Source organism: Excalfactoria chinensis, chromosome 2, assembly GCF_039878825.1.
Source record: "Excalfactoria chinensis isolate bCotChi1 chromosome 2, bCotChi1.hap2, whole genome shotgun sequence".
Classification (NCBI taxonomy): Eukaryota; Metazoa; Chordata; class Aves; order Galliformes; family Phasianidae; genus Excalfactoria; species Excalfactoria chinensis.
In genome coordinates this window covers 101475907-101547995 of record NC_092826.1, presented here as the reverse complement: position 1 = coordinate 101547995, position 72089 = coordinate 101475907, and the positions used below count along the sequence as shown (strand labels likewise).

General features: G+C 40.9%; 2 protein-coding genes and 1 long non-coding RNA gene across 6 annotated transcripts; 1 reads left to right on the top strand and 2 right to left on the bottom strand.

Annotated features, from left to right (window-relative positions):
- Positions 1 to 5619: 5619 nt before the first annotated feature.
- ARL4A (ARF like GTPase 4A) lies at positions 5620 to 9079 on the bottom strand. 3 transcript variants are annotated; one of them, XM_072327648.1, is made up of 2 exons: positions 8932 to 9079; positions 5620 to 8197 (listed from the first exon to the last, which is right to left on the bottom strand). In XM_072327648.1, the coding sequence occupies exon 2, from the start codon at positions 8117 to 8119 to the stop codon at positions 7517 to 7519; it is 603 nt and encodes a 200-aa protein (XP_072183749.1). In that variant the 5' UTR covers positions 8120 to 8197; positions 8932 to 9079; the 3' UTR covers positions 5620 to 7516. The 3 variants fall into 3 exon arrangements, with proteins under 3 accessions (XP_072183749.1, XP_072183747.1, XP_072183748.1); XM_072327646.1 differs by lacking the exon at positions 8932 to 9079 and adding an exon at positions 8439 to 8584; XM_072327647.1 differs by lacking the exon at positions 8932 to 9079 and adding an exon at positions 8500 to 8563.
- LOC140247758 (uncharacterized) lies at positions 8761 to 20367 on the top strand. Of its 2 annotated transcripts, none has more exons than XR_011902768.1 (5): positions 8761 to 8997; positions 11620 to 11771; positions 15319 to 15372; positions 18988 to 19059; positions 20342 to 20367. It is a non-coding gene; the product is annotated as an uncharacterized lncRNA (long non-coding RNA). The 2 variants fall into 2 exon arrangements; XR_011902769.1 differs by lacking the exon at positions 20342 to 20367 and adding an exon at positions 19401 to 19521 and having other exon boundaries at positions 8889 to 8997.
- A 1331-nt stretch (positions 20368 to 21698) lies between these two features.
- On the bottom strand, positions 21699 to 67273 carry SCIN (scinderin). The gene is made up of 16 exons (XM_072327645.1): positions 67062 to 67273; positions 63643 to 63797; positions 61996 to 62157; positions 49586 to 49735; positions 36323 to 36415; positions 35556 to 35688; positions 33924 to 34012; positions 33502 to 33717; positions 32180 to 32301; positions 31889 to 31979; positions 28841 to 29011; positions 28245 to 28422; positions 27653 to 27774; positions 26078 to 26155; positions 24314 to 24374; positions 21699 to 23387 (listed from the first exon to the last, which is right to left on the bottom strand). Exons 1-16 carry the CDS (start codon positions 67258 to 67260, stop codon positions 23254 to 23256), a joined length of 2154 nt encoding a protein of 717 aa, XP_072183746.1. The 5' UTR covers positions 67261 to 67273; the 3' UTR covers positions 21699 to 23253.
- Positions 67274 to 72089: the final 4816 nt, after the last annotated feature.

Genomic DNA, 72089 nt, shown 5'->3' with positions numbered 1-72089 from the left:
GCCTACAGAGATTATGCATGTAATCAACACATTAAGCTCCACAATGCTGAAAATAATAAATTGTTGTGAATCTGTAAGGGTGGAAAGTGCATTTTACATGGATTATCTGCCCTAGTTCCTGTTCTTATTTTTGGAAAGCAATCAGCTCTTCGTGAGAACTCAGCACCATGCTGAGCCACCCTGGGGCTTTTCATGGCCCAGCCCTTCACTTTGCATTATCATCTGCTAGCAGCAACATCCTGTGCAGACTGATTCATTACAGTCAAGAGAGGCAGACAGAGCAGGAGACCCTCTGAATCCTGAGGTCTGAAGTCACTGTGAGATACTTTCTTCACTGTACCGTGTAAAATAGGGCTACCTTTTCCAAGGAATTACCAGATGTTTTTGTTACTGACTACTCCAAATGAAAGCTTACTTTAAGATGATACATTATTTAAAACTCAAGATCTCTGATAGAAAACTTTCATTTGTCTGCTGTGGAAGGCCATACAGTCACTGCAATTTAAATGTAAAACCAAATATTTTTTACTATTTTTGCTTAACCCCTATAGTCAAATGCAAACAAAAATCAGGTAGAGATGATTGGCTTTATGAATATTTATTTACTGATGAATATGAAATCAATTATTTGCAGCTATGGGAATATTTTTTTGTTTTCTCTGAAGCTGCAGCTCACAGTCAGACAATACAATACATTGAACTGGCATTTTTAAATTCTCAAATTTATTACTACTGAAACAGTCTGATTTCCTAACGTCCTGCTTCTAAACACAAATTACAGGAAATTCAGAGTCGAAATTACTGCTACACTCTTTCTTTTCTGTTATACCATGGTTCTTTAAGAGGAATAAAATGCCCTGAGCTCTCAGTGGGTTAGGGCACCAAGCTGCAGCCCTGGCCTCCAGCATTCACTCCAGGGCTTTACAAGTAAATGGCCCAGGCTGAAGTATTTGTTTTCAAGCTGCAGCACACAGCTGAGTCTTCATTTAGAATCTTTTCCAACAGTTCCTATCCTGCTTACAGCAAGAGCAGGACACAGGGAAATGCTGTACATAAATGAGTTACATGAGACAGTGGCAGAAATGCAGCTGCTGCACTATACTGCTGTCCCTGCCAGTCCTATTACAGCACCAAGTGAGGAAAGCGTATTGATGCAGCAATAGGAGATCTGTCAAAAAGCATCAGTGTGGCCACAGTCTGAGTCCCCTTTATCTCCAGCCTAACATGAGTGATTACAGCTGAATTACAGAGGCTTTAAATGTACAAGTCAATTATCTAAGCTAATTAAAATAAGGGAGGCTAGTAGTCCAAAGGTTAGCACAATTCAGCTCCTACACAAAATAAAGTATGATAAAAAATGTATATATGTATATCCCCAATTCAAATAGAAATTCATTAGGTGTAGTTCAATGAAAATAGTAATAGTCCATAGATTGTCATTTAACTTGTGCCAATTACCATATAACAATAGCAAAACAAGGATAAACCATTTGCAGGCACATTGCTACATGAATCTATGTTTCACAAAGAATCAAAATTGTCTTTGAGAGGACGTGTTGACCCACAGAAGCACCTCAGATGGCCAGATAAAATATCCAAGATGGATATATATATTCAGTATTACCATTTAAAACTGTGGAGACATTCTGCTGGCAGTCTGAGGACTGCATCTTGGAGATCACTGTGAAACCAGTGCCCAGAAACACCAGTGGCCCACGCATATGGCAACATCCAATAATTAAAAGGTCAGTGGAGTTCAGCTAATGTTAGAAACAAGGATATATTTAGAATTTTTCCTTCTGTTATCTTCATCCATGTTAGACCAGCTTTACTAAAAGACTGTTTTTAGCAAAACAAGTCAGAGGTGAACACTCTTTCCAACCCTCTTGACCCACAAACTCATTCTTATGACACCCAACACAGAGATGCTCTGATGTCAAAACCTGCCAAAGCTTTCAGGGCAAATGACATTGGCACAGAAAAAGATGGAAATGCTGCAGTCTGAAAGAAATTATTTTTGTTTATCATTCATAAAATGGTAACGGGAGATAAGTGCCAGGGCTGCAGGGCTAGTGGCTGTACTGGACCACCTCATATCACCAGGCTTCATGCCTTCACCTCGGCTGAACCAGACTCCTGCTGTTCTTGGAAACAACCCCAGACACGGCAGCTGGTATGCCAGCCAGTGTCCCCACACCCATGGGCCTACCCTCTGTCAGCCTGACCAGAGATGAATGAACGATTAGGTAGCTTTCTTAAATGAGGCATTGTTTCATTCAGTAATAGGAAAGCTTCAGCGCATGAAAGAATGAATATTTAGAACCAATTAAACAGCCTAGAAGTATATGTTTCCCTTAGCTTTCAATGTCTTGAACAACTAGTGAGGTCCAACAGTTTCCAATACTCCCTTTCTGCATACTCCCAGCTAACAACTGCACCCAGCCTCCTCTGGGATGGAAACCTGGACAGGCTGATCTAGAAGGTGGCAACCCTGCCATGGCAGAGGGGTTGGAACTAAAAGGTCTTTAAGGTCCCCTCCAACTTAAACCATTCTATAATATGATTCCCCTTTCTTTTCTAACATTCAGTATGTTGTCATCTTCAGCTCTTCAGCCTGGAGGAGCAGCTGGAACTAAGAAGGTGTAATCTTGGTGGCTCAGGGATTAGCATCTTACCTTCCTGAGCTGTTTACAAGCAGGCACTTAGTCTAGAAGCACAGCCTGGCCTCTCTGCCTAGGTTCTCAGATGTTGGGCTTGCCTTTCAATAAATTCAACATATGAAAAGTGAACGACTGTGCAGTCAGCTTGGCCAGGCAGTGAGCAGGCCATACCTCACATCAATCACGATGAAACAGGAGCTGTCAAGGTAGGTTGGCTCCTGTCCCTAGTTTGCTGCTCAGGATATTTTGGTCTTGTTTTGTTTTCTTTTTCCTTTTTCCCAGTTAGGTCTTGGGAACTGCACTTTTACTTCTTTACAACTGATTTAAGAGGACCACCTAACCCTTCAAAGAAGGGCAGCCTAGCAGCTGCGCACTACATCTTGATTTTGTTCTTAGATAGGAGGGAACAATGTAGCCCATGTGGTAACCCCAGGAATCACCCCGCTGTGAAGTTTGACTGCATATTTCCCTTCTGTTTCAAAACACACATCGTTTATGCACACAGTTCTGCAGCACTGCACCGCTTCTAAAAATAACCACAGCCTGCAAAATCCTGAGAGAGAGACAGGTCTTCACATCTATAGGTCAGTAGGAATCTTAACAAAATGCTTTCCTCATCGCCCAGACTAAACATACACAAAACCATGCCCACAGCTCCCCAGACATCCCTTCCTGCAGCAACAGCAGTGGCTTTGGTTCAGGAACATGAGGCTGCTGGCTCCCAGAGCACGGCTGAGTTGTGACCCTCTCAAATGAGTCACACCACAGTGACAACAATGCTCCAAAAAGCACTCAGCCATTCCTAGATTTCCCTCTCAAAACAAGCCAAAGGAACATAGCATTATGAGCAGGCACTTATTAACCTCTCTGAACTAAGCCTGCATGCTAGCTATATATTGTATACTCAGACTGCCTACGTTTTTCACTCTCCTGTATGAATTCCTTCATTATAGTACCGATGCAGCATCCAGATTCTCCTCAGAAGCCAGAAATTGCACTCTCTTCAACAAAGTTTCAGCCAGCTGCTCATTGACACCCTGCTCTCTTGTAAACAACTGACCCAAGACACAAGCAGATGCCATCACACAGCTCTCTTGGGACCCAGAAGGGTTCATCAGCTGCTGACAGCTGCTTGTCATTCTGTGAGCACCCCAGCACAGCCAGCAGCCCCTACAGGACTAGGGGGCATCTCACCAAGGCAGCTTGCAGAGCAGGGACTGACTACTACTTGCCACTTGGAAAGGATCAACTGGGACTCAACAAAAGGTAAAAATTCAGAGAGCAACTTTTCATCCATCACCTTGCTGGAGAAAGCAGCATCTGTATTTTTCAAATGTAAACGCACATTTAGCCCAACAGCCTATTTCAGTTGAAAGGAAGTCAATATACAGTTATGCAGCTAGAAAACAGAGACCTGACCCTGAAGACCAGCCAACTTTAAATGATTTTATATCCATATACAGCTGAGGCAATGGCGTAACGACCTTTGTAATTCCATGAGGGCAGTGTTAAGGTAAAAAGAGCTTACCGCCTGTTTCTAACAGTGCTGCGCCAACCTAAATGCATTCCCATGCCTTCTTGAAGTAGAAGCAGTTATCAGGTCTTTACCATAGCCAGTACCTTGAAGAATAGTATCATTAGAAGCATATCTTAGCAACACTTAGCATTTGGCATAACTCCAACACCATAACAAAATTACGTATACTTGTTCTCTCAAAGGTTTTCTGACACACACCAGTGAAGTGCTAAATGCTCTATTGCAATCACTGCTCTGTTCATGACCAGTAACTTTGTCATAGTAATACAGAACACAATTTTGGAGGTACGGCTACGGTCATATTTGAATACAATACTCAGGAGGTCCTGCAGTATCACAGCCAAATAGTTCTAGTACAGATACAGGTATATCTTCAATGTAATTCACCCTCCACTTGCTGTCCCCCCCTCCTAAGCCAGTGTCAAACACTAGAAAATAACAAGCAAGTCACTCAAAGAACACAGTTCTCCACCTTCTCTTGACCACTTCCTCCAAAGAAGAGTGCTGGGTAAAGATCAGTCATGTCTTTGTAGTTAAAATTATGCACTGAAGCCATTATACATATACAGGAGTTCAAGGACGCTGTCACTGGTTAAAGACTAGCATGTTCAATATGCAGAACATAACACGATTGGCCTTTATGTGGCAGGGTGCCTTTTCAGCTATTCCCTGTAGAAATTTAATGAACATTTGAAGTAATAATTACTTTGCATTTTATAGTTTGCATCCTGAGTATTAAAACAAACAAACAATCAAACCAACCTGTCACATCAGCTTCCTTAACCTAACAGTGCTATGCACATGATAGGAAGAGTTAGCTAGATGATACCAATTGCACCCAAGATTCACAATGCTAAAGAACAAGCATCTCTTGAGATCCACCGTGAGCAACCTACATTTTGATGTACTTTCAGCAATGTGAAGGAACTGTGAGAATGGTTTGGATATTCTTATTCAAGGTTAAATTTTGATCTGCAGGTTTCTAAATGAGACGCGTCCTGACTTCATTAGAGACCTAAAACAAATTAGAAACTTCCAATTTTGCCACATAATTTTGCCAATGTACAAAAATCAGTACAACCTGTGCATACAAAATAAATGCCCCACATTATCTCTCCAGTACTATAAATAACACAAGATAGGTTCACATATATAAGGCTTTTTCAAACTATGCAAGATCCATCACTTCAGAAAGGAGTTAGCATAGTTAATATTTCTTCTATGAGCATACAGATACACCACCGATTTAAAGGTGTTAACGAGGTATCTACAGTTTATAACACTGGGGCATTTTTGACTCTTCCCACATTTATAAGATTTTGTTTTTCGACGGGAACGCTTCTATTCTTAATAGGATCAATATGTACACAGAGGTTGAGGAGAATATATCACTGCAGCACAAGTCAGACACCTTCTCTGTCGCCTTGTTTTGAGTTGTTTATTGAGGTTTAAGAAGTCATCCACATTTCTATAAATATAGACATTACTTGAGTAAGTGACTTACAATGTCACCAGTGCAGGTACATATATAACCAACATACAAAAGCTCCACTGGAAGCTACTTCAGTTTATTCAAAAAGGACCAAGATATCATTAAAAAAAAAATACAGCTGTCACTTTCCTTTATTGAAGACACTAAAGTGCATTTTTGGTTACCTCATGGACAAACAGCTGCTGATTAAAAAATTTGACTTTTTTTTTTTCCCTAAAACCTATTTAAGTTACATTGATTGACATTCAGGTTTGTAGCCGTCATCCTCCTAATACGTGGCAGCAGGTAAGAAAGTGTATTATTACATTGCTGGTTGAGTAAGAGGAGGAAATAGATTTTACTCTCTTTCTTTTTTTTAATTCAATGTTTCTAACGAAAGTTTAAAGAGAATCTAACATTCTGATGAATTTTTTTACAGCACCACTAAAGTTAGTCCTAAAAATCCAGGCTCTGTTTTAGCCCTTTTAGTTGCTAACCAAGTATCTAAAGAGTCACTTGAAGCTCTGTACCAGTAAGAAAAACTACCCTCCCTTTTCTGTCAAGCACTATCCTGCCCAGTTAACACTGTTTGCACACTCTGTAAACAAGAACAGCTTAAAGCATAATTAAAGCAGAACACAGGCCCATCTTGAAAATCTTCTTCCCCCACTCCCTCCCTCCCAGTAGTGTCAAATGTTTTGAGTGTATAAAGCATTATTACATTCCTAACCACAAAATACTTTAATAAGAGCCACGACAGGAGGAGAGAAAAAAATAAAAGAAAAAAAAACCATACATTGAAGTGACATAGCAATACCACTTTAATAAAATGGGTATTTTGGGGAGATACAAGAAGTGCTCTGCTAAGTTTTACTTCAGCTTTACTTCATTATGATTTGTTTTTATTGCCAAAAAAAGTCACTAACAGAGCGAACGTTGCGATTGTTAGAACCACAACAGCCTAAGTTGTTCTTTACAGCTCCTTTACTGCTATTAATTTACTTTGAGTCGGATAGATCAAGGACATAATGCTCATCATTCAAAAATAAATTACTAATTTTGAGTATTAGCTTAAACCTGATTTAGCGTATAAGGACGAATGGCTACTTCTAAAAAAAAAAAAGAAAAAAACCTTACGTATGAAAAACATGCTATATGTTGGGAAATCACTTTTCCATGCTCCAACGTGCTGCTTATGTTTTTTTACCTTGTCAAAAAAGTCTCTTCTCTCAGTTGAAAAACTCACAGCACCTAAAGCTTCAAGTATTTGAACTGAACGTGAGTCAATTTCAAAAGGTGCCAAATCAAAACCCACCCTACACATGTAGCCAAGCTTCCATAGAAATCCCCAAACGAGATAAAAAAAAAAACAGCCTCTTGAAATAATGGGTTACTAGCTTCATACATGTTTTTAAAGCTGTATAATGTTCACCTAAACACTCCACTTACGAGCATTAGTTCAAAAACACAGAACACCTTCAATGCAAATCGCTTGCAGAGGCACCCTCAAACGCAGGAGTACAACACTAAGCAGAAAACCCTCGTCTTATTTGGCTATTTAGACATCCATGTCACATATACCCACCCATCCATCCATTTCCTGGTAGTATTACATCATCTATTAGGGCTTCTGAAATAATGCAGAGCCATAAACTCAGAAGAGACTATTTAAAAACAAAATAAGAAGTTCCATGGGCACAGTGCCTTCCACAAGGCAAGGTTGTGCAACTGATTGTTTAATGTAACTAAGCTTAACGGCATCCAAACAAGCAGGCCTGGGTTTGGAAGCTGTCTTATGTCAAATTTTGACCACGTAACTACTCTAAAATAGAAAGGTCAAAACAGAACTCATCTCTTCTTTTTCTGCTGCCTCAACATTTTCCTTCGCTTAATTATCATATCGTATAGTTTTTCCAGTCCCTCTTTGAGTCCATCCCCGATGATTGCACAGGTTGGCTGCAAATGCCAGGGAGTTGAAGAACTCAGCTCGCTCATCGCTAACATCTTCTCGATTTCAGAAAGTGACAGAGAGTTTCTCAGGTCCTGCTTGTTAGCGACTATAAGGACAGGCACTCCTTGATTTTCAGATATCCGCGTGATTTTGTGAAGTTCGGTTTTGGCCTCCTCCATTCTCTCGACGTCGACGGAGTCCACCACAAACACAATACCGTCGGTGCACCTCGTGTAAGACTTCCACAGAGGCCGCAGCTTCTCCTGGCCGCCCACATCCCAGAAGTGGAACGTGACCGTTTTCGAGTTGCCCAGAGTCACTTTGATTTTCTCCGTATTAAATCCTTTCGTGGGGACGGTGTTGACGAACTCATTGAACTGCAGCCTGTAAAGCACGGTCGTCTTCCCAGCGGAATCCAACCCCAAGATCACAATATGGAAGCACTGGAAAGAAGGCAGGCTGGACAGGATCGGCGTCTGATCCGAGAGTCCATTCCCCATCGCCGGGCGGCGAGGTGACAGCGCGCTGCCGCTGCCACTACCACGGGCGGGGTCCAACGGCCGCTCTCGGCTCCGATCCTGCGGCGACAAACACAGCGTTACTCCCGCCTGACCCGACCCGGAGCCGCCACCGCCCCAACCGCGGGCAGCGAGACCGTAACCGCTCCCCACCCAGCCCGGCCTTGCGGGCTCTGCAGCCCCGCAACGCAGCGGTGGCCGCTACCGACACTGCAGCGCGGCGGGCAACCGCATTCCCTGCCGCATGCCGCCACTATCACTACCGCCACCGCCTCCCCCCAGCCCTATCCCTCCGGCCTACCGCTCGGCCCCGTCCCTCAGCGCAACGAAGCTAAAGCCGCCAGCGCCTCCATGTCGCGCACCTCCGTACCGCCACCACCACAGCTACCACCACTACAGCTCCCAACCCTCTGCCAGCAGAGCAGCGCCCAGCCCGCGCCTAGCCCGGCTCGCCCCGCCCCGCGTCCCTCATTGGTCTCTCCGCACGGCGGGGGGCGGGGATAAAAGCGCGCTTCGCCTCGCCGATTGGCTAGCAGCTCCAGCCACTCATGGCGGACCCCGTTTCAGCTCCCTCAGCCCACGAGCAGGGCGATGAGGCGTTGGTGGCCTTCGCGGTTGCTCTGTACTCTCCACCCACAGCGCGGGCGGTGCCGGCGATCTCGCCTATTCTCGGAGCTGCGTAAGCCCACGGGCTGCGCCTGCCGTCACTCAAGCGGGCGCCCCGCCCTAAGCGCTTGGGAAGCGGCTCTGTGGCGCCTCACAGCGCACGACCCGCTCTTCGCACCGCAGCTCACCCTACACCGCCCGGGGGGATACCCAGCAGCAACGCTCGGCTCCGGCAGCCGCAAGGCGTCCTCGCGGTAGGTGGGGCTGCAGCTCCAACCCGCCCTGCCACCGACCGTCCCCCCGTCGCTTAGCAACGTGCTGCACGCGCAGCCCCGCCGCTCCGCTTTCCCCCAGCGGGCAGCCTCGCGGCGCTGCCCACGTGACCTGTCTCCCCGCCCCGCTGCGGGCGGCCGCCATGTTGAGGCCGGGATTTCCTCGCGTCGGTGCGGGGCAATTTCAGTGTGGCGCCGTGTAGGGAAGGCTGGGAGTTCTGTTTGAGCCTCAGGAGTGCGTGGCCAGCGGTTCCCTGTTCTTTGATGTAGCTGCTGAAAAGGAGGGGTGTTTAAGGATTTTCTAGCAGTTACGTACTTTTCCGTTGAAAGCATTGCAGTTTATGTTTTAAATCGCAGCTACAGTGTGTAAAAGAGCAAAGTTGTATAGCAGGACGTTGTACAGTATCAGAAATGCCACAGCGTAGACAACTCGTGGTTCAGTGGTATTAACGTGTTAAAACACCTGCTAGAATCCTGTTTAAAACAGCAAAGTTACTGCTTAAAGTAGCATATGGAGCACAGACAGAAAAGCATCAGTAGAACTCAGCCCACATCATTTCAAGGACAGTGCTCAGTAATTTGAAGATCCTGGAAGCCAGATTAAAAAAAAAAACCTTATTAAGGAACGTTACCACAAATAATGGTTTTATTCATAAAAGCTGACCACCTGACGTAAATCAACTTGAGCTTTATTTCCGCCTATACAATTGTTTACTTATTTAATCAGCCTATCAGCCATTGAAACCTTAAACCACTTTCATGAAGCATTGTAATAACCATTTGTAATTAGTTCCGCAAGGAGAACATGGGTTAGCTACTACCTTTATTAGAGATACTCAGATTTTTTAATATGAAATGCAGTAATGCTGCTTTTATCTATTGCCTTGTTGAAAAAGTCAATACATAATAACATATTTCAGTGCCCTGGAAAAGGGAATGGTGCAGAACCAATGATTTTCTACAGTGTGGCATATCTGATATCTTAAAAGATTACATGTTTCTTTGGAAGAAGAATTTTATGACATCAGAGTGATAATTAAACGATTAAGGTTAGAGAGGAATGACCATCTGTAGCAAAGTGAGCATATCTGTGTTTATAAATATGTACGTGAAGGTGATCTGCTGGCTAAAACTTGGAGAAGTCAGTTGATCTGATTCCTTTCCCTACATTTATTTTATTCACCTGTTATAACTTGCTGTAAACTGAATTGTGAACTCTCTGGGGCAGGTACTGTTCTTCACTGTGAGTCTTCTTAGTGTTTAGTGCCTTGATCTTAATTAATGCCTGTAGGCACTACTGCAAAATAGCTATTAAATAGCAATCCAAGCTGATCAGCTCCTCCCTACACTTCATGCCTCTTTAGAAGTCAAATGTGCAGACTGGGCAGGTGTTCCAGGTGTTATGAAGGGAGTAATGGTATCTAAATTAGTGGGAGGGTAAGAAAGCTGACACATTCAGCCTTTAATAATTGAAGATGATGGTGAAGCAAGGCTTTGATTAACCTGTAGAAACTTAGACTGAAAAAAGCATGAAGTACACTTAGTACCTTTTCTAGCATGTAGTTGAAAGGGGTCTTTTATTTAAACAAGTGACAATAATTGCAAAGTGTATGTATGAGGAAACTGAATGGGAAAAGAATGTGAAGCCTGTAATACAAAGTAAGAAAGAAGCTAATTTTAGTGTTGGGCTATTTCACATACTGATCCTTACTTTCTCACTTCATATCTACTGTGTATACTGTGAGTTTCATACTAACTCATTAGGAGAATGACGTTGCTGCAAAGTACAGTTGGCTACCTATAGCTGGCATACAGTAATAGGATCCCAACACCTAATCCAAGATCCCAATCCCTAAATCTGAGATTATCAATAAAAATGTATTGTTTTGAGGTTTCTATTCTGTTTTGAGGATTCTTTGTTTCTAAAGGATCTGGTTCCTGCCTAAAATACCGTAGCGGTTTTATGGTAGGTTCTGAAAATCAACAGTAACAGTAAAATTGCTGACAAATTGGAAAACATGAAGTTTTGCTCTTAAGACAGTCTCTTACATTGACGTACAAAATGTTTTGCACAGAGAAGTCTTTTATCATCTTTCCTATGTCTGCTGAATTATTGTACAACTTGCAAGCTGTGTGGATTATTTTGCTTTGATTATTAGAAAGTAGTCGGTGGTAGAAAATCTGATTTATTTTTTCACAGTAAATAACACAGTTTAGAGCAGCAGGAGATGGAATTGCTGTGTGTTACAGTTTAAGCTACTACTCCGATCAGACCACTTAATTAAGCCTATTCTGACTTCATACATACAAGACCATGAAGTCTTAACATTTATGCTTTAGAGCTTTCATGTTCATATATAAACATTATGTCGTGTAGGTGGCTAACAAACTAAAAGCCTTGTTCTTTGATACTGGTTCTGAGTTGCATCTTGAATGCTGCTTAGGTGTGTTAATTGAAAAAAAAAAGAATAAAATACACATAGAAACACAACAGCACCAACTCATAACTTTCCTTGATCCTGGTAGAAAGTGATATGTCTGTGTGACTGATACTATAATCTCCATCCTCTGAGTTCTGTGCATTTCAATCATTTCATCCTATAGCACAGCTGTAGCGGCAGAGACACCAGGTCTGCAGAGCACCGAGGGCCAGCTGACCCCTTTCTGTGTGGATGGATACATGTGGGTAGCACACGCTCTTCCTGAGGTCAGGTGGAACTCAGCACATTGGCAGCTTCTCCCACAGAGTCTCTATGGTAAGGACTTGTATCACCAGACTCCCCACTGTACTGATTTTTTCATTTACTGGGAGCAAATAACTGAAGGTTGAACATCCATCCTGTGTTTATACATTCAGAGGTTATAATCACAGTTTCTAAGCCCAGGCATACAAGTAGTTATGGGGCAGTTGAATGAGTAGAAGAAAGCATTATTTTTGCAGGTGCCCCCAGTTTTCAGTTTCCATATCCCTACCTCATTAAAAGGCAGCTGCCTCTAAAAAAGAAATGCAAAAAGTAGTTCCTACCTTAACCCTTCAGTTTGGGAGGTAAGACCATGAGAGACACAAAAAAACAATCTCCTTGTGATAGTATGTACAAGCATTACAGCCTTGGCTCGCACATTTTTTTTTTCCAGCAGCTTTGTACTGATAGCACTGTGCATATATTAAACTACAATAACAAACATTTCACCCACTACTCCCCGCACCCACCACGTTTGTGCCACCATTTTCTTTGCTTCCCAGAACTACTGACTTGAGGCACACAAGCTCTTGCTGGGATCACAGGGCTGCTGTTCAAAAATGTCATCAGCTATAGCACTGCTTCCAAGAGATTTATCAGTTCCCCAGCATTCACCCCTCCTCGCCCCCAACACACAAAAACTGTGTGCTCTTTGAGCTTTATTTCTGTATGCTAGAGTTACTCTATTTAAAACCCTATCAAGTTGAGATATCACAATACGCTACCATTTCCTCACAATGCTTTCTTTGAAGAAGGTTGCACAGTTTTTAAGCATATCATTTTTCCTTAATATAATACAAGCAGTTTGCAAGCAGATTAAAAGTGCTATTTCAAATACGAGGGTAATATCTGCTTTACTTTGTTCCTGCCTAACTAAACTGAATATATGAAGATAATCTCCCAACTCCATAGTAAAGGAGATGCCTGCAGTAAATCAGATACTGCTGTTTGCTCTGTTATTGCTAGCACAGAGCAACAGTGAAGAAAACTACACAGAAAACTGCAGTTACTTTCTTTTTCCTCCAGAGAATTTTGTCAACGTTTTGTATTTAACTCTTAAAGGGTGGTGAAGTTCGCTGGGTTTATAAGAGAAGGGAAAAACAGATTCTTAATAGCAGAATGAAAGATTCATTTTTCTATGAAGTCGTGTTTCAGTTGATTAATTGTAGTGGAGGAAGGATGGAAGTTGTGACTGAGGCTTTTTATGACTGATACTGGTAAAGGGTTTTGCTCCTCTAGTTTCACTAGTTTAATGGTGTGAGCACAGGGCACATGTAGTTGCTAACCGTGAATCTTCACAAGATCTGCAGAAATTGGATTGCTTTATGACATCAGTGTCTCTTTTGAGATGTAGTTACAATAAATTATGAGGAGTTAGACATACAAATACGCACTTGCTGTGTACCGTTATGAAAGGTTCTTTCCACTGGGAGTCAAGCAAAAAAGGAAAATAGCATCTCATCATTTGGACACATAACTAAGTGGTAGCTTGTAGGATGAAACAATAATTTAACCCACTTATTTCATAATAACCCATCTACTTGCAACAGTTATTTGTTTTAAATACATGCTTCGTGTTTCTGAACTGCCTATATCCAAAAGGAAACTCAAAGATGGGAATCCAGTATACAAGCTCTGTTGTAAAAACAAACAAGCTGTTGATCTGTGCTAACTTTGTACCAGCGTATATACAGCAGCAATAGAAAAAATGGTTACATAGAGATTACAGTGAATGGAAATATTTTATAGAAGATATGCCTAAAGACCCAGGAGGGCTCTGAAAAATCTGCTCTATCTGCCTCGGTATGTAATGTTGTATTTAATGTTGTATGTAATGTAGTGATAACGTTGTAGCTTCTTGAGCTTGATACTCAAAGGTGACAACTAATATAAATCACTACTGAGACAATGAAAAAGTGCACCAACTATTTATTTCATGATCTCCAACTGTTCATAGAATGGCTTGGGTTGGAAGCGACCTCAAGGATCATCAAGCTCCAACCCCCCCAGCCGCAGGCAGGGTTGCCAAGCTTCATATCTAATACTAGGCCAGTTGCTGTATGATTTACCAGTTCTAATAATAGGATCTTACTAGCGCTCCTGATAAGTCCTGGTCATCTACAGAAAAACATATAGGGGATCTAGCTATTCTCTGGCATTCTGAAAGCATCTCTTTCATAGAATCACCAAGGTTGGAAAAGACCTAAAAGATCATCCAGTCCAACCGTTCACCTATTACCAATAGCTCCCATCTTTCTTAGATGAGTAAAATAAAGACCTACTGCCTCTACAGGTACAATGTTGTTCTAATGGGCCAAAGGAGGCAACAATATATATGAGTTTCTGTCATAAATTACAACTACGCTTGTAAACAGTTATTTTACAACATAATTAATAGATTAAAAATGTTCCTGAAGATAAATAGCACAAGATAATGCTCTAACAGATAATGGTGTAAGCCATAGGTGCTCATTGGACTGTATCTGTTTTCTATGAGCAGTCTGCTATGTTCATCTTCACCAGCGCTTGCGTCATTTCCCTCCAGCACCATCTTTGTGCAGCCCTTGTACAATTGTTTTCAGAAAATCACTAGGCAGACCTGTATCTCTTTGGCAGTAGATAACAGAAGCACACAGGGGGAAATACTTAGCTGGGGCCAGTAAGCATCTCTAGACATGCATTTGCTCACAGAGTGGTATGTATCACAGTTCACTGCTTCCAAGGACTAGCGTTCCATTTGCAGATTTATTGGGAACTGGGAGTTCTGAGCCAAGACCTCCTTTCCTTGTCCTTCATCTAACCCAACTGCACTCCAAGGTGTAATTAAACACACACAGAGACCATGATGTAGTAGCAGCAAGCCTGCAGCTTTTATAGGTGTATGGCAGCCACATCCAGTCTCTGAACAAATCTGGATTTTCACCAATATATTGGATTGTATTTTATATCAGAACAGTGTTAAAAATCAGCTTTACAAGAGGGAAGAGAGCACAAATACTCCCCCTTCACTTTGATTACTAGCATTAAAATCATACCTCAGTCAGCAGAACGTGAACTACAGCTAAGCATTCTAGATTGGACTTTTCTCAAGCTGAAGAAAGTATTTTGGCTGCAGGTGATAAGAACTACAAAGTCTCAGTACAACCAAAGGAGCTGGTTTCACCAACTAGCTGAAACTGCTGCACAGAGGTTTCAGTCTGTTACACGGGGACATAGTGGGTGTCTGATACTTCGGTAAGTGTTGGGTATTTGTTGCAGTTTCTACAATTTCAGCAAAAAAATGTAGTTACTGTTTTCAGTGGCAGCATTGAGAGTTCTAATGAGAAATGAGAGTCTGTTATTGTGTGCTATGTAAACACAGTCCTTATCCTGGGGTGCTCACAAGCCTGTATTATGTTTAGGTGGGGAAAAAAAAGAAGAAACAAACAAAGAAAAAAGGAGGATTAAAGGGCAGGGAAGACAAACATTGCGTGGGTGGGGAGCTGTAAGTTCAGCTCATTGCTCATCTGTACTTTAGAATAAGGTCTTATCAGGTCAGCATTTCTTCTTTTTATATTAACAGTAAATCTGCCAATCAGATGCAGGATTGGGCCTACTGTTTGCTGAAGTTCACAAGGTAAGTCAATTAAAAATTGATTTGAAAGCCAATCATAGGCATGCTGGGTAGAAACAGGGTTTAAACAAAGTCAGGAATGCAGACATACCAACTCAAGGAAGAACAGATTGTGTAGCTGAAGTTTTAATCCTGCCACATTAAGTGGAGTCAGTGGATGAAGAGAATAGTACAACACAGCCAGTAATTCAGATTTCTGCAAGGGTAAACCCCATGACTGCCATCATGTCTTTGGAGGCTTTCCTCTGCACCTTCTGCCAAGATGGGATGCAGAGGGAAGATTAGGAAGAGGTCAGATAGAAATTATGGAAACAGAAGAAGCATCAGGATGCTGGAAAGATGTGCATAGATATATTCCTCAATTACTTATTCCATTTGAGGCCTTTCTACTTTTAAACTGTAAAAGGAAAATAAATAAAACCTCTCGACATAAGGAGAAAAATAAGCACTAACATACTATAAGAAGAAAAGAAGGAACAGAATAGGAGAGTGGTTAGGTCCTGGAACAGGCTGCCCAGGGAGGTTGTGGATGCCCCGTCCTTGGAGGTGTTCAAGACCAGGTTGGACGGGGCTCTGGGCAACCTGATCTAGTAAAGACGTATGTTTGGTGGCCCTGCTAGGCAGGGGGGTTGGAACTACATGATCCTTGAGGTCCCTTCCAACCCGGGTCATTCTGTGATTCTGTGATTCTGTGTAACAGAATTTAGGGAGTTCTTCATGCTTAGAATTGTCTGGCTTTCTGATAAAGAGATACATGATGCATGCAGCATGTGAGTATATACAAGTCCAATTTGAATCTTCAACAGAAGTATGAGAGTGCATTAAGGTGTGCCAATGGTTGCATCCCTCTTCTCATTTTAACAGCAGAAAACCTCTGAAACTGTAGAGCTTCCTGTTAGAACTATACTATTCTTAGAGGTCCCACCTGCTAAGTTTCACTTCAAAACTCAGCCCTTTTACTTGGCATTTCATTTCAGTACTGATCCACAGAAATGGTTTTTTTTTGGTGAGCAGCACTGCAATTAAGATCAGTGTGGCTGGGGACTGATTGAAGACCCAGCACTCTAGCACAAGCAGCATATACATCTTCCTTCATCTTTCAGACCTGTGAAAATTCATAGTTGAGATAAAACTGAGAACCAATTGTAATTGCTGCATACTCGCTAGTTCCAACCTTTTGTTGTTACAGAATCATGACATTCTCCCTTTTACGTGAAATAAACAGCTAGTAGATACTTCAGTGGTGGAGATACCATCGAAATGCAAAAACAAAGCCTGAAAATGAACAAGATATTCCGTAGTCACCTTAATCCTGCCATCTGTAGTCAGCAGACACCTTTTGGTCCTCTCAGTTTTCATATACTTAGCAGCAAACAGAAGCCCTCAACTCTTAGTTTCTAAGTTGGAGCTATGTCGCCAGATGTCTTTTCCCCAGTATAATTCAGTGTTAAAAGAAGAAAGATCCAGTACAGCAGCCAGTCTTTGAGCGGCCCAGAAGATACCACTTAACAGAAATAAAATTAGCTGCACTGCGGAGAGGCCTTTTGGCTTTATCAACAGCATCAGAAGAGCAAATATTCTTCCTTCCCATGTAAAAGTAAAGAGGAACCTGAGGAATTTGCTGTTCTTTTTTAAACACAGCTAAGCCTCATCCCCTCACACTTACCTTTGCCAGAACAGCTGCTTCTGATCTGGAGAGGAATTCATGTGGACCTAACAGATGCACCTGAAGTAGTGACTTGTAGGGTACTCTGACAAGTAGCTGTGCTGCTAGGGTTTTTATTTTTGCTTGTGTTGGTTTATATCATAAAGTCTTTATTCTCCAGCTGAGGATGTTCCAGCCCTCTCTCTTCTGCCCCAGAATTCCTTTAGTAAACCTGCCCAGCAGCACAGAGAGGTCCCCAGTAAGGGGCTGGTATCTTGCATTGTCTGTTTTTGCTCTGAGCAGGTCTGTGCTGTTTGACAGTAATAACCCAGCAGCTGTCTGGATTATGATCAGTACATACAGGGTGGCAGCACTGAGAAGTGACTCTGTTAGGTCAAGAATTGTGCAAACACATGATAAAAGACAGCACAGTTTAAATAAACAGTAGAAGGATAGAAGAAATCCTCATATAATAGGTGGAGATGGGAAGCACAGAAATTGAGTGATTTACTTCAGGTTACACAGGGATTCACTGGAAATACAGGTTGTGAAAGTCCTCATCTGCTGTTTTATGCGTGCAAAAATTTTCTACCACCTTTCTTCACGCAGTCTTGGTAAAGGTCACCTGGAGCTTTGAGTATATTAAAAGCTCATGATTATGTCTTCCTACTAAGTTGAAGAACTGATTTAAGAAAAAGTGTTAAGGGAGTTGGTTGTGTGCCTTGCAGCCTATGCTAAGATTTCAATATCTTGGGCCAGCAGGAGAGAGTCACAATGGGCCAGGGCAGCACTTGGAGAGAGTACTTACAGGTTGGGTATTTAGGTAATGGATGCTGGAGCGCCCCAGCACCTCCTCAGGGATGTTCCTACCTCATCCTGGGTTGGTGCAGTTCCATGGCCTTTCTACCAGCAAACATTAGCCAGGTTGGATGTTAGGAAAAATTTCTTGTCAGAAGGAGTGGTCAGGCATTGAAACAAGCTGCCTGGGAAGGTGATGAATCCACTTTCCGTGATGGTGTTCAAGAAGAGTGTAGTTGTGGCATTGAGGGCCGTAGCCTAGAGTGGTCACAGGCATGGGTTAATGGTTGGACTAGGTGATCCCAGCTTCATCTGCTCTTATTAACTGCATCCAGAAGCACAGTGAAATTCACAGAGGCTTAGACATGTCAACGTTAGTACATGTTGATGATCTCTACAACATCTCAAGTTGCTCTCTACAACTACCTGAAAGGAAGTTATGGTGAGGTGGAGGTTGGCCTCTTCTCCCAGGTAACAGTGATGGAACAAGAGGAGATGGCCTTAAATTGTGCCAGGATAGGTTCAGTTTGGATATTTGGAAGAATTTGTTTTCAGAAACTGGTTATGCATCAGAACAGACTGCTCAGGGAAGTGGTAGAGCCCTGGAGGTGTTTAAGGAAAGGACAGGTGGGCAGCGTGATGGGCTGACTGTTGGAAGAGATGATCTTAGAGGCTTTATCCAACCTTAATGATTATATGATCATAAGACAAGTTATCTACTCTTGACTGGGAACATAGGATTTTCAGTGCCAGTCTGTTGTCCTTGTTGACAAGGCAGTCACTGCTAATCTTCTCTTCCCCTATCACAGTGGTTAACCTCTGATACAGACCAGTAGGATATAAGCCGGTTGATGTGGGAAGGACAACCATCTTTGGCACCAGTAAAGATGGTCCTGTTCAGCTTGTGAAATGGAAAAGTCTGACATTTCTGAACCTACTCTGTGAAAATCTAAGCCTGGAGGGAAATTTATATTACAGTCCTTCTAGCAATAATCTGTTTCACACAAGCTTGTTGCTGGTTCTACTGTGGGAAGGAAATCAGATGAATAAAGCAGAGTCAACCATTAGGTAAATTATGGTAAAAACCAGCTGATTGCATTCAGCTTTGATGTTAAGTATTTCCAACCCCTGTGAAATCCAGTAAAGAGTATTAAAGAAAACTATTTGTTTCACAGTGTCCCAATGCCTGGTGTATTCCCAGAGAAACATGGCACACATCTTCCCTGGCCCTGCATGCCTCTACCCAGGTAATGTTCTGAAGCATTTGCTTATTTACTGAACAAATGATCTGTAGCCAAACCAAACAATAAAAAGTAGTGTTTTCACTTGATGCTTTTGTTTCATTTACAGGCAAGCCCACATTAATTATGGCGGTACAATGTTTAAGTTTTTTGATCTCAGTATCTTCGCAGCACTGTCTTGAGGAGGGAGAGCACATGCAGAGTGGAAATGTGGATGTATTTAGAGAGAAGCTTGGTTCCCCTTGGAACAGCTCATCTGGAATCGATGAGTTTGTTAGTACTGAGGAGAAAATATAAAAGTTTATGTTTTCTATTTGGCAGGAGCAGACTTTATTTTTTTCCTACAGGCTTGAATGTCAACAGAATGAAGGCCAGAGCCAGCAACTAATTTTGTGGCACGGCAGGCCTCCTAATTCTCCTTGGCCTGCTCTTCTCCCTCTTGAATGTTGGAAGCTTTAATTGGTGTGAGTGTGTTTTATTGATCTTGAGCAGAAGTAATAGTCAGAGGAGGTCAGAGTATCCTTAGGCCAGTCTAGAGAGGATGTAATGAGACATGAAGGACTTGTAGTGGATTAAAGATCTGATTGTACTTCAATGAAATCAAAGTTCCTTTGATTTTAGCTGCAAAATTCTTAGCCAGAATAAGGGAAAGGTATATTATTTCTTTGTCTAAAAAGAAAATTACACTTCATAAACAAGAAAAAGCTATTAGTCAGCATGTTAGAATGTGATCTACCTCTGGTTTTATTTTATGTGCCCCCAGTGGCGCAGTGGTATAAGCTGCTGCTTGTGTCACCAGAGGGCCCGGGTTCGAATCCCCCCTGTGGCGCAGGGGGTAGAAGTGCCGCTTCGCTACACAGGGGGCTCGAAACCTGGGAGTTGGACTCGATGATCTCTAAGGTCCCTTCCAACTCGCACGATACTATGATACTATGATATATTTACATTTGATTCAATTTAAAAGTCCGATTACAGCAATGTGCTGCTCAGGAAGCAGTTGTATTCCGCAGCAGTTTTTTTTCTTTTGGACTCTCAAGAGCAACTTCAGTCCATGTAAAATAAAATACTTGATTTTTTTAGCCTCTTTAGAACTTGTAAAAATGAAGACTAGAAGATCACAGGGCAAGGGGTTAGTAACAAGAAATGTCCTTATAGCCTGTAGAGGTGTCTGAGAGCACCCCATACTTAGTCCATCAAGCAGTGTCTTTTCTGTACAATTCCTTAGTTCTCCTGTGAGAAATGGTGCCACTATCCCACTACTATCATTATCATTTTCTTATTGTTGCAGGTGAAGCCTTCGTGAGACTGAAGTGGTAAGATCAAACTGTTCAATTGAATTTAGCTGCAGTTAGCATCATCATTTACAGTAGATCTGTTGCAATAGAGTACTGTGTACTGTGGGTCAAAACAGGCGTTTAGAGCAGTAATTCCAGAGGCTGTGTCCTCTCCAGTGTGCAATCTGTAGTTATATTCTAACATTACATATTTTATGTAAATTATCAATACTGCATGTAATATTGCAGTGTCCTATTTACTCCGAGGACTCCTAATATGTTTTCTCTGCAATTAAACTGTACTAACTAGTGATGCTGTGTTTTTGACCACATGAATACTTGATGTTTGGAAACATAATGAAACTGCTAACTCAGGGTCTAAATTTGCTATGCAGAATAGACTGAAAATACTGTTACTCTCTGATAATAATGCAATATGCAGCATATTCTTGAATTAACTTTACTGCATACATCTGCGCATTTTTTTCTATTTACTCTGCAATAAATATGTGTATTTGATATGCCTATTCATAAAGTTAACATGCTTAAATACTTGCTTGAAAATAGCTTAATCTTCAGTATTTCCCAGCAGTCACAGTTCTGTCTTCTTCAGAGAGAAGGAAAGAAATATATCTTTGTAAGAACTGCATACACATATGCATATGAAAAATAAACATTCTCACTCCCCAGTAAAACCAAGAACAATGTTACGAGCAGCTCTCATGCGCAAAGCTCAATTGCAAACATTGTTCTGTTATGAGCTCTCAGTGTTCTTCTCAACATCAGTAATCAGTGTGCCAGGACAATGCACTGCAGACCAAAATGCTTGGGCCAGGAGACCACAAAAGCTTCTCTGTCTTATGCAAAGGAGATGAAAACAGGCTTTCACAGTGCCGCAGCACATGCTGACAGCCTGCATAGGGTTCAGAGCTGTCAGCATTCTGGCAGATGTTGATGTAGAATGAGAGCAAATCTTGTTTAATCCTTGGTTAAGGAGCTACTCTAACTGTTAATTTTCAAAACTAATTGTATGCATATGTCAGAGACAACCATGAGATAATCACAGACTGCTCAGTGGCTGTATGAAGTGTGCTAGCTGAGTCACTGAAAAGGTCTTTGTGCTCTTTCCAGAAACGAAGGACATCTCTTCTACTCTTATAAAGAGAAAGCGAGACCTGTCCTATTTCCTCTTGCCAAAAAATCATCATTCCTGCAGTCAGTCATTTTTGCAAGCAGGGAATTGCCTAATAATTAATAACTTCTAAGTGCCCAGTTCTCAAATTCTCAGTTACTGGGAAGAAATAGATCTTTGTCGGGTAAAGCAGCTTCAGAGTAACAAACAAGCAAACCCCCACACTCAACCTCCCATTGCATAGTCCACCTAAAGAGGAAAGTATCTGCTGTTCTTTAAGAATGTTTTCTAGACGTCAGTGGGTGCACTGAGCAATAATGTCACAGATAAGAAAATCAGTTTTGCACATAACGTACTGTTTCATAATTTTATTTTAAATGAAATGACATCCAGATACAGCCCAGTTATTTAAGAAAGGATTTAAATGAATGTTTAAGGCTGAAAAAGCTCCCTGAATTAATTGATTTAGCTTCTCTTTATTTTTTGTCGATGTTATTATGAGCTCAGACAAAATTCACTCTACTGCATTACTCAGATTGAAAATCACAGTCATAAAAAAAAAAAAGGAAAAAATAACTAAAATGTTCACTTTCCAAACTATCTTATGAGAACAACAAAAGTGTTGAAAAGCTTCCATTAAAAAGCCACAGTGACGTGATTTCCTGCTGTACAAACTGTTTAAAACAAGCATTCTAGGATAAATGCTTAAAGCAGCACTCTAGATTTGTAGCAGGAGTTTTCCTAATGCCCTTAGGGAGACTTTTCTGGCAAAACTATAACTTAAAAAACATACTTTGAAAATGCACTCTTAAATTCACCAGAATACAAAAAAAGAAGTCCCAAATAACAGCATCTGAGAGAAAATTACTATATGGTGCTTCCTCATACTCCAAATTCCCAGGAATGCTGCTGAAACAAGAAGTTTCCTTGCTGATATTTGACCGAGACCTGTTTAGAAAAGGAATTGAAAACACATCCCATACCTGACAATGTGAACAAACTCCATGCCACGAAAGCACAAGGGACTGCTGAGTAAGGCAACCGAGGCAAAGCATGGCTTAAGTGCAGTCTGGTTAAGGCAGAGTAAGTAATTTCGAAGCTGTTACTTCTTCCACTAAAAAGTAGTTCCCTAAAATGTGCATGAGAACTTCAGTTAAAAAGATCCAGAGCTGGAGGCTGGTTTACATAGAGAAACCTAAAGAAATCCATTATATTGAGTTAGATAGAATCTTAAAACAAACAAACAAACAACCACAAAGCACCTTCATATTCTTACAAGTATACAATCCAGAGCTCCAGGTATAATATTTAGACCAAGGATAGCAAACAAACGTGTTAAGAACAGCTTTGTCAAAATACTCATTTTGTTTGCCCTTTGCAAGGCAAAGCTCTGGATCAGGCATCATCTGAAATTCTATACCAGCCAAATTATGCACAAAAAATTATGCTGACTTTACACTAAAGGAGTTTCTTTGGCATTGGTTTGAATTGTTAAGGGAAGGCAGAATTTGGCCCATTTTAGCCCAGTAAAATAAACTGGTCCACAGCTTCTTTGTGAAGAATTCATACGTTACATATTTCCTACCTGAAAAGTCCCACCCACCTCAGTTGACAATTATCATTTATCCTATCCAGCACTGAGAACTGCTAAGTTATTCAGATAAATATATCAAAGCTCAGCAAAGGGTAACAACATCTGCATTGTGCTGCTGCATAAGCTTATGCTTAAAAGTACTAGAAAATAGTTGTGCACTCATGATTCTTTGGCTTGAAGCTGAAGCTCTCTTGGGTAGCTCAGTTCTTCCATTTGCTGGAATCCCAAGCCAGGAACCAGCCCGTGAAGGTTGGGGGCTCGTGTCCCTGCTTCACAATAACGATGGGGGTCCCCTTATCTCTGCCAGAAGGGTCTGTTTCAATATAACGTTTGGCTAAAAACGGGGAAATAAAACATGTAAAATATTAGTTAATTCCTTTGGTATAAAAAATACATCAAAAGCTCAAGAGAAAGAACCCAGGGCTATTATAATAAAGTATTCCATCCAATTATTTCAAAGGTAATGAAATGATCGAGTAATTGCTGATTTCTCCCAGCTGCCAGAGAAAGAATTTTCCACAAGAGTCAAAACAGTGATTATTATTCTGGTCAGCGCACTGCCATACAACTGTGTTTTGGTTTTGGACTGGGAGAACACATTTGCTGGTGCAGTGCAAATGCACAAGCTTCATTCCCATTTTTGCCATGTAAAAGCTTTGAATCCGCATTCAGTACAGATCCCCTGACATCTCAGTGTAACATCAATACCTACTGGAAATGCAGCAGGGCAACCTTAGCTGCTTTAAAGGAACGCCTGCAAGCATTTTTACCAGCAATTCCATCAAGAAGGCTCAGGTATAAGCAATCACACTAAAGATGACACAGGATTGTTCAAGGAGTTGCATTCCAGGTAAATTGTCTTGAATTGTTCTGCAATAGGAATTTTCTCCTCCAAGGGTGGCAATACAGACAGTTGGGGATTTGTTGGCTTTCCTTTGACTATACATTCTAGGGTTTGGGTCAGTAATACCTCATTTTATTTTCAGTGCAGTTTCTTTTCACTGAGCTCTCCTACATTCACTTTTAAAAAGCTCTGATTAATTTTTCTCTTCGTAAATTTAGAGATAAGCAAGATGTACGAGTTTTAAATTACATTTAAAGGAGAAAATAATCTTTTCTGGGGTTAAATTCTAATAAGCTCAATAACTCTTTTAAGCAACACTGGAAACAGAACTACGTTTCTTCTTCAATATGTTTTAATTTGTTTAAGCACTATTGATGCTGCTTCCCTCAGAATTCTGCCAAGTTGATTTGATTTACCAGATTTAACTGATTCCTGTCGTTCGGTTTCATTAGCATCTTTCCCAATCCAGACAAAAACCTGCAAACAGAGGAGAGAAAGCTTTAGCTCTTGTGTTTTCATTAGGATTTTATGTGCAGTAGGCAAAACACAAAACAGTTGATTCCACTATGAGAAATAATATATTCTATGAAAGTACTGCAGAGATACACAAGTCTCGTAAATCAAAACTAATGCGTGTTGTTTTTCCCTTGCTAGAGAATGTAGATCTATACTCAACAATTTCACCACTCTGTTGACACTGGAATGCCAGCCTTGATGCACTCAGATGAAAGGAACTCTTAATTATGTTTTCCATGGTCATCTTTTCCAAGCTTGCAAGGAAACTGCTCTTTGGGTACAGGTGAAGGTGCTGAACAGGAGCTGTCTCTGGATGAGGCTCTGTGTATGCATCAGCACTTGTGCCCTGAGACAGATGCTAATACTTCAGTGAATATCTGGAGCCTCAGTCTGCAATCTTCCTTCCTCTCTTCCTCTCTTCCTCTCTTCCTCTCTTCCTCTCTTCCTCTCTTCCTCTCTTCCTCTCTTCCTCCCTCCCTCCCTCCCTCCCTCCCTCCCTCCCTCCCTCCCTCTCTCCCTCCCTCTCTCCCTTCCTTCCTTCCTTCCTTCCTTCCTTCCTTCCTTCCTTCCTTCCTTCCTTCCTTCCTTCCTTCCTTCCTTCCTTCCTTCCTTCCTTCCTTCCTTCCTTCCTTCCTTCCTTCCTTCCTTCCTTCCTTCCTTCCTTCCTTCCTTCCTTCCTTCCTTCCTTCCTTCCTTCCTTCCTTCCTTCCTTCCTTCCTTCCTTCCTTCCTTCCTTCCTTCCTTCCTTCCCTCCTTCCTTCCTTCCCTCCTTCCTTCCCTCCTTCCTTCCCTTTCTCTCTTTCTTTCTCTCTTTCTTTCTCTCTTTCTTCCAAAGATCCTTTTGGAAACCAGCTTCTTTTCCCAGATTTCTTCCACTCCTATCTGAGTCGGTATATCCCAGCACCTTCTCACCCAGCTCTTATTACTGCCTTCCCCTCTGCTCCTTCTTGAATGGGCCAAGCACATTCCTTTGCATTTCCTAAAATCTCAGCCTTTTTCCCTTGAAAGTTAGGCTGAGGAAGACAAGTAAAGCATGATGTTCTCCCCATTTCCCTCCAAGGTGCAAAGAGTGAATAGAGAGAATGTGAGACATGGATGTGTTATCCACACTCACACTAAGTTGGCTTGACATGTAAAAATCTCTCAACATTTTCAGTTTTCTGTGAAAAACTCAGAACTCAACTCAGTTCTTCTGAAGTAATCTATGTTAAGGTCCAGCGTTTGTCCCGTTCTCTAATAAGAATTTTTCATAGGTAATGCTGCTACATTGATTTTGTGGCTTATCTATACCTTTTTTTTTTGCAATAACCTTCTTTCTTAAAATTAATAAACCTTAGGGATGAAGTCAAGAACATTATCGAGAGCCTCAATCCTGGAGCTTATACTCTTGCAGCCTCCACTGGTTTTAGTGGGAAGTGTCTGCTGTGGTGTTACATTATACTTAGAAATTCAGTCAACGTGTATTCACATTAACGCATCATAGAGCTCAGAAAATACAGCTCCCAGTGATACAATTTAAAGAAAGCAAAACCTCAGAACTACGATCTTTCCTCCCATCTTACATGCTAAGTTGTTAAGAACAAATTCTTGTTACCACAAAACAACCAAACAAAAACAACCAACCAACCAAAAAAAAAGTAACAGTGGTAAAGCGCACGGCTTACCTGCTCCCAAGCATCGAGTAACATGACATCATCTTCAGCCAGATCATCCTGAGTGAATTCTCCTGGGACCTCTTCAATCTAAAAAGGACACACCGGTGGGTATTTTTTTTTTTGCTTTAATGACTTCTCAAGACCTTTCGATTTATGACAGATTCTCAAGACCTTTTGATTTTAAAGGAAACTGTGACCATTGTGAATTAGGACTGAAGTTTGCCAGAAGGAAAAGACAGAGATTTCCATAGTGCAACATGTACCAAACTAACGAAACCAATTTTACAGCTGAGGTATTCATGCAGCTTACATTCATTAATAAAGAAACTGCTCTGATTTGCAGTGGGTGAGCTCAGTGGTGAAATACACATGCAAGTATGCTTTGCAGTCACTTGAAAATGAGACAGGATAGTTAACTAAGCCATTAAGAATTAGCCCCCAGAGGAAATGCAGACTGCTTGCTTCTTCCCCGGATTTACAGGCAGACAAGAAAGCAGTTTAATTTTCATCTGTATGAGCAGGAGACCTAATAATGTAGCTAATAGATGGCCTGCTAATTGTAAAGGTCTACCAAGCATTTGGCTATGCTTGGCTACTCATGCAGGAGTAGCAGAGGGATTGGAATCGGTGCAGAAGTCAGTCCTTTTTCCTCTCTAATATGATGTGGTGGCCAGAAGATCTGAGTGATCTGACCCCCTTGTGGTGAGCTCTAGCAGCGGTGAGTCGAGTACTAAGGAAATGAAATGAGAGATATGGAATTGCACAAATTTGGAGGGAATTTAAAACAGAAAACCAAGCTAGTGCAAAGCTGCCAGCAGGCTATTATAGTGAGACTGGTTCCTCCCACTGTGTTTCACAGGAGTATTTTAGAAGTTTGCTAGACAAATGTGCTTTGCTATTCTTAAAGGATTTTCAAGTCCATATTAAAGGATCCAATTTGTATTATCTCTCTTGATATGAATGAGATTTCTCTTAAGGAAACTGCAGAGATGATAGCCAACTATGCTGCCTATCTAAAAATTAGTTCATCTTTTCCAAACAGTAACACCTTCCCAGAATATGAAGTAATTAAGCCTAACCTATACACTTAATATCCAGCACACAGCTCTGGATATTTCCTCCTACCTCCCTGAGCACAGGTCTCTACAGGAAGTTTCAGGCTAGTAAGGATTTCTGGCAAGGGTTTATGGTGTTCTTTTTCCTCACCCCCCGCTGTCAGACACGTTAGGGGAAAGGCACTGACCTGCACTTTTTCAGAGAAATGATAGCAGTCTGGCAGTGCTCTGCAAGAACACAATTGGTTTTCGCTGGGCAAATGCCTCATCTATTTTGCATCTGCAAGCCTCCAGTCTGCAGCTGAAGCAGGCTGTACAGACATCGCCATTATTAATTCTTCTGTCTCTTCTCTGCACTTTGATTGATTCAGAGCATCAAGCTTCAACTCTCTAGCTCTTGCTAAGCACTACTAACTACACAAAGAAAAGCCAGGTCCCCAGATTCACTTAATACCTGTTGGTTCCCAAGATAAAACATGTCAGAAATTATACTATTAAAGAAAAGGGAAAGTATCCATTATACACTTACAATAAATCTGCCAGTCTTATTCGAACAACCATACAGGCGAGGAGGATGATCTTCAGCCTTTGTCAACAGCTGTGATGAAGTCTGATATTTTTTTTTGCCTCCAAGTGCTTTCCAGAATTCCTCTGAAATATATAATACATAATTTATATAGCAGTGGATTTAACATTTCATGGTTTTGCTTGATACTATTTCAAGAATCCCTGAACAGCATCTTATTTGCTGCCGCAAAGTTGAGTGCATTTTCTTACAGTTCTTCCTCCAGTTTGTCAACATAACAATAGAGGTGTTGCTTGCAGACTTACATAGAGCAATGTTTTGCTCCCCTCCTGGTCACCATGGGCTAAGGAAGGATCACATTGCTCTGCAGCACCTGCTGCTGCCCTACGGACTTCCAGGGCATTGCACTACTTCTGCATCAGCCAATTCCAGATAGATTTCATTGTAAAATGTTGTGTTAGATTTTCAAAGGGAGAGAGTGAGCATATGGTTCTGCTTAGAAAATACATAATTGTGAAAAACATTTAGGCTGAATTTCCATACAGTGCTGTATTTCTCCAGCTGCCCATTAGAGACTGCATGGCTTCAAACCAACCTGGTTCCTGGCCTTCATTAATCCTAGCAGCCTGGCACTTAAGAACACTGGCAATGTATTGAGCTCCTTGTTCCTCTTCTTTGTTTGCTCCTTTTCCCACCCAGGTGTAACCAGTGTTGTTTGGAAGTTTCAGAACAAAGACATCATTGGAATTCAGTGACATTGCATCAACATCAACCTACAACATCAAGAAAGAAACTGTTTTACTCTTCCCATTTTCAAATAATATGGGTCACTGTTTTGAATGATTATATAAAACATTCATACAGATGCTAATCAGCGATGCTTCATTAATTTGAAAAGCTCCTGGATTTATACTGACATCAATTAGAGAAGAACTTCTCTTGAAACTAGGATCTGACTTAAAGGACAGATCTTAGGACTCTGGCAGTAGGAAAGCAGTTTCTTACAGTATCCTCTGCAGCAAGCAGATTGGTTGCAGCCAGTTATACTTTATTCCCTTTTATCTTTGAGACAGGTTGGTCATACAGAGCAGTGGTTTTTAGAGTTGTGTTCATACTAGATGTGACTATTCAACAGAGATCATCAGAGCAGCTCATGGCAGCCATACCATATTATCTAGCAGGTGACCTTACCTCAGCAATCCTCGTAATGGACATCAGGTTCCTGCGGATTTGGAAGAGCCGTGTGGGTGGAGCAGGTTTCTGACCTTCCTTCTTGGATGTCCCATTCTTGTAGACAATAAGTGGTTTATTTTTGAACAGGCTCAGTAAATGGGGAGGTTCTTTGCCTTGACTGACTCGAATCTGTACATACATAAAGAAATGCGATAAAAGAGACAAGAGGACATGGGTAATTATTTTTAGCCTTTACTGAATAGCATAGAATCATAGAATTACCCAGGTTGGAAAAGACCTTGAAGATCATCAAGTCCAACCGCAGCCTAACCAGTACCCCATCTCTAAAAAAAAAAGCCTCTGCTAAATCATATCCCTGAGTACCACATCCAAACGGCTCTTAAACACATCCAGGGATGGCAATTCAACCGCCTCCCTGGGGAGCCCATTCCAGTACCTAACCACCCTTTCTGTAAAGAAGTTCTTCCTAATATCCAACCTGAACTTGCCCTGGCGCAACTTAAGGCCATTTCCCCTCGTCCTGTCACTTGTCACTTGTGAGAAGAGACCTGCCCCACTCTCACTGTAAGAACCTTTCAGGTACTGGAAGAGGGCGATAAGGTCTCCCATCAGCCTCCTTTTCCCCAGACTAAACAGCCCCAGCTTCCTTAGCCTCTCCTCGTAGGGCTGATTCTCCAAGCCCTTAACGAGCCTCGTTGCCCTTCTCTGGACCTGCTCCAGAACCTCCATATCTTTCATATCTTTCTTGTGCTGAGGATGCATAGAGGATGTTAGCTAATAAAACTAGGAATGTTAGCGAGTACAAGAACTGGCAAGCTGAGAAGCTATAAAATATAGTTCCAGACACGTTAAAGTTAGAGTAGTTGTGAGATTTGTTGTCAATCACACCAACACACAGACAGGATTCAAACCTCTAACGTAACGTCTCACTGATTAAAATGTCTGCTATCTACTGTAATGAGAAAATTGCATTTCTTTCAAAAGAACTGTCGTTTCATGGAGCTTCATAGTGCCACTTAAGTCCACTAAAAAAATAACCTTTAATTTTAGGGGCTGTGCATTTAAACAGAAGAGGGCGGTTGTTCATCCTGATTGGTTTTTTATGTGTGCATTCATCTGTAGTATGATGAAAAAGATTAATATAAACCCATCTTACATGAATAACATGGATGACCAAAGGGAACTTCTATTACAGATACAGAAGACATTGTTGCCATCACGATGAACACTGAGCTACAAAGAACTGCTGTTTTTTAGGTTAATGTACTGTAAAAGTTACTTGCATACAACTGTTCATTCTCCCTTTATGATAGTATCCTCTGTCTTTCCCCACCTAAGGAAACAAAAACTGTGACAGCTCAAGACTATATTGTATATAGATTTTGTATGCAAGTTTTCCTTGCTTTATACAAGGAAAAGTGACTCATGTCTTGTGTGAAATGAAGGCAAAAGGAAAGATGGCAGGAGAGAAAAGCTGATGGGGACAGGGGGAAGAAAAGGAAATAAATGGAAAGCTGCTTGTCAGGAAGGCAGAGAAAGGCAGCAGCACAGGGAGGAACCATGCCTGTCTTTTGGGGCCATACTAGATCTGCTTCCTATGTGAAACACCCAGGGGACACAGCAGTGCCAGGCTGAAGATGCTGCTGTACTCAGCCAGAGGCAGTGGAGCTCAGTATGAGCACGCTGCAGAGCCCTGGTGCCAGCCACTGAGCCACTGAGCCCTGCCTGGTCAGGCTGGAAGCAGCAGAGGGCCAAGGAAGGGCTGCTGCAGACCAGCAGGTCATGCAGGGCTGCCAAGGAAGCACTTCCAGACGCTGCACTGCTCGACAGACTGAGAACACTACCTGACTGGGACACCTAACGTGTATGCTTATGGATACCAAGCTGAAAAACCGTGGCAGGATTTTACAAATGACAAACAACAAGAACGACCAAATGAAAAAACACCCCAAAACAACACAGAAGAAATGCGCTGAGGGAAACGTTCCAGCAAAACAAATGCCGTCATGGCGCTTTATAAGTAATTTGTACTGTAGTGCCATCTAGTGAGCAGAAATAATACACTTCAAACCTTTCCAACAGTGCTTAAACACACGTTAAGTACAGGTAATATATTTTAGGTAGGCATGTATATACGTACAAATCCACACATGCATATATACTTGTGTATTTATAAGCATATACATGCTTACCTAGAATATATTACCTGTACTTAACACGTGTATATTTATACACACACAGCTCTAATAAAACAGCTTCTTAATCATATTATTGCAGCTATTTAATTGTAATGTTGTTATTACTGCAGTACTGGTCATAGGTATGAGATAAGGCTATATGGTGCTGAGCTCTGTCCAAAGACAGAACATATGTTAGGAATACTTCAAAGAATAATTAACTGGAAGTATTTTTAAACTTTCCTTAGTATAATTTAAGTAATAAATTTTAACTGATTAATAGACAGAAGTGTAATCTGCCTTTTAAGATTACTGTACTTTGGTGGGTAGGGGAAGCCAACAAGTAAGAAATGTATTTGAAGATAAATATGAGGATCAAACAGTATTAGTTGTATGAAGAAAATAAAAGGGGAAAGCTGGAAAAAAAAACCCAAACAACAACTCCAACTGAGTTCAAGTAACTGGCATCTGTACAAATGGGTCGATGACAAAAAGACTGTTTGAATACAAACTCATTTGTTTTTGCAACTAAGGAGATACATTTATCTTCTGTAACTAAGCTAAGTGTTATCAAAAAAACATCAGTATGGCAACACAAGCAATTCCTTGCAGAGTGAGCTGTGAGGTAGATTTACAGTGCTTCATGGCTAATCATCATGCCATTAAGCTGTGGTAAAATACAAGTAATTTCAGGCAGTTTATGCACTGAAAGGAAGTTAAATATCTTGATGCATGACAAATGCATGCGCAGAAGGGGTCACCATTAGCAGTTGTTATTCCCTGTCTTCAAACACTATCTCCTCCTTTCAGTTCTTGTTTCAGCATCCATATTGTATGCTCTGTTCAGTGTTATCCCAAAGACACTAACCTGCACAGCCTGATCATTCAATGACCGGTCGAGCTGAACAGTCAGAAATGCAGATGCAGTCAGTTCATCTTTTGTAGCACAGGCTCCTTGCCTGAGAAAGACATTGTAAAAAACAAAACAAAACAAAAAACAGTGGTTGAGCCCAGTTTCCAAATGGTCCAGAGATTATACCGCATGTCAAGACATAGTAAATAACCCTGCACTGACACGTGACTCTTCTCAACAGGACACAAAGTCAACATGAAATAATATCCACATACTGGAGGTCCGTGCAAAGCTGTCCACACATACCATGTGTAGATGATCTGCCCTTTAGGATAAGTGTAAAGGATGATGTAACAGTCGCCACCATAGAACTGTCCATAGGTCTCAGGTTCCACAGGAACTCTGCCGCTGCTTTCCACACGCCAGATCTGGGGAAACACAGAAATCACTGCAAAATGCTAAACATCATCTTGAGCCTCTTCAAGATGCAATTTATTCTATCGTACCTTAAGCAGCTTTTCTTCTCTTCCCAAACGTTACAGTACATGACCAAGAAAGATTCTACACTGAAGTGTATGCATGCACCCTACATCCACTGAATGGATGAATAATGATGAACGAGCCACTGCAGTACACTGTTCTTTGCCTTGATGCTTTAATGTCATTTCATAACGCTATATTTGAACTTACTTTCTTAATGTCTTAAGCTGATAGTATGCAAGAATGTCACAACATTATGCTTCCCAGTAGAACTATAATAGTGTTTGGGGAAGGTAGTCAAGATGCAATTTTACAAATTTCTTGTATTTGATTAGCTACAGCTCAACTCAGCTGACAGCTTCCCTTCAAAAACATGCTGTTGAAATTATAAATAAAAAGTGCTTCAGATCTAAGCTGCTGTGGCTGAAATCCATGGACTATCCCAAGTATGAGGTCATAAATGCAGAAAATAAGCCAATAAGACTGTGAGCATTTATTCCTCCTCTTACTTTCAGGATCCCAACATTCAGACCTCTATTCAACAAGGTGTGTTGATGCAGTACCAAGCTAGGCCTGTGTAGTCCAAATATATTCCTTTGATTATACAAAAGACTAATCCGAAGAGATTTCAATGGGATATGGATAGATTTAGAAAGACTCTAAAGCCATTGTATTCTTTCCAAATTCAGGTAACTTGAGAAACACACTACAGACAAAGATGCAGACAGGACAGATACAAGAAGACGTATGTAGATAAATTGATTTCGGCCTCCAAAGGCAAGTTTTCCCATTCCAGATTTCAAGACAATGTGGGCTAGAAGTGTTCCTTTAGGTTAAGGATCATATTTAAAGTATTTCTTTTAAAAGTATTTTTTTAAATGGGAGACATTTCTGCTCTTTGATTTCTTTTGATGACTGCTACATCTTTCATAAGCATAGAAATAATATTACATGCCAGCATACTGCTGACAAAGAGATTCATTTTCCACTTCAAAGTACCTTGTCTGTTGGTAGGAGCAGCCATTAATGTAGTTTTACTTATCAGCTTAAATGGCAAAACATACAGCTGCAGTTTAACCTATTACGAGTAAGAGAACAAACTGGGTAGGTGGAAACTGGATGGGTGTTAATTACAACAGAAAAAGTACCTGTACTTTCCCTGAGCCATCATCTATCATGTTATGCTGTGCAGCCATTTGTGGAGACTCATGTAATTTGGTAGCATCAAATTCAATCTGCTCAATTTTAGCCACTCTCTCTGTGACGTATACTTTGCCGAAGCCATCGCTTTGATCTTTATCCTTCCAGTCCTTGAAAAATTGTTTGAAAATTGGCGTTTCACCTCCTTCTGGAAGCACTTGGATCTGAAATGAAACAGGAAACATGAGATGGAATGAAAACAAAGCTGTCATGGTTACTGAAATGAAAACTCTTCTGAATGATTTGTCAATAAACCATTGCCCGTATTGACTTATATGCCCTTAAAACATACTTTTTTTTTTCTGATTTAAAAACAAAGTCTTTAACAGAGTTCATTATCTCTTGCTACCATCTCATAAATAGATTGCACCTGTGTGTTGGCAGGATAATTCATCTGCTGTATGAATGCTTCAGCATTCTTCATGGCAGCCTTTCTTTCCTGTGGGTTAGCATCTTTGCCTGGTTAAAAGATAAGAACAATACATGAGAAAAGGCAGTGAGCTCATGTGCCCTGTTAAAATGCAATGTCCTTGAGCCAGATTCTCTGCTCATGCCTCCATCTTGACCAAACACAAAAGAATCACAGAATGACCAGGGTTGGAAGGGACCTCAATGATCATGAAGTTCCAACCCCCCTGTGCACTTTATCACCACTGTGCACTTTAAGTGCTGTGCTGTGCACTTTATTACCACTCTTCCCCACCCATTCCTCCTTGCTCAGCCTTGAAGCAAAGTATTGGAGATCTCTGAAAGCCTCAATGTGATGATTTATTTATTTATTTTTTGTATCAGTTCCAGCTGGCTGTCAGCCACTATGCTTTAAAGACTTCTTAGTCTACCGGGATGCTCTGATAAGCTATTCATTGTATTCAGTTTTGAATGAGACTATTAGCAAAGTAATTCACACTCCTCAGCTCTAGTGGTCTGAAGATTTCCAGCAGAGATGATAACTGCAGCCTCCCAGTGCAAGGGTGAGACTTGGAGATTAATGTGTTTTTGTTTTTTTTCTTTCTGACACACTATCATTATCAATGGCAGCTAAGTGAGGATACACAAAGGAACAGTAGGGCCACATTCACAAGACCTACAATGTATATGATTGCCTCATCCTATTGGCTTTGTTCTTCCAGGAGCTGTCAGTTGAAGAGGGAAAACCAGGAATCAGGCTCAGGCCTCTGAGCACAATACCCCCCAGATATTAATTTTTAAAGGTTACATCCCTGAATGCAAATACCTACTCCAGCAGAATGCTTACAATACTTCCTAATACTTCCTGGATTCAGAAGTTTGACAACTGCATTGATTAATTATTTGCTATTTCACATGGCAGAAAGAAATATAAATACCTCAGTCACAAAACAAAAAGAAGGGGGGCAGGGAGGGGGCAAGAGAGATACTCAATGTTAAATGCATCACCATAGCATTCAAAGTACAATGTCCAGACCTAATTCATCAATTCCCCTCTGGGAAAACAATCCATTAAAATGACTGCAGATAGTCCTACCAGCATTGATAATAACACTGAGAAATATTTGGGAGAAAAACAAAAAGCAAGCATATTTTCAGTTGGTTCCTGGAAGATGGAGACTGTAATTATCACTCACCTTTCAATTTCACACCTCCACAAATAAAGGTATGGAAATATAATGCCTACTTGTTATCAAACCTTCAAAGCCCATATTTCATTTAAAGATGGATATGTGGTGGCAATGCATAATATCTGCAGGATTCTTTACGTTTGCTTTGTAATTGCTATTTAGATAAGCATTTAAGCATTAAACTTACAGATGTCTTAAAAATAGACAGGATCTTTAGACAGGACACATTCTCAAAGCCCTCACTGAAATGAGCAGTCCTTGCCCACTGACCATTCCAAGGCAGAACCATGCCCATACTATGGGTACCGTGTCCAGTCAGTAAAAATATTGGCTATTCAGCGGATGCTGTATTGACTCCTTAGAACTGTGTTTCTTCTTCATTTCCAACAGAAGTGTCCTCTTACCTTTCCACACAAAGATCTTCCTTGCAGCACCGTTGTCCAGGATGAAGCATTCCTGTGACAAAAGCATAGCCATGGAGAAGGGGTTTTCCTCTGCTACCATGGACAGCTTCATGGATCCGCTTGCATCTGACACCTAAGGAAGCAATAATTGCAACTTCAGATAAATTCTGGTTTTGATCATCAAACTAATCAGATAAATTCTGGTTTTGATCATCAAACTAATTTCCATTCCCAAAATTACTATAAGAATTAGTTACTATTCCTATGCATGAAATCTGTAACCTGCTGGAAAGTAAGGACAGTTAATGACTTTTTTAGTTTCATTTCATGTTAAGTCCAGCAGAGGGAGATGTACTGTTAATTTTAGTGATATCTCACAACTTTTTAAAGTAAAAAATTTTCTCTTGTGCTCTCAGCTCAAACGTGTATACAGTTCAAGTGTGTATACAGTGAACAGCTCACAGGTAGAAACATATGCTTATATCAACCTATACAATGAGTTAGTTTCATCTTCTGCTACTACATCACCCTCACTGAAGCAAAGGGTATACCTACGTGCTAAATAAGAACAATTGGAATTACAGAACAATTGAAATGTTGCAGTCTTCAGGAAGAAATAGCTTTTTTTATTATTATTTTTTTTTTAGTAGAAGTGAATAAAAATCTTTTCTAGATTTCATTAAAGCACCCCCCTTTTCCAAATAGTTTCTTTCTTCTTTTCTCAAGAAGGCAACACAAAAGAAAGATGAGAGACATGAACTACTTACCATATAGAGTTTAGCGCTCTTCCGGTTTGCAATATCAGCCATCTCATCGTCATCATCACTACATTCAGGAAGCTCTGGCTTTTCCCCTAAGACCTGGACAACAAGAAAACAATAAAATCAATACAGACAGAGTATAGATTCTACAGTATGAATACACAAATACTTTCGTGTGTTGTTCTGGTAATTAATTAGTTGGCATCATCTTTACCTTTCATCTGATCTAAATCTAAACTTGTGGATGACTTCTTACAATTTTTGGAATGGCTTCACTTGTTAAATGTTTGAGAATAAAATTAAAGCAAAACGAAATATATGAACTAAAGTTATCTTCAAATATATTTCAATTGCCTACAAACGATCAGATTAGGAGTTCAAAAACCTTTAAAATTACAGGTCCCTACTTTCATTTTCACAGGAAAAAAAATAGCAAGGATCTTGGAAAAAAATCATGGGGTGAGCAAAATATTTTCTTGTTCTACCATTAGATGATCAATTTTAACACCGTGGTAGTTTTATGTCACAGCGCACCAGGGACAATGTTATAGCACCTATTACTAGAATAAATTCACAGAGGTTCAGTAAGAATATCCAGATCTAAATGTTGTGTATAGATTTGTATGAATTTCAATGTAGTTACATCCCAAAGTGAAGGTGGTAATGATAGTTAATAGGTCACAAGTACAAGTGATCTAACAGCCTTCCCACTGACACAGCAGATTTGCGTATAACATGGAGTTGCATGCAAAAACATTGTAAATATTTGATAACAAGGAAGCCTGACAAAGCATATAGCTGCAAGGAACTTGAAAGAAAACAAATGTAGCATAAATGTTTTACAGAAACTTGGCATCTGTGGAGACTTCTAACCTAGCAAAGCCAGTACACAGCCATGTTAAGTGTGATTGCTCCAGTTTAATCTAAAATAACGTACTCTTAGCCCAAAAAGTAGTGCCCTCAGAGTATAATAAAGGCATCACTAGGAGCTCTTCAGTAGCTAACCTTCAGCTTTCCCTGAATATGCACTATGTGGCTGCAGGTTTATTCCTGTGCAGGCCAAGCAGGGCCAGACAGTCATAGCAGGGCCACCACACTGGCGAATGACCACCTAAAGGAGAATGGCCAGCCATGGCAAATTGTCACAAGTGTTCTGAAAATGTTTCCCCTCCTAGGTTTGCACACTAACAGCAGCCTACACACATGCTGAAAAGCACCAAGAATAACCCTGTCTTTGTAATGCATATGGAATACCCATGGCACCACAGTAATTAAGCTTTGTTGTAAGCTACTTCAAGTGATACAAGATCTACCAGCCTTACAATTTGTGCACAAGAGTCTTTGAGAACTATGCAGGTGCCACACCAAATATATTTAAAATGAATTTACAAAGCACCTGATGCTGTTTCTGAAAGCATGTTGAGGAGGGCTGTGCAGCCAGCATGGCCATTGGAATAAGCCTTCAGCTGAACCCCTACTGGAATACTGTGTGTGCCCATGACCGGAACAGGAGATGAGACAAAGGCAAAGTGACCTGAGGCAAGCAAGGACACCAGTGATGCTGTGAAACAGACACAATCTGTGTGTGAAACAATACAGTCTGAAATGCACAGTCACCACGCTAGGGACAACTTATGTCATTCCCAACATGCGCCAATTTCAGATGCTTTGTTCTATAGACTATCGGAAGACACATGCAACAGAAGGAAAAACAGCGAGTCTAAACAGAAAGCAATTTATGCTGAAAAAAATGTTCTGTCCCAAAGAAATTCCTCCTCGGGTAAGTTGCCTTCCTTCCTTCTAATAGAAATGTCTGTGGTACAGCTGAGTCCGCATGTACCCGCATATATGACAGTTGATAAATGTTACCAATAAGATTACAAAGAGCTTATCAAGTTGGTAAGTGGGACTCTAGAACTGGGTTGTGTAATTACAGAAGCATATGGCTGGCTGAGGTGCAGTGCCAGGTGCCTCATCTTTGTGTAGCCGCTCTTCATGTGATGAATCATAAATAAAAGAGATCACACCAGCTTAGGCAGAGTGAAAGGCTCCTGAAACTGTTCAGCATTGTTCTCTGATAAAATGATCTAAATCAACAGTTTAAAGGATACTGAACTTATGGTCCTGTTAGTTTCACACACACTGTGTTGGCAACAAGCACTGAACTTTACTTATACAATTCTCCGTATGCCAACAGCCCACTGGGTCATGTCTCACATGCCAGTGTGCTGACAACCTAGAGCTGGTTCTCTTGGGATGCTCACAGGTTTGGGGCCCCAACATACACATATACCCCGAATTCAGATCCACGGATCAAACATACAGATCTCTAAACAGCTACATTTACTTCTGGGCTTCCAACCATCTCATCAACACCAAGTCACAGCTTCTGAAAATACACAGATAGTCACACAGACTTTGTAACCATTTCTTTCATTTTTATTATTGTTTTATTATGATGATTATTATTTACCATAGTAGAAATAATCTAAAGCATAGCTGGGGGCCCTGAAAGCATAGCTGTGTCATGGCTGACTCCTGTGGGCCTGCAACCTGTAAAATCTTGCTTGATTTTAGAAACACAGAGACTCCTCATATTTCTCCACCTGATCTGCCAGTGACATATTAGGCTGTCAAACCCTTCCTCACTGTCTGCTTCTCCATCCCAGAGCAATATCCATCCTCTCCCCATCACTATTTCCTGCAGTTTTAGCAGTATCCTGAAGAAAAACACCATCAACTCTGGGCTCACTATGGTGCACTCAGGCATATTACAGGTACTCTCACACACTATATGAGGCTGTTCAACTACCCAAAGCTAAATCTACTACAGTTATTTCAGAATAAGGCATGTCCAAAGCTGGTTGTGTCCGTGCTGTCGCCTGACACTAGCTTAGCTCTCAATGGGAACATCTGACTATAGATTTAACATGTTTTATGAGAAGTGTTCATGAATGCCACATTTTAAATCCTGTCCAGAGAGCTAAGGATGGAATAAAATAGAAAGTTAATCTGCATTACTTTTAAAAGCTTTTTTCCATGTTGCTTTCTAAGTTATGTTAAACTTTTGTGTAGGCAATGGTAGGTTAATGCAAGAATATCTCAGTGGAGACCAAGAAAACAACGGTTCCTCTGCAATTGCCCAGCTTCATTCTTATCTTACAGTAAATTCAGTGTAGTCTATCCTGCTTGCAAAACTATAATCCCATTACATCTCCTTATGCGCACACCTCCGCTGAAGTATAAAACAGAGTGCCAGAGTTTCTTCTGACAATGGAAATTCCACTCTCTTACCCTCCAAAAGAATAGAAGGAATCACAGACAAAAGGTTGTAACCTGTAGGAATGAGACAAGGTAGTTTTAAGTAAACACACCAAAGGAAGGAATTTAGTAAACATTGTCTTCGCAACTGGAGAAGCCAGCCCTGCCACAAAATAGGTGACACTGATTAAATGGGAACAGGAAGTTTAAAGGAGCTCAGTGAGGCTGAAAATCCAACAAGGAAAACAATGCTCGAAGAACAAGTCAAGTGAAGGTTAATTAAGAGAGCAAACCAGTTTCATACAGTTTAACTTGTGTACACTAGTGCTGTGTTTGTGTTTCTTTTCACTGCACAACTTGGGTGAAGTTACTGGGTCTGAAACTGAACTATTTGTTGTGGCTGTGATCCCAAGCTTGGGTTTCAAACAAATTCAAACTCCCCTCTTTAAGTGCTAAGAGCAATAGAAAGAAAAGCAAGTGAGACGTTTACAGAGCTTAAGGCTCCTTTCAATTACTTTCTTACATGCTCTGACTTAAGTAAATACATCTGCTACTGCGAACTCCAGGTACACACATACTGGTGACAGAGAAGAAATCTTTCGTGCAGAATGATGGCTCTGAACTACAGACACAGTGTGGACTCACCAGCTGATAAAAATTTGGGTTTTTATATTAACCTTCAAAACTAAAGAAGAATATTACAAGGGATGCCTCTCTGAAACAAATACCATCTCAAATATCTACTCCAGTAAGCAATAAGAGAAAATATTCCAGCTGAAAGAAGAAGATATAAAGGAGCCAATCCTTGAGTATCAGCACAGATGGGTGCCCAGGGGAACCTTTAGGCAAAGGTGGCTCTAGGGCTTCACTGCTAACATTAGTGGCCACAGTTTCATCTCTATCACATCGGCTTACTGCTCCTCATGCCTGCAAATGATGACTGCAGCAGATATCTGCTCCAGACAAAAACTATTTTTGACATTGGCCAGTAATGAATGTATGAATATGCTTATTTCACTGTTTTGTTGTTGTTTTTACTGTCGCCCAGAGCTCTTTCCATCTATTTGAACAAACACAATCTTTCAAAAAATTACACTTCGATCAAAGAGAAAAAGAACAAAACATCTTTTGCTGAACTGCTCCCAGGTAGTCAGCAGGATTTCTGCCTAAAACTGCCTCTCACCAGCAATTGCAGCAACAACAGATGTCATTACATGCTCACCCCGAGCAGAGGACCTCCCACCAGTCCCAACAAAGATTGAGAATGAGATGGAAATGCCATAAGGTGCTGACAACCAGACAAAAGGATGCTTTCTGTTAACACACCGTTCTGGCATTTTGATCGTTTGTTTGGTTTTACCTTGTAATTTCTCAAAAGCACTCTCTGGTATTAAGATTTAAACATGATCTGTATGCATTCAGGATGCTGCATAATAGCAAAACGCATCAGTTGCTCGTGGCACTTTTGATGCAGAAATTATGGCCTACATTTTTATCCAGTTTCTGTTTTCTTGGGAATTTCAAATGCAAATCTTAATTTTATTCATAGCTCTGTGTTTAACTTCATCAAAATAGAGCATTAGGTTTTGGCAGCTTATCATATAATATTTGCAATTTTGCATATCTGTAATAATTTGAATACAAAGCCTTGACTTCATGTGATAACACTATTCTAACATCAGTTTTCTGCTCTGTGAAATAGACATGGAATAACACATTCACGAAAACTCACTGAGATCAGTCCGGAGAGAACCATGTTTAGCTCAGAGGTAAAGCAAACTGCCCTCTGTCCCCCTGGGCCCACAAGGCTGGGAGTGCATAGAATGAGCTGGGGAAACCCTTGCAGCTGCCATCTTCAAACACCCAGCTTTTTGGATGTCTCCAAGATAAACAGTGATTCCATGATTGGAAAGTTGGGAGGACAAATGAGGGTAGATAATGATAGGACAAGGGGAAATGGTTTCAAACTGAGACAGGGAGGTTTAAGTTAGATATTAGAAGGAAGTTTTTCACTAAAAGGGTGGTGATGCACTGGGTCAGGTTGCCCAAAGAGGTTGTGGATGCCCTGTCCCTGGAGCACTCAAGGCCAGGCTGGATGTGGCTCTGGGCAGCCTGGTCAGGTGGTTGGTTGGCAACCCTGTCCATAGCAAGGGGTTGAAACTGGCTGATCACTGTGGTCCTTTTCAACCCAGGCCATTCTGATTCCATCCACACTACATTAATAACAAACATAGGGACTCTTAGTTACCATCACTGAACACTGAAAACTAAGCTGTTCAGCAGTCTGCCCACCCACAGCATAATTACAAATACAGTAAGTAGTTACACTCTTTTTTTTTTTTTTTTTTTTTTTTTTTTCCCATTTATACCAATCCTTTCTACTCCTTTGGTTTCTTTTTTAACTCTTCTTTGTTACATCCTCCTCAAATACCAGCAGAGGTTTTACAATTGAGACCCACAGAGACTCTCTTGCATCCTTGACTTTATTGATGCCAGATTTAGCTGTTTTCTTGGAACACGATGAAGTCTTTGCAGCTTTGCGGACTCAAATTGTAAGCCTTCAGGGTTAAAGCCCCTTGTGCTGCAAAAGTTACTGCATGCTTGTGTACTAGAAAACAGCTAGTGAAAATCAATCAGTAACTAATGCTAACGGGAAGCCTCAGGCACTAAGGCACCGCCTACATTCAGCTTTTTGTTCTGTAAGCACACACTTTGGCAGTCTTTTGCAGTACTACCATGTAGGTTCACCTATATCTACGGTGTTACACATTGGAAATACTAAACAGGTCCCTGTAAGAAAGGAAAGAAATAAAAAGGATTAAAAAAATCCCTTCTCAAGGTGCATTTTTCTTGGGTACATTCTGGATTTCAGGAACAAATATCTCTGAGATTTTTATTCATTAAAGAAATTTTTAGTTCTTCACCATGAAATCTCTAGATGCTATAAAGTACATGAAAGTAACTGCTAACAACTATTTCCTTTGGTCTTGTCTTCTTAATTATGCTCATTTAATAACTGAAAATTATAGCATTTCTTCATCAGTAGATTTCCTAATAGCCTAGCACACAAAAGAGGAAAGCCGTTACAAACTCCATTAGTATTCTAACATGTAATTATAAGATTGTAATTGACTAACATGGCAACCCTGCAAGTGCTATAGCTGCAGAAAAAGAAAACAAATATGAGAGATTTTCCCACCTACAAGAATGCAAATAAGTTATAATTTAATTGCAAGTACTTGCAGCAATTCATGCTGGTTCTAGTTATTCACTGAAATATTTTGTAAAGAGGCATCTTTTCTGGCATAATAAATCAGTTTATCAATCATTTATTATTAAAGCAGTTTGTAAAGGATTTAGCTCATTCCATGCAGTACATTTGAACATATTCTGAAGCAAATTACCAATGCAGGAGCTGAAATTTGCATTCAGAGGCCTGATTACAAGCCTGACTTTCAGAGGTACAAGCCACCTGCCCCTCCCTTTCAGTTCCCTTTAAGCACCTGATTGAAAACTGCAGCTTAAAAAGCATGATTGGTAATTCACAACGTTCCTGAAGAACCCTCCTGGCCAGTCTCTGCCCTTCAGGGCAGAAGCCCTGCTGATTTAGGCCTAGGGGAAACACTGGGCCAAGTGATGAGCTGGTGAAAGATAAGCTATACTGAAGTCAACTCAGTGGAAGATCCAAGCCATGTGCAATCTGTCTGAGTGCAGGTTGCACAACAGAGTCCTGTCAAGGCAAATTTTAATCAAAAAACAGGAGTGCCCTTAATGAAGGAGGGAGACTCTGCCACGTGAACAAAAACTATGTCGCCTGCTTTTGGCAGCTTGCAGATAACTCCCTGCAGGGCAAGAGGAATGTACTTTGAATCCATGTCCACAATCCTCATGAATTTAATGTAACAGTGTAAAAATTAAGCTTCCATTTCTCAGATGGGAAAGGAGGAGCCTTGAAAGTTATGCATTCATGTGTGCTAACACTCCCTGGACTATTTTGAGTTCATATCCTCTCCATCAGCATTCAAGAGATGAAGACCCAAATTCTATCCTTGCAGGTACATGCATATCACAGAATCACACAGAATCACAGAATTATAGGGGTTGGAAGGGACCTCTAGAGATCATCGAGTCCAACCCCCCTGCCAAAGCAGGCTCCCTACACCATGTCGCACAGGTAGCCACATATACCACATACCACTTCATGAGGAAGTGTATTCATCTTTCTGAGATGTAAATATAACTCAAAGTTTCAAATCAGGCTGAGAAAGTTGACTCTGGGTCTGAGTAACATTGCTTTTGCTAATTTCTGTCTATCAGCTTTCCTAAGCCTTTATATTGGCATTAAAATTTAGTTATCATCTCTCTTCTGTGTGCATCTCACTGTCCAGCCAAGTCTCTGCACAAGGGACAAGTACCACTTTCACTGTCAGCAGCCCCCCCATCAAAACATTCTTTTTCCTTTGTACAATGTTGCTTGTTCAAAGGACTGTTCAATGTTTCTTCTGTCCTGTTACTGAAATTCATTTCTAGTATTTATTGCACAAAATTCCCTGCACCTGTGAACTCCCTCCCTCCCTCCCTCCTTCCTTCCCTCCCTCCCTCCCTCCTTCCCTCCTTCCCTCCTTCCCTCCCTCCCTTCCTTCCTTCCTTCCTTCCTTCCTTCCTTCCTTCCTTCCTTCCTTCCTTCCTTCCTTCCTTCCTTCCTTCCTTCCTTCCTTCCTTCCTTCCTTCCTTCCTTCCTTCCTTCCTTCCTTCCTTCCTTCCTTCCTCCCTTCCCTCTCTCTCTCTCTCTTCCTTTCTTTCTTCCTTTTTCTTTTTTTCTTTTTTTAAACATCCAATTAGTGGCATACAGCCTTTCAGTAAAACCATGTACAATCTACAAGCAATTAAATTCTTCTGCGATACCTAGCAAACACCTGGCGTCTGTATTACACAGAAGTCGTAACCTTTCTTCCTCCTCTTGTGCCACCCTCACCCCTATAGCTCCTCCACTCCTCTGTTTACAAAACAAATATAATCAAGAATGAGGGAACAAGAAGAAATGCAAATGTTACGTGAGCAACTATAGCATTTTTTGCTTTCACAGGGCTGTGACTGAGGAGCCTGCTCTTGCTGGCTTCAAGGAAAATAACAGGTATCAGATGAGGGGAGCATGTGCTGTTCCTTGTGCCCTATGCAACAATCATCACTCACAGAATCATTAAGGTTGGAAAAGACCTCTAAGATCATCTAATCCAATCATCCACCTACCACCAACACTGCCCACCAAACCACATCCCTAAGTGCTACATCTACACATTTCTTGAACACCTCCAGGGACATTGGCTCCACCATCTCCCTGGGATGCCTGTGCCAGTGCCCAACCACTCTTTCAGGTGGGTTTTTCCCTAATAAAATCCAACCAGAACCTCCCCTGGCACAACTTAAGGCCATTCCTTCTTGTCCTGTTATCACTGAACACAACAGCATTCAGGAATTCTGAGGAGTAAGGATTTCTTAGGAGCTCTAAAGAAAAGAAGGAGAAGCAGGCTTACTCCCAGGAGGGGAGTAAACTCTTCGAAAGGGCTGATAATAGCAGGACTAGGGGAAATGGTTTTAAGTTAAAAGAGGGAAGATTTAGGTTGGATGTTAGGGGGAAGTTCTTTACTAGGAGAGTGGTTAGGTCCTGGAACAGGCTGCCCAGGGAGGTTGTGGATGCCCCGTCCTTGGAGGTGTTCAAGACCAGGTTGGACAGGGCTCTGGGCAACCTGATCTAGTAAAGGCGTATGTTTGGTGGCCCTGCTAGGCAGGGGGGTTGGAACTACATGATCCTTGAGGTCCCTTCCAACCCGGGTCATTCTGTGATTCTGTGATTCAGGCTGTGTTATCAGAAAGGACAAAGAAGATCTTTCTGTTGCTCAAAAATATTTAAACTAGGTGAATATTTACAGAAGTATTTTATGAAAATTGAGTTTACATCCATCTGATGTAAGGCCCATAGAACTCTAATAAAAAGCTGCACAGGACAGCCACAGATAATAAGGACGCAGAAGATTCATTTTGTTTTCTTGTGGCTTTGGACCTCAGCAGTGAAGCTTCTCATGTTTCACTGTTTCAGCCATGACAAAAATAAAACAAAACCCCAAAGTCTCAGCAGTACAAACTGCAACAATTAGACAGTTTTACAGGGATTATTTGTAGGAAAACAATAAAACAGCCCAAAGGATCATACAGTTTTGACCATGCAGGAAACAAGAACTGTCCTGAAAGTGTGAGATCACAGGATCATTAATGTTGGAAAGATCACTCAGATCATCTAGTCCAACCACCAACCCATGCCTTTGTCCACTCTAGACTATGTTCCTATGTTCCTCAGTTCCACATCTCCACAGTTCTTGAATACCTCAAGGGACAGTGACTCTACCATCTCCCTGTTCCAGTGCCTCCCCACTCTTTCTGAGAATATTTTTTTTCCTAAAATCCAACCTGAACCTCTCCTGGTGTAACTTGAGGATATCACCTCTCCTCCTATTGCTGTTACTTGAGAGCAGAGACTGACCACCGCCTTGCTACAACCTCCTTTCATGAACAAATGGTTAAGTAGAAGTTGCAGGATTAATTCATAATTTAGTGAAAACTCAGTTTATCCTATCCTTTAATTGGCTCTTATATCCTAAAGATCGCTCTGCTCTGCCACATATAGACTATCATGTGCTTGAGATGCTTGGGCAAAACAGCTACGTAGCCAGAACACTGCCAATCTAAAAATAATTCAGGTGTGCAATATTTCAAATTACACTAAAATAAGAAAACACATATGTTAAGACTTTCTCTTCAACTCCATCTTAACACATCAGATCAAGCTGTTGATGGGAAATGTGTGGAGGACTGCATGCCTTCCGTCTTTCTCTTGGATGACTTGGAACAGAACACTGCTCCCTGCATTACTGCAAGCAGCATCAGCTTGCTGGTCAGCTACAAAACCTTCTGACATTTCTCAGTTATCTCAGTGATCTGTTGGTACACAAAAGTGGTGTTGTGAAATTCCTGCTCTCCACTGCAAACAGTCAGGACAAGTCTTGATCTCAAAAGTGGGCCCAGGGCAGATTCTGACAGGGCTAGAAACTGAGGATTTGGTCCCGAGTTAGCTTTGAACTAATATATTTAGCGTTCTTTTTGGTTTAAAGAAAAAAAGAAGTGGAGTTAGCTCTAACTCTAATGTGGTCATATTACAGTGACCAAATTGACTCATGATTGCCAAGACCTATCTTTAGATTGGTCCCATGCAGGTTAAAAATTTCCTTTAACACAATTTGAGCATTCAGACCTAAGGCCCAGCAGAATGAGTAACTGTTCAGCTGTTTACATGTCAGAATCAGTGCAGAGCTGGCAATGGGTGAATTTCAATATGGGCAGCTGCAACTGCAGGGAGCAGTCACAGCTCCTGAGCAGGAGCAGCAGCAATTTCTCCACTTTAGTCACTTGATTTTTCAAATTACCAAGGCAGCCATCTTTTACAGCACTTCCTAGCTAAACCTGCCAGTTCCTCACTTAAAATGCAAGCACAGAGGTGAAACCAAGTGGATAAAATGCCTTTGATGTGCTTGCACAGGGAGTTTTAGCCTCATCCTCACAGTGGAAGAATTTCAGTTATTCTTGCAGCACCATTATAGGCCTTCCGTACACTCACAGCAAGTCTGACGTTGCCAGACATCCTGGATTTCCTGATTGTGAGCATAGGATGGTCATTGTGTGCTCCCAGGTAGCCTGTGGTCACAATAGTAGGGGTTGCCATTGTCACAACCACTCATGTACCAGTTTCCAGCCATTCTACTCTCCTAGGGCAAGCACGCTGCATGGGGCTGGCCTGCCACAGCAATTTATCCAGCCCTCAAGCACGCTCCAGACAGCTTTTTCCCATGGGCAAATTGTGCAAGGAATGCAGACTGATCCCAGGTTCTTGCTGAAACAGAGCAGTTGGGAGTAGGCAACTGCCCTTGTCAGAGCAGTTCACCTCACCCACAGCTCCCAGCAGGAAAGTGGGCATCCAGGAACCACAAACCCATTGCTGCTTTGGATAGTCTTGCGGCAGGAGAGAAATCTGGCAGGATTTGTTGTATGGAAGCCAACAGATTTTCAGCTTAGAGCTAGGGAGAATCATTCCTGATATTTATCAGAGGAAGTAACTAAGAAATCTCATTCTGATTTCAGCCATGCACTAGATGAAGAAATTATTATTTTAATAATACTCTCCCCTAGAAAAGAATTTCCATCCCCCCTCTCCCACCCAGGAAAGCTGAAGATTGAAAAAAATCCATCAAGAACTGAAATAGTATCTCCCTCCACTTGCCCATACCTTTTTTTCATACCAAGGGAAGAAAGAGTCCTAATCACAGAATCACAGAATTACTCAGGTTGGAAAAGACCTTAAAGATTATAAAGTCCTAACACACCATAACCATAGTACCCTAACTCTAACAACCCTCTGCTAAATCATATCTCCAAGCACCACATCTAAACGGCTCTTAAACACATCCAGGGTCGGTGACTCAACCACCTCCCTGGGGAGCCTATTCCAGTGTTTAACTACCTTTTCTGTAAAGAAGTGTTTCCTAACATCCAACCTAAACTTACCTTGGCGCAACTTGAGGCCATTTCCCCTTGTCCTGTCACCAGTGGGAAGAGACCTGTACCACTCTCACTGTAAGCACCTTTCAGATACTGGAAGAGAACAATAAGGTCTCCCCTCAACCTCCTATTCCCCAGACTAAACAGCCCCAGTTCCTTCAGCCTCTCCTCATAGGGTTGATTTTCCAAGCTCTTCACAAGCCTCGTTGTCCTTCTCTGGTCCTGGGGGATGGAGATTCTCCCTAGCCTTCCTAATGCTAATTCCGGAGCAGTTAGCCCAGGCAAACACTACAGCAGGCTAGAAATAATGGTGCAGAAACAATCAGAGACCAGTAATGAATGCCAGGAACTGGACACATAGAGCAAAAATAAGGATTATAGGCTGTATATGTTCATTAGGTTAACAACCTCCTAGCTCATTAACAGCTTGTTTCAGAGCTCATAAGGACTGGGACAGCCATGGCTGAGCTATGAGCACTGCAATGTGGGCAGCACTAGGCAGTAAGCTCTGGCTGTCAGTGGACTCACCTGAATTAAACTCATTACAGTGGTAGCATGAAAGACATGAACCTACTCACATGGCACTGTCATTCCGCTTCCCTCTAGTTTACAGCCTAAAAGGAGAAGCTGAAGTTTCTTCATACGCTGTTGACCAAGTGGTAAAATGATTTATTCTGATATCCTAACAATATGTGACAAGATCAAAATGCAACCTTGGCATTTTTCCTACTCTTACTCACTCTCAAGGCTCTACAAAACAAGTTGCACACAGTTGGCAAGCAGGTACTAGGGTGGGGCCAGCATGTCCTGGCCACACACATCCTTGTGGGGTGTTGGCAGCAGCCCTCAGCCTCCCATGTCCCTAACATTGCATCTGCAATTAAACATGAGCCAGATAAGAGGTGCAAAGTGCAGCTGTTATGGTCCACACTCCCAACTCATCATGAGCCTATTAGAAATCCCATGCAAAGCCTCCAGCTGCAGCCCCAAGATGGGCTGGGCCAGAGGGAACGTACCTGCAGTGCCACCCAGCCCAGGCAGGCTGCAAACTGAGCACACATTGCAAATAAGGAGCAAGACTTTGGCTCTAATTGTCATTCTGTGCTCTTTTCATCATTTTTACTGATATAAAACATATACTACATGCTTTACTGCTTAAACCAGTACTAATCACATTCCATGCACCAAAACTGAATATGTACACCATAAAAAAAAAAAGGCATAAGAGCAAGCACCATTCAGCATTACCTCCTGAAGTTAATCTGAAGCATACTGCACAACTTAACTCTCTCCAAGCTCCTGGACTCCTTGCAGAACACAGATTTTGAGCCCAATCCTGTTAAGCTCCTGAAGTATAACAGCATTCTTATTCACAGTAACTGCATATATATGATACAATACCATTATGAGCTCGTCCGGTTCACTTCCTTCTTCCACTGTAATTAATCTGGACCTCCCGTTTCGTTCATTGTCCCGAATGCCAACAGCAACTTGAGTGGCCTTCAGGCGCTCATATTTGTTGCATGAAGAGCCACACCACTGATAGATCTCCTAAAATAATTCAAAGCATGTACACATTAGCAATGTTTCAACACAGCAAAATTATTTTATTAATGATTACCTGACTGCAGTTAACCAGCAGACTATCAGTAAAGTTACATTTTTCAGCGGATCTTTAATGGGAAGCATTTCTAACTCACCTAGATATCTCCAGTAAGCAAGATACTTATGTACTGTAATTCAGTATCCACATATGAGATCATTCAGACTCACAATATTCAGTTTGGATTTGACTGAGTTTTGTCCTAGATAGGGATACGTCTTCAACTGTTTAAAGAACCTGAAAGCTCCTAAATTTGCTGCTGTAAACTGTTTTTATTTTACAACTGGCAATTCCTCTTCTATGTTATTTTAACAGTGCCAGCTCTCATCACTAGCAAAAAAACAAATTCATTGTAAAATCTCAAGGAAAATTAATTGTATCTGCACCTCAAAAGTAAAGTTACTATCTTTCAAATCATTCTTATTATTTTGGTGACCTTTTGCTATAGAATACTTGTAATGGACTCAACTCAATTTGTAACCCATTGCATGAAACCTCCAAACCAGCTCAAGTGCAAATCAATGTCACAGGCATTTTCAATAAAAAGGCTTCCCTGCTGGGAGATTTGTCCTTGGGGTACAGATGATCCAGTGCTCATAAAAGTTTATTAACCTTGGATAAATGTGAGCTCTTCCAACTGTAGTTATCACAATTGTCTTTATAAATGACTTACAGAGATTTACAGATCAGAAACACGCAGGGTTTTTTATTATTATTGTTATTGCTATAACCAAGTTACTTAAAACAAGCCGGGCATATACCTTCCTGCCTTAGGAAATGACTATAGCACAGAAAAAGACACATCTGTAAGAGACATCTGCATGCAAAATTGCAGAAGCTAGGAGCAAACTACACAGAGCAATTCACCCAGTTGGGATAGCCACCTTTACAGGGAGCTCCTCAGACACCCCAGCAGTGGCTCTTCAATTTGAAGAGAAAATGCTCTGGAGGCAGCAGCTGGCTCCTAAATATCTTACAGGCTTTCAAGCCCTTCATCTCATCTGACTGAACAAGTAGCAAGTAGGTAGGCCCACCACACAGCACAGAAAGTGCTACTGGTTCAGAACAGAGCATGCCTCCTGAGGCACCTTTCAGGGAGGAGGGCCACAAGAACCAGCCTAAGACAGGTCACCAAACTCAGCCACACTGCAGATAGAGGACTCCCAGTTCTGAATGTCCCATGCTTCATCCTAAATGCAAAGTGTTTCAGGATACAGAATTTAAATTTAAGTCTTGATGAAAACTGCTATGAGGCAGAATATAAACTGCAGGTCCCCTAGAGGATGAGCTGGGAGAAGATAAACAAAGGATATGAATCAGCTTGGCTGGTTGTGCTTCTTTTGGAAGAAAGTCATTTGATTCTTCTTGATGTTATTCAAATAGCCCAACAGTAACAATAAAGGTAAATACTGTCTTAAACATTAAAAAGGGTAAACTGGTTTGTGTTAAACTGCAGTGAAAATAATAAAGAATAACATACAGAGGTTTAAGTTTTATTATATATATATATACACACACAACTCTACAATTTACATTTAAACAAAAATCAGTTTAATTCAGAAAAGCTTTCTGAGTTTTTTTTTCCTATTATCATTAATTAATTAATTTAATACTATTATTGTTATTTAATAGAACTTCCTATTATCATTATTTAACTGTACTTAAAAAGGTGGCTTGAAATAAGTGGGAGGTTATTACTGTTCCTCAGTACTAGCAGGTATAAACCTTATCAGATAGCTAGCAATGATGCCACCTGTATGTAAAACAGCACCAGTAACTTCTGATAATTACTTTCCAAAACCAGCTTGGACATTCCCCAAAATAAATAAATAAATGAAATAAATAAAAAAAAATAAACAACAAAAAAAACCCCACACCTTACTGATCTCACAGCCAATTTCCCTTCCCTTCCTTTAGGAAGCTTCTCTCAGCAGCGATGCTTTAAGTTTATGTCAGGGTTACATGGATTCCCAGAACTAGATTGCTTTCGGCTTGCAGATGTTACACAGTTAAAGCAGTGGGGTTTTCACCCTGGTTTTATCAGTCATCTGATTATAGGTCCAAGACCAAATAAAAAACAAAAGTTTCCAAGTTCTGATTTAAATAACTGTAATGCACAAGTGTCCAGAATCTGGAGACCCATTCTTGGCTTCAGGTCTGAAACCTACCTTAAATCTGATTTTGACATTTCCACAAAAGAATCTCTATGCAGATTCAGGGAAACAGAATTTCTAAGTCATTAATGAAAGATTGTCTTGGTTGTACATAAAAACACAAAAGTTTCAACTCAAAAAGATTTTTTAATACCACTGTTATAGCAATGCACTGCCTCAGCCACCCTCTCACAAGTTCTGGAAGACTCAAAACACAGACTTTGAGCTTTGGAGAATTTCACTACTCAAACTTGAATTAATTCTTATCTTGGCCTACCTCCTAATTGAGCTTATTTGCAATATGACAAAAAAGGAGCCGTGAGTGATATAACAGCAGTAAACAGGAATTTTTTATTTCCCACACCCTACAGAAGGAATAAGGAAGACAACGACACATAGAGAGGTTGGGCAAATATTGCCTTATGTCAGTGTGTACGTTGAAATTCACAGAGATCACTCATTCATAAAGGTTAAAAGTTCAACAGCCTTCTCTTGGTCTTTTTGGTAACCAGACATGCAACCTCAAACGAATATTTTCATCTACAAAATGAATATTTACTGACTACACAGGATACTGTGAGACTTAAATTATCACCGCAAATTATGAAGACCTTTAGTTCTCAGACAATAAATTCACCTTTTCCTTTCTTAGCATCTCCTAAAGGTCTCCTTTAGAGAGGCACAGCACGTCCTGGCTAACTCCTGTTCACAGTATGCTCTCCCACTTTGCCTTCAGTAAGTAACTAAACTGAGCTCTCTAAACCCACCAGCTCTGTGCTTCAGATCAGCTGGAGGAAGGAAGAAAAACCTTCAAAAGCTACAGCAGAGGATTTGGGGGGTTTTTATTTGCAAACCTTATTTTATTGCTACGTGAGAAAACACACAGAAAAACGTATCTCATTAACCTGAGCTAGTTTTAAGGCCCATAATAACTTGCAGACTGTAGGTTCAAAAGTACTACAATATTATTCAACTTTTCTCAGAATTCTCTTTGCAAAAGTCTTTGGTAAATCTTCCACAGTAGGCAATAAAATATATGGACTTTCATTTGCAAAATATGGTTGTTTCAGTCTCCAGGATTTGGGAGGGGAATGTTAATTTTTAAACTATGAAAACATCCCCACAAAATAACATGGCCTAAACATTTAACCTTAATAAAATAAGCATGAAATTCTATCAGGTATAACCAGAAGAAAGTTCATGTGGTAAATGAAACCTAATTTTCTCCTGTAGCATAAAAAACTTACATCAACAAGCAGCATCCAAAAATATCCTAGACAAGGAGCTCACAAACAGTAAATCCATCCCTAAAGCTTTACCTTCCTTCATTATTAAAAAGTAAATACACATATTGGTTTAAAATGCTAGAGAAGCAAAAGTCTGAAAGCTTCCAGCAGTTGAGAACAAAGATAGCATTCTCTCCTAACACTAACATCTAAACTTTGGGTACTGAGCAAACTTAACACTAACTTAACAGGTAGACGTGAGCAGCTTGAAGTCATAAAAGCATCCTAAAGAGCTGTGTGAGAACTGTTGAATCATAGCCTGAACCTCTGATTGATCACCTGAGGTGAGCACAAAGTCAGCCATGGGAACACAGGTGAAGGCAATCCAGCTGCATTACCAGAAGGGGCAGAGCCTGACTGCAGCTCTCCTAGCCCCCATTTAAGGGCTGACTGCCACTGAGGAAGGATCTCTCCAGAGAGAGAGTATATAACATCCAGTGCTACAAGCCCCTTGAAATTTTGGTTTAGTTACCTCTGATTTCAAACTAAAATCATTTTCTCAATCATTCCAATTTATGTTGCATTTTCTGGCCTCACCTTAGAAGTTCAGGGGGATATTTTCACATTTGTCTTCTTGATACAGTTTATTCACTTCAGTTTCTAGTTAGATTGAGGTTTTAACTATTTATTCTCAGAGGGGAGAAAAAAAGAGTTTAAAAGATATAATAACTTCCTGACAAGGTTAATATTTAGATTTACCTAAATATATAACAAGAGTCAGCTAGCTACCTAACCACACCCAGCACGCCACTCAGCTTTTGCCTTGTATGTTATTATCCATACATTAATTTTTAGGTATAGATATAAGCATGATCTTTAGGATAGACACTATAGGAAAACCTACACAGTATTTGCCTTTAACTCACTCGGTGCTTTCACAATTTCTTAGCTGCACTGTACCTATTTTTAGCCTTGTTTTGCTAACCTTGTTTTGAATTGGTAGGCTGACAGAAATTGTTTCCAATAAAACAAAAATAGACACCAAGGGGAAAAAAAAAAAAAAAAAAAAAAAAAGGGAAAATTACAAAAAAGGAACTTCATTCATTCATCAGTAACTCCTGTGCCAAGACCAGTTTATTTTCAGAAGGTTACAGTGGCAGCATTTTTTTCTTCTTAATCTCTTCAACAGAGTTTAAAAGAAATGCTGTGGAAGAGACCTATTCTACTCCCTGATTGATAATCAATATCCTTACGAGAGTGCAGTAGGACTCCCATAAGTAGTTTTCAGTGACAAAAATGTTGTCTTGAATAATCAGTGACCACTCCATAGTTCTTGAGAGAGATCAGGAAAGCAAAACGGATCTGTACCATGGACACTGCAGTTATTGCAAGGTCCCATCTCAGCTGCAAGTTCTGTAGGAAGGCAGTTGGCTTTCCTAGTTATGAAGTAGCACCGGGGATCAGGAGTCATGAGTTTTACTCCTGACAGTTGTGGGTTTGGAGAGTGACTGTAAGCAAATCATATGATGTTTAGGTATACACAGTACATTAAAAGAGTGACCCAGCTTCTGTGCAGAAACACACTGCAGGATGATTATATATGGAACAAGTAACTGAGTAACAGTGCTTTGGCACTTTTCCCTCTGTGGAGGGGGATTGTGAAAGTGTAACTGCTGCCCTCCTGTTCAAGCTCCAAATGGGATGTAGAGCTAGAAGAGGAAAAACAGCGATGTACTTATTTCAGAAGTAACACAAAAATAAGCCTTTCCTTTCTAATACACAGCCACCTCTGTATTTGACTGGCAGACGGCTTAGTTTGGCACAGGGGAAAAACTGTCTGTGTTCCTATCCTTGGCCAGGATAAAGAAAGCAAAAGCCAAGAAGCTTACATTGGTGAAAAATTCAGTTTTATTCTGGATATAAACATGTCCTGAACATGCACATTCAATCCCATATCTTCTCTAAGTGCCTAGTAATCTACTGTACTACATCTACCTAGTAATCCATAGTGTACTCCTGATTTGCATTCTCCTACAGGAATGGACATTAAGCAGCTAAGGTAAGGAGTTTTCAAAAGTAATTTAAAACAAATTCAAAGCTTCAATTTTGATAGAAAGATACTTAAAATATCAAGTCTGGCTAAACTCAAAATACTGTAAAACATAAGCTCTAAAGAATGACTTTGGGCCAAGTATTGTCAGACAGCGTGTCTCCATTCTTTGTCGGCAAGCCCTGATGTAAACTAAACCTGTCCATCTTCGCCTACATCTACGCTAAAACATGCTCCCATAATGCAATTGCACCTCACTTAAGAAAATAAATCAATAAATACCACTCTTAGTTTAAGAGTCAGCTAAATCTATAGAGTGGATATTGCTTTGTCTGCATGACATAGCTTATTCTGACTTAAATTTCATCAGTCAGAATGTTCCTCTGAACCAGGATATTAAGTACAGAGATACAGCTATGAAACAGAGGGACTTAGCATAAGAAAAAACATTTTGGTTAAATATGCTTACTCACGTAGAATACCATGCTATGTTATTGTTACATACACAACCTCTATGAGGACTAAAAGCAAGAAAAGAAGGCTTGTAAAGTTGTTATTCCCCGAATTCCTTTTTCCTCTTAGGCTTAACTACTTCTATTTATATATAGAACCAGACCAGAGCCTGGGCAAATAACCACATCACAAAGGTACTGCAGCGGTTCAGTGTGTTAGAAGAAATTCTGATGAGGCATGTAGAGAAAGGTAAGTCAGTGAGAGACAATCAGTGGTGCAGGAGTAACCAAAGGAGGTGGCATTCCTATTGGAAAAATATTGCTGTATTGAGTGTAGCTAGAGATAGTTTGAACACATGAATACTGGCAAAGTTTCAATATATATCATGCAGGAATGGACAGATACAGCAAGAAGGTTTAGATTGAACCAGGTTAATGTAGGCTTCTCCCCTTCCCCCCCTCCCCCCCTCCTCCCCCCAGTAGATACTGAATCTACCTTTCATTTGTTAAAACAGTGATACAACGAAACCACTGAAAGCTGTGGAGTTATGATTATCCAAAATACGCTCTGAATTCATTCAGACAGAATGCAGCTTAGGTCACCAGGAGCCTAGCCCTAGTATGGTTACAACAGCATCTTTGTAATCGGTCTAGGAATCTCCCACTTGATTCAACTGGAACATACTGTGATGGTAAAAATAAGTATCCCAGGCATACACTTACACTGTATTTATTTTCCTTCACACTTGTTTTAACAGTGTGTTCTGGGAATATTTGTTGTTACACCACACTGAAAAAAAAAAGGGTGAGTGAAAGGAGTATATTCATTCTGAGGAACAGTGTCTCAGGCAGCAAGACGTCTCTATTTCCTACAGCAACAGGAAGAAAACTAACTTAAGGCTTGTGTGTGTTGTCTCAGCCTTCATGACGTGTCTGTTTTAGCCAGTTTTCTGCATATATGTTGAGGTGGAAAGGGGAAAGAAAAAGACAAAACTTTTAACTTTCAGGGAAAGACAGGGAAACTACAGACCCTGAATACTCAGCTGAAGAGAAAGAAAAGGCTGAAATATTTACTTTTTCCCCTGATGACTGTGGGACCACAACAAAACTTCCAGAGCTCTGGAGGTTAAACTACTGAAACTAAAATTAATTGCCTTGGATTTACAGAGAAATATGATGTCTCAATACCAAGATACACTGTGTATAGTTACAGTCACATTTTTAACCCGTTAGTAAGTCCATGATATTAATAAAGCACTAAAGGGGTTTACTTCTTCAAGCTCTGCTACTTGTTTAACAGCCCCCCACTACAAAACAAGCATTATTGCTTCAGCTGGGTGGAAGTGGGAAAGCAGTTAGTTGTAGGAGAAGCTATGAATGAAAAAAAGAAGGGAAAAAAAGAAGGACATGACTAGTTGAATGTGACAGTGCCAAGGAAAGCAACTATACAGAAACTTACAGCAATGAACTTCCACATGCAAGAAAGAATCTGCTCTTCCAGTCCTGTTTATTCCTAAAGAGTAACTTTGTTATAAAGCAATACATATGCTGATTGTGAACTGCTTTCTTTAAAGGGACAGAAAAGTCACCTCGAAGAGAAAATACAGGCAAGAAGGAAGGAAATTACAGATGCAAAACCCAAACTGTTAAAGTTGCAATGTGACACTGAACTGCCCGTTGTCATAACACTACAAGCATGTGTTCTGCTAATAAAAATAACAAAGAAGCTAATTTTCTACTTGTAGTTTTGCTTTCATATATACTAAGTTCAGTTTTTATGAAAAGCAACTGCCATACCAAAGAAGTGCTCCTGCTAGATGTGGTCCTTTAAGTACCGTTATGAAAGATAAGACAGCTCTCTTACACTTGACATACTGATTATGTCAGGAAGTCATTTGAGACCTTCCTGACAGATACATGACAACAACTTTACTCATTGTCATACTTCTGTATTTGACATCATAATTTTTAGCATAATCTTCATTTCTGATTCACAGAGCCTTTGTGCATTGACTGCTGTAAAGTATAACAAAGTGCAGGCACACGGCAGGCTCATACATTTCAAATCAGGAGCCTCTTGACTGTTACAAGTCTATATATAAGCACTACCACAGTAATGGGAAAGATGGACAACAGTATAGTTTACTTGAAGCATTTACATGACTTCTGGTATAGCTATCATCTAGCCTTCTGCATTCTTCCTTTGGAAAGAGGGATAACATTTTGGTAGCAGAACTCTCATTGTACTGCTGAAACTTTTCAACCTAGATCACATCCAGCCTCAGAGCTGCCTGATATTTACCACCTCACCAAAACTTTCATTTTAACAACCATCTCTGCATTTGTCTCCCACTCCCCTCTCCCCCCTCCAATAAGCCAAGTGGCATGCAGCCTCTCCCTGCAGATGCTTAGCTCACTGTACTGCTGCCAGCGAGAAACCAGTATTACATTTCTAAAGCTCTGTTTGAACTCAGGGAATATTTCTGCTGGTCATTAGTGACATAATTCAAACAGCTTTCTTCTAGTAGAGCTACTCAAATTGAAGTGAGTAACTGAAAACAAAAAAAAACCACCACCACCAACCTAACCACTTCACATTTTATTGTATTGCCACTCATACTGCTTCTGCATTTTGGCAGCTGCTCTCTTCCTCACTGACCAGACTTTCGGCTCTTCCCATACCATCAATGCTCCTCAACACTCATATTTTATACATCACCACCAATGTACATGTGGTAAACATCACAATACTGAGGAGTTTACTGTCCACTTTAAAAGTATCACTGAAGGAAACTGGGCGGGAGAAGAGACAAGTTTTTAGCATACTAAAAAGAAATAAAAATGTATATGCCAAATATCATATATAAACATGTGGAAAATACTAAAACAGTGTACATGCTATCCACTGAGGGTTGTTTTTTGCTTCCATTCCGCAGTCATTCTCCTCACACTGTTATGCTGCTTAAAGAATCACTTGCCTTTGTGATAAAGGGGGGAAAAAAAAAGTGCCTAATAAAAGCAGCTGGGAGATAGGCAAACTGTACCAGGTGTAAAGAGGAACAGCACAGAACATAACTAGTTAAGACCATCAGGAATCACCAAGCCTGCCCTGCTTCTCAAGCAGGGCACAGTGAACTGCTCAGCACTCCCTAGCCAGAAAGACTGGATGGGTAATGTGGCAGAAAAACATGGCTTCTGAGAGGGCTATGGAACAGCGGTGCCAGGAGAGGATGCACTAAGAAGCACAAGCCAACAGGGTACAGGGAACTTCACTCTAGACCTGTAGAAAGCCTTCTTGCAGCTGCCTTGTACTTGTCCTACCTGAGCTGCTGTTAGAACAGGACTACTTCCCAGGTTCAACATGGAGGTAACACAGACATTCCTTATAGAATAAAACCAGGCATGCTTCTGGATCATTCACCACACACAGGAATCAATGTGGTGGTCACATAGCTCATGTAAGAAGGCTTCCAGAAGACTGTTTGAACAGAAGGTCTTTACCCACTGGCTACTGACTTTCCCCCATCAAAGTCAGGGCTTCTCCGACATCTGAAGCTATTTTCTTAAGTGCTACAAGTACAATCTATTGAGCAACATAGATTCTCACACTAACCATCAGAAACTGAACTGTAACCTCATACCTAGCTATCCAGAAATGTGCAAACATGCTTTCAACTCAAAGAAGTATCACCAGAGGGAAGACTTAGTGGTCAGTAATAGTTTTATTCATGACTGTTATTACCTTAACTTTCCCTCCCTGTTCAAATGAGAGGTTTCCAAATAGCGTAGTACTTGAGCTTAGCTGGAAAACTGAAGTGACTTAAATAAGTAGCTTGTCATAATGCAACAAGAAATGGACTGCATGAGTAGTTTTGCAGTACTGTGGAGATCATCCTCCTAGTTAGCTGCGAGACTGGAAGAAGTACATATTGGAAAATCACCTTATTTGACAGGCTGCAATCCTTTGCTTGTAAGAGCACTGACAATAAGCTCATTACTTTATGCAATTACTGCCCATTAAGCTCAGATGGTGATTCAGTGATGCCCTGAAATAAATCCCAAGACTCAAGAACAACCTTATCAATGGTTCATTTTATTTCTATTAAGTAACCTATTTGAGCCAAAACACTTAAAAAAATAATAATAATAATAAAAAGGACTCCTACATTAAGAGCTCCTTTAAAAGGCTCATCTATTTACAAAGAACTTCAAATAGTGGAAAATTTCAACCTGAAATACAATTACTTCAGCTTGAAGTATAGTTCTTAGAAAAATACACTGTCACAGCAGAAATCTTGGGCAAGTTTTGTATCACATCTATTTCTCAACAGGCATTTCAGGTAGACTTGCATGTTCATTTTACATCAAATGTTGCCTTTTCACTTCTGAAGAAAGGTCTGGTTTACAAAGTAACTGATAATTAAATTTCTGCAAGTGGACATCAAAATACTGTTTTTATTTGTTTATTCACAGTATCGTGGGAGTTAGAATGGACCTTAGAGATCATCGAGTCCAACTCCCAGGATTCGAGCCTTCTGTGTAGCAGAGCGGCACTTCTACCACTTGTGCCACAGGGGGGATTCAAACCCAGGCCTCCGGTGTTGCAAGCGGCACTTCTACAAGAAAATATCCAAGAAAACTTACTCTTCTGCCACCACTGGCTCAGTGAGGCTAGCCACTGTTATCAGCCATGTGATTCAACTAACTCCATTGCCCAGTAAAGATCTAAGTGTTTACACATCTAATCTTCCTTCCTAAAACAGCCCAGAATTACATAGCTGCTTAACATCTGTCTTATCAGTCAGGAAATAAGAAATAGAGTGATGTTATACTAAGAAGCCAAAAAGGCTCACAGTGTACATTCAGTGTTAAAAAACACACAAGAATCTAAAGTGTTACATTTAAATTGCCCAGTGACAGCACTTAGTACATCTCACCAAGCTATACATCTAAACCCACATCTAACACCCACAGTACATCCATATACCTACAGTACATTTCAGCACCACCATCATTTCTGCAGTGTCCCTTTAGTAATTGCTTTAGGTAAACGAGGCATCTCCAGCACAATAAGGGCCAAGAGAAGTCAGACTGGAGCACACCCACTTTCCACTAGGTGTTTGTGGAAGGGTAACTCCAAACTACAAAACTCAAGCCCTGAGATGGCCTGACTGCAATAGCAGACATTTCCTACTGATGGTTAGTTGCCCATCTCCCATGGGTTAACTCTGAAAGGGAATAGGTAATCTAGCTCTTCTTTGCCTCCTTAATACAAAGTGACATTCAGAGACAACATTTTGGATATTGATCACTTGGTTGTTTCAGATGCTCAGACCATACCATCACAGGAGGAAATACTGTTTGCTGTGTTATCTGAAGACTGCTAAGCATGATTAGAATGTAACGTACTCTATATGGCTAACTGATACCAATATCTTCATTCACCACAACGGGGAGGGCCTTTTAAGAGCAAAAAGTAGAACTTATAACACAAGTTAAGAGCTCTTTTCTCAGTGTGTGAAGGAACTCTTCTCAAACCTTGCTGAAACCACTGACCACTTCCTTGTGAAGCACTAAACCTAGGGCCAATTTCCGTTGCAAGAGCTCATGAGAAAATAACTCATCTGCAAGGTAGCGTTTTGTACATGCCAGCATATCTGTCTGAAGTTATTCTTGTGTCTGATAACTAGTATCTAAAAAGCATGAACTACCTGCCAGGTACTACCTGTAGGTATCAGAAAGTTAACATAAGTTTTAAAGCAACAGTACAGTCCTCTAGGTCATCTAGAAGATTGACCTAATTCTGTAGCGAGCAGAATTATCTTCCCTTACCTGTCCATACATTCCTGCACTCAGCTTCTCTAACTGCTTTTAGCAGAATGTCTTTCAGTATAGGAGTGCTTCTCAGGATCTCTACTCAGATATAAGCAATCTGTTGCAAAACTCCAGTTTTACAACACATTTTATGATCAGCTTATTATGATAACATATCTTGCAGCTTATTTCTTCAGTTGTCAAAATCAAAGTTGAAAAAAATTGAGGAAGTGCTCCGAAGGGAGAAGTCTAATTTGTGTTCTGTTCTCAGCCTTAGCACTGAAAGGACTCCATATGAACAGCTTAAGCTTAAAACATGAGTAAAAATACCTTCAGTGCCTGGAGTGGGAAATAATTATTTCCTGAGCAATCTGTGTATACTTTAGAAACCATTTAGGGCAGTTTTGAGCTTCAAAGTGTTGCGACAACAACAGTTATTTCCTACAGAAGCATCTTTTCTCCCCTGAAATGCACATCTACTTTTCAATACAAGCTGCTTTGGGAAAGACTTACATTTCCAAGGTCAATAATGAAACAATCTCCTTTGTTAAAGCTGGCCCAAGTCAAGGGGACTTCTGTGGCTCTCACAACTCTCCGGCCTTTGATATGGAGAAGCCTCTGGGCACTCAGATCATTTGTAACAACATGATTAAATCCAGAAGCAACACCACCTGCCTGAATAAAAACACAAACCATCAAGCTTTATTTCAGCTTCATTTCTTTGAACTTACCTTTTTGCTGCAGCTGAGGAGCAAGCAGGAAAGAGTTCACACAGGAAGACAGAACTGTGCACATTTTAACAGTGCTGACCACAGACCAAACAGACATGGGGAACATGTCTGTTGCTGAACTGTCTGGCCTTAATCTGAGGGAGCAGATACCACCCTGCTTCAAAGATGTTTCACAAGTATGGGGAAAAGGAAAGAACGGGAATCACTACCTTCCCCTATATAACTAAGAAGATGCTGTGATAGACTTTTTGTCCTGACAAGATGGTTAGAATTACATAACAACTGAGGGAAAACAGAGGAACTTGCAGTCCTGCATAGTTTTCTCTATTTCTTTAAATCTCAAGAGTCCCATTGATTTGTGAGTCTGCTTATGCATAGAGGAAGACGGTAACTGAATAGCAGGTCTATAATTTTCTGCAGGAATAGTTTCAGCTTAGGAGATAAGCTAGCCAAGAGCACCAAACTAGGGGGAAGCAAGACCAGATTACTGATTTACACATCTATAAACTAAGTTAAAGCCTAACTTATTCCTGTAAATTGGCTTGGCTATCTGCCTGCATGAGGCAGCTTTTTCTACTCTTCCAGGAGACCCAGTCCTTAGACTGGAAAAGGCAGCCACTCCTGGAAGTACAAAGGAAAAAAGAAAGCAAGAGTTCAGTGTCCTCAGTTAGCTCTCTAACACAGAGCTAAAAAAAATTCATTAGGTTGTACAGACTGTGACAAATGATAAACCTTCATAATAAGGAAAACAGCTGGGTATGTAATGGTTCCCATAGCACCCATCCAAAGGGGATGCATTACTTCACACTCGGAATACCATAGATGTGTGAAAAGTATTTCCTTCTAAAATATTGCTTCTAGAAGTGACTGTCACTACACCTTTTTAAAATACAAAATTTTCCTGAGATCTATATGGAATTTTGCTTGTTACCTCAAAGAAAAATAAAACGTAGTAGGACTAGAAGAGTTTTTGTATTCAGCACAAGCACCATTTTTAGACAAAAGTGAGGTCTGGGTTTCTCCCACAGTTCATGTTTTTTGCTCCTTACGCACAGTGGGCTCTTCATTTGAGGAAAACGATTCAGGTTACAACACAGAAATGGTTTCTGCAAGATTTACTGTCTCCTATACAAAGAGTCCCATGAGCTCAAGTAGTTACAAGAGTATGTATGGAACTTCATGAGCGTTTAATTTGGGAGTACAGAAAACACACCTGAGTGAGGCCTGTACTTACCGAAAATAGCACTGACAAACCAGCTGATATACACATAGAAAGTAATGGGATTCTACAGCTTAGAGCAGGTCTAAAACTACTAAGCATTAAACAAACAATTTTTAATCTTTCAGTAACAAATACTTGATGTTACCTGGAGGGAACAGTGTTTAAACATTCTAAAGAAATGTGACAGTGTGACAGATGGCTCTTTACCTTGTATTTAATTCCTCCTTTGAAATAGCTTACAAACTCATTAGATTCATATCCTTGAATTTCTCTGCTCTGTACAGGCTTTCCTCCTAAGTAGTCATCCAGTTGAACAGTGAAGATAGCTGCAGCTGTACTTTCATCCTGGGTACATTCTTTCCCTGGAATAAGATAAAGTATTGTGTCTATAAAGAACCAACATAACTTTGAATTCTGTTGTAGATGTTCTGTGATACTCTGCCTCCAGTAGGTTGTGGCAAGAAAGCACTACACGTTACCTTGACCAAACACATGGTCACTCACATAGTTTATTCACTGCTTGAAGATCTGCCCTTAAAAAGGGGAAGTTAAAAAAAGAAAGGTCCAAGAGTGTTTGCACTCTCTCTTTAAGAAAGAGTACATTTTAAGTGAATATAAGTGTGTGAGGTAATAATTTTGGGACTTTAACTGCAATCAGCAGGAACAGTCATGTCAAAGACCTGATTAGATGGTAAATCATAACACACATATGCTAAGAGCAACTTGCCAAGCCATATATAGAGTTAAAATAACTCCTGGGAACAGTCTTACCAATATTACAAAATGCAAGCAAGCATGTTAAGCTCAGATCTCTTAGATACAGGTAATAGAAAAATAGTTCCCAGCATAAAGCTTCAGGTAGTCTGGATAGAGATCTCTCTAAAGGCTGTAGAAAAAGAGGAAGCCCAACAGTAAGGTAACAGGAAAGAATAAAATGAGAGGAAGGGACAGATATGCACAGGGATACTCATTGACACAGCAGGACCATTTGTGCAAGCTTTTCTTCACCCACTAACACCTCTACTTGTCCCAGGAATGGTGGTATGGCCACCACCATGGCTTTTGTGGTGATACAAGTACCCTGGAAGCCTTCAGGAAGAAAGCTTCTAGGACAACAGAGAGAAGGGGTGCTAAAGGATGGGGGCAAAGGGAAGAAAAGTGCATGAGGTCTGTCCAATTAAAAGTATAATTAGTGAAAGCAGGACATAACACAGGAAAAACCTGAAACAAGTTACCAGCACTCAATGATAACATTGCCACATAGAAAGTTCTCTCTCAGTCTGATAGTTTCCTCAAAATTGGTGGTAAAGTTGTGTTTGGTTGGTTTTTAATACACTTATTCACATCCATTAGGCCTAACTCCCTGTATCCTTCAGATTTACTGCTTGCAGTTACACAATAGGGTTCAGGGTCCAAGAAAAAATGGCTTTGGAACAATGTTAGAGATAGTAGTTACCAGGCCCATTCTCACAGTTGCCATGCAGCAAAACAGTCACAAAAACCCTGCTTTGAAAAAAATATTCAGTGAGCATCAATCCAAATTGGCTTGTTCTAGCTGGGTGGAAACCCAGTTATATCTGTTCATCATCATATTCCCACACAGACTCACTTCGAGAGTTGTATTAGTGTGTTAATAGTAGTAATAATATTAGTCTTTTATTTTATTTTAAAGAAACATGAAAGTTTTAAACTGTCAAATCCCTGAAATCCTCCATCTGACAGAGCTAACATGCCAAAGTAGCTGCCACAAGGCATGCTTAGCAGTCTGCTTGCAGAGCTAACAATCTTTTTTCCATTGAGCAGTAGAGTGGATGAGTAGTTCAGCTACTAACACATCCCCCAAGTGCCAGTGCAGACATCCAGGCCAGAATCTCTGAGCAAAGATCAGAATGGATAGCAGCACTACTTACACGCAGATCCACAGATTGCTTGGCTGTGCTAACATTCTCCCAGACATGACTACCCTTTCTTGTGCACTTGATACAAAACTCTGCAAGGCAGAACTAACACAGGCTGCAGCCGTGTTTGGCACCTCCACCCACTACAGGAGTGCCCCATGAGAAGGAAGGGATTTCCCAGCAGCTTGCAACACTACTGCAAAGCTGCCAGCTTTATAGGGATGTGTGCCCAGATTGCCCAAAGCTATTTACAACACCTGGATATCAGAATGATATATGCAGTGTGTGCAATCAAAGGTCTTCAACCAACTCAATTACTGCAAGTGTCAGTCACTGTTTTGGCTTCATAACCAGCGGCAGTCCATGCAGCTTGACCTGGCACTGGTCTACTAAACCTGAACTATTAAGTTAGAATTACTTTAACTTTGCCAGCAGTGGCACAACAAGCCAAACCCTGCTTCTCACTAACAGTACTGTTAACATAGACACATCTGCCAGAAACTCATTCACACTGCCATCCCTGATCATACTCTTGTCAGAGCCTGATCTATCCAGTGCACCAGCTGGATAACCAATAAGAAATGCAAAGCTGAACAAGCCTCAAACACTTATGCAAAAATAATCCCAGCAGATAAAGCACAATGAGACCCACAGGGGCTCAGATATGGCAATACTAATACATATTGGCTCAACTCTACAACACTGCTAGTTGCTCCCTACAACTATCTGAAAGGAGGCTGTGGCCAGGTGAGGGTGAGCCTCTTCTCGGATATAACTAGCAATAGGACAAGAGGGAGTGGCCTCAAGTTGCACCGGGGAGGTTCAGAATGGATATTAGGAAGAATTTCTTCTCAAAAGGAGCAGTTAGGTATTGAAACAGACTGTCCAGGGAAGCGGTGGAGTCACCATTCCTGGAGTTACTCAAGGAAAGGGTAGATGTAGCATTTAGGGACATGGGTCAGTGGGCACGGCGGTGATGGGCTAACTATTGGACTAGATGATCTCAGAAGCCTTTTCCAACCTTAATGATTTTATGATCTCTATGTGCATTCACAGAGATGGCTGCCCACACACAAACCTTACAATAACGGGAAAAGAAACTGACCTCAGGCTGTGGTCAGATGGGTGACTAGACAAGAAAGTCTGATAAGCCCTCAGGAGATGAGGAAGAGACCTAAAACACATCCTATTTAGTGTACCCATATGACAGGTATCTGTTTCGTTGTTAGCTTATTCTCAGCTGCTTTGGGAGGGGCTCTACAAGGCAGTCAGCAGTGATAAAGAGAACTGGTTCTACAGAAAGCTCAGTGACTTCACCTCCAATCCCTAGCATCAGAAAGCAAGATCAGCCTGGCTGGAAAAGGTAGCATCAAGACACCAAGCAGTTCAGCAGCACCACAGGGAGAAGGCTAAGATGAAGCTTTGGTGGGAACAAAGATAAGAAACTTCTCCATCCTGACAGAGGCAGGATTCCACTCTCAGCTCTTGGTGAGACACAGCCAAGACTTGAGTTTGACCCTTCACCACTTTTCCAAACTCATACCACAAAGCACTCAAACATATGCCTGTCATACCCAGCACCCCTCGGCAGCACAGCAGCGAGGTACGGCATCACCCACACCCCGTATTCCTGCAGCCTGGATGCTTCAGAAGCAGCCCGGGCGCGCTCCGTGCAGGGAGGCGGTACCCCCACCCTGCCCCGTTCCGTTCCGCTTCCCCGCTGCCTACCGAGCCAGTAGTGCAGGCGGTAGGCGGTGGCTGCACCGCGGCGGACGGTGTGCAGCACCAGATAGGCGTCCCCGACGAAGAAGTCGCCGTGGCGGCTGGACGGTACCGGCACCAGCTCCAGCCGCTCCACCCGCCACACTTGCAGCCCGCTCTCCTTCCCTGCGCCCTCGAAGGCCGGCGGGGGCCGCTCAGGAGCCATAGCGCTGCCTATAGCCTAGTGAGCGTTGCTCGGCTCCACCGACTTTATAGAGCTGGAGCCGCCCCCGGGCGGAGCGCAGCGCAGCGGCCCGGCCTTCTCTCCTCCTTCTGGTAGTTCGTACCATGCTGGCAGATCATTATAGCATGAACATTGTAGCAAATTACTGTTTTCATCTGGTATAGATGGAAGGTAGATCAATCTGGATGGGATACAGATAAAGTTCATGCTGTCATGGAATCACATAATATCCCAAGTTGGTTGGGACCCACAAGAATTATCAAGTCCAACTGCTTTCAGTATATCAGAAGATGTATTCCAGTGCAGGCTGTGTTTAGGTGCAGCATTTTATCCACCTATCTGAATTCTCAAGTTCAGGAGTTCTTGTTTTGGCAAGTTATTAGAACAGGGCAGGTATTTACCTGTAGGCAGATTGGAACTAATGCAGCAATGAAGGCCAGGCACTGCTAAATGCAACGAGGCAGCTGGACACTAGCAGCAAGTTAAAAGCAGCACTGCATTATGAAATCCTTTTTAACCATTTTCCTTGCCTCATTTTCATACTGTCTGGCATGCAGTTTAGCTACTGAGGGAAGATGCTGTTACACAGCATGCCTACAGCCCTCTTCCATTTTGGTGAGCATGCTTCCATCAGTTTGCCAGACAACTGTGCTTTGTCCCCACTGTCACAAAAGGAAACCTGCAGGTGCTCTGCTTTGTTCAAGGTCCAGCTGAACATGGAACAGCTCACCAAGAATTTAACCTCCATTCTGTTAGGGCTTTGGACCTGGTGTTGCTGAGCCAGCTTGATAAAGCATTGTGTGTCCCAGATTAAATGCTTTTCTCCAGATTATGTGCTTTGTGAAAAAGAAAAAAAAAAAAAAAAAAAAAAAAAAAAAAAAAAAAAAAAAAAAAGAAGAATCTAACATTTTTTGTTTCAATGATTATCAGATCTTTCAAAACATTCATGACTGTTTTCTCAGATCCACCCTTCCACTTATCTCAGTTCTTTTGTCTTTTACCCTTAGAAAAACCAGTAATAGTTGTATGCATATATTATTTCTTCTGAATCTGGCAACTTGTACTTTGGAAGTGTGCTGAGTTTGCCAATATGTGAGCTCAGTCAGAGCAGCCTAGCACCACACAGTCTCATGTCTCCAGCCTGTCCTGCCTGTCTTTTGCAAAGTAAGGTACATTGTGCACTGATGGCAACTGACTCTCATTTACATCTCCTTATCTCTATCATTTTCTTAGCTGTAACCCTGTTGCTGCCACAAAATGCACATTAATGCTATTTGTTTAGCACAGGCAATGCTCTGTATCCTGCACCAATAGACCAAGATTAAAGACCCCAAGAACATTTTAATTGCTTTGTCTTGGAGTGAAGTCTGTGGCACTACTCACACACAGAGGGTTTCAGCATTGACAGCAGAGTTTTCTCATGCCTGTTTGTCTTACCAGGATTATGTGCTCTGTAATGACTGCTAACAAAAAAAAATCTTGGGTTGTTTGTATTGTAAGTGCAAAGATGTTTGTTTATACAGCTCAATATTGCTTTCTGCTAACTCACTTCTGTTATGCACTGTAAAGGAATTTCAGAATACTTGAGACATCATGAAGATTTCTGTTCTAGTTTCCTAAAGAATGTATTTTGCTGATGAACTATGTCATCCAAAAGGATGGCAAAGGCACCAGGCTTTTTTAGCATTGGAGTAATAAGGGGAAATACTCCAGGGGGTTTCAGGTTGGATATCAGAAAAAAACTTCTCAGAAAAAGTAAGAGAGGCATTGGAAAAGGCTGCCCAGGGAAGTGGTGGAGTCACTGTCCCTAGAGATGTTCAAGAAAAGGGTTTATGTGGCACTGAGGGACATGGTTTAGGGGACATGGTGGTGATGGGTCGACAGTTGGACTAGATGATCCTAGAGCCCTTTTCTAAGCTTAATGATTCTGTGATTCTTTGAAATACTTTTGCCTCACAGCCTTTCCTCCGGGAGAAGATGGATACAGCAATTAACTGTTAATTGACCAGGAGCAGTCATGGAGAAAGTAGCACATATTTCTACCTCCTTGATTGCACCATTTGAGATATGGCCATCTGTAAATGCCTGCTTTTTTAATGTCCAGAATGCAACACACTAAAAGGTCACACAGGAGTATCAGGAGGTTTTCCTCCTCCTCCTCGAGCAATTAAAATATCAGAGATTCAAATCTGTTTTGAGCTTAAAGCTTTGGTATGACTTCCTGATTTATTTATCACCTGTTCCTTGAGGTATTGTTGTCATATATGCAGGATGTGAGCATGTGCATGTACAGGTGAAAGTATGGAAAGCTATGTACCAAGTTCTCACTGTTATGATTATCAGGATTTCAAGAAAGCAAGGTGTTGCACACTGGGAGGCAAAAGGGCTCCCAGAAGCTGAGCTCAAGTGTATTTCCCAGTAGGATTTTCTTTCAGTATGGACAGCTTAAGTTTATGTCCTTCTACGCTGCACTGAATCACAGTTAGAGGAAGTAACAGTGGAAGAAACAAGCAGGAATTCACAGAATCATAGAATCATTTGAGTAGGAAGGGATGTTTAAAGGTCATCTAGTCCAACTCCCCTGCAATGAGCAGAGATATCTATAGCTAGATCAGGTTGCTCAAGGTCCAGCCTAACCTTGAACATGTTTAGGGATGGGGCATCCATCACTTCTCTGGGCAGTCTGTTCCAGTGTTTCACTATCCTTATTGTAAAAAACATTTTATATCCAGTTCTGAGGAGAGAATATTTAAAAATGTCACGATTCTTTTCTTCTACAGAGCTGATATCCTCTTCACCACATATGCTAAATACTCTCCTGAACTCTGTGACCTCTCCTAAACAATAGTATTACATGGGTTTATTTTGTCATTTAGTTTCATGTTACAAAGTTTGGTGTACACAAACTATGTGTGTCAAAAGTGCATTCTTATCCAAGCCAAAACTGAGGTCAGCCGTTGTTCTCATCCGTCCTGATCCTAAGTTGCAACTCAATCAAATTATTTCAGATTCATCTGAAACACATTTCAACTCACAGATATGATCTACATTTTTATTTTCAATGTACATTAAAAAATAATAATAAATAAAAAAAAAAATCACTGAAATTGTGTAAGTGGTGTATGTATGAAACTGTGCAACTGGAAGGAGAACTAGACCATGCAGTTTTAAAAACCAAGTTATCAAAACCAGACTGTAGAATTATGTTTCCTCTTTCTAATTCTTTCCATACTCTCATCAGTCCCTCAGTAGCCCCATTTCAATAGGAGAAGCTTTAACAAAGCCACAGTATTCTAAAGCAAGATCGAAAGCTGGCTTTCCTCCTAACTGGCAGAGCTCTAGTCATGAGGCTACCAGATGAGAGGCATGCAGAATCCCAGCCAGTCCCCTAACATAAAAATAACAAGTTCCCCTGTGCCTTCAGGAGTGGAGTTCAGTTGCAGCATATCTAGAGCTTTAAGGCAGATATCTGAAGCAGGGAGAGGGCAGGATCACAGATACACTGTGTGTTCCACTTGGCAACTGGTTGGTTTTCATCTGCACCATGCTCTGCTCAGGTGTGAACTCTCTCACTCACTACAGCAGTGTCTGAGCTTCCTGCACAGGCAGCATGAGACCCTTCAGTGACACATGTTACTCTCAGCTGTGCAGATAAGGACTCTGTATGCACAGCAGCAGAAGAGCTCTGATTCTTCAAATTTACCCTTCATCGGTGGTGATGTCATCACGGGCATGCCAGGGAAACAATATGGATGTTGGCTTCACTCAAAGAATTTGGGAAAAAAGTTCTAATACTGGGCTGCAGAGAAGTGAAATGTTCACTACAGGGTATTTTATAGTTCTATCTCCACTATTACCCTGAAATATTACATAAGCAGCATAACAGCTTGATCAAGAAATTCTGATTATATACTTATCCTAAGTCGCAACATAGTTTCTCTCAAGAAGTAAGAGTAGGAAGCAAAGCCCTCATGTCTCTTATCTTCCTAGAGACGGAAGGTCTCCTTTGTGTTTACGTGAACTGGCATTTCATTGTGTGGTCATAGGAGCAGACAAGATTCAGAAAAAAATTCTTAGACTCGTCATTTTACTTGCCTTGACTGTCTAGACAGATCAGTCTGCCCACATTTCCTTCTTACTTGGTTTACCAAGTAATAACACTTTCTGTTCTGTATGGACATGTCTCCATATATTTCACCAAAAGAATCCTACTACCCTTCAGTTGTTTGAATGTATTTAAATATAGTGATCCCAAGTTTGAAGGGGAAAAACTCCAGCTCTTTGAGAAGATGAAGATTCAAGTTTGCAAAGAATCAGTGCTTTTTTATTAGAAATGAAAAAAGGCCGTTGTCTATTAAGAAGGTTTCATAGATATTAGGTCTGAAATTATATTTCACAGAAGGTTTAAGACTAGGATTTATATCAGTTATATAAGTGACTTTAAATCAGTTGATAACATTGACCATTGCTATGAAAACCTTTTTACCAGTTTCAAAAGTATTGCTGGTATTTGACTGATTATTGCTTTGTGAAAAAGATTCCCCATGAAAAATGATTTCCATTCATGTCATTTACATGGTGCACAAAAGGTTAGAGTCTGTCATGTGGCAGATGCCAATATCAGCTGATTGCTTCAGCTCTTCCACTTGCTTTGCATAAATGGAAATGGCAGTGTGTACTTCATTCCACTATAAAACAAAGGCATGGCATCTCTTTGCATTCCAGTGAATGGAAAGCAGTAGGGATTTAAATCCCCTGATTTCTTTGCTTATTGTGTACAAGTTCAAATTTCAGTCTAAAAGGACTATGTC

Coding starts and splice junctions, on each gene's coding strand:
- ARL4A (XM_072327648.1), bottom strand. CDS start 8,119: ATGGGGAATGGACTCTCGGATCAGACGCCGATCCTGTCCAGCCTGCCT.
- SCIN (XM_072327645.1), bottom strand. CDS start 67,260: ATGGCTCCTGAGCGGCCCCCGCCGGCCTTCGAGGGCGCAGGGAAGGAG. Junction 36,416..49,585: donor AACCGGACGAGCTCATAATG/GTATTGTATCAT, acceptor CTTGTTGTCCAG/GTCTTAGGGGAAAAGCCAGA. Junction 27,775..28,244: donor TAATGAAGGCCAGGAACCAG/GTTGGTTTGAAG, acceptor TATATATTTCAG/AGGAATTCTGGAAAGCACTT.